The following is a 72,089-nucleotide window of genomic DNA, read 5'->3' as shown; positions in this document are numbered from 1 at the left end:
GCAGTTATTCTCAACAGCCTTTACGGCTTTAAAATCTTTAGGCCCCAAGACTCCAGAGCCAAACGTAGTAAGTGACATGCATTTAGCTTTATAAACAGTCAAAAAACGCTTTTGGGGGTTTGGAACCCAGACTTTTTTTTGTAAAGCTCAACAAATCGTTCACAGAAGAGAAACTGTGTACCTAACTAATTCCAGGAACATTGATCATCAAAATATCCACCCAAATAGGGAAAACATGAGATTGGTTAAAGTTTTGTGGCATTTACGAAAAACGTTTTACATTTATTAGATCTTGCACCATAGGACACTAAGCGGGTTTTGGAGTGATTTACAGTCAATTTCATATCATCCATAAACTGCACATAACTGTCCAAACGTTAATGCAAGCTGAATAAAAAAGGTGCTAAAACGCTGCTCTGGTGTATATGCCTAGAAAGGAGAAAGCTATAAGTAACTTCCCCCACAGGGAAGTACCTAATAGAGGCTGTGACTTCACAATGCTGTGACTCTCCATGAAAGTTCACCACAGCTGAATTCAGCATGATTCACATGGTCTAAAGCAGACTTCACGTCTTTGAAAGCAAGGTAAATCTGTCTTTGCTTAGCTAGGGTTTATTTTTTTTATAGTTAACTAAAGGTTTTAGGCACAGCGCATAACCTGCCCTGAAGCCAAATTGCAAATCTGACTGGATGTTATTGTTCAGTGCTTAGACCATCAACTGCTATAAAATAATTGTATCCATGATTTTTGATGTTAAATTAATCAGGGAAATTGGCCGATAACATTTTAAGCTCACTTTATCCCCTTTCTTAAACATCGGTATGATTACAGAGTGCAACCAAAATTTCAAGGACCCAATCATGGAAACAAGGGTCAGGACAATTGTTAAGAGAGGGGCTCAAAAATTAATATTATCTTTTAAAAGGTCAGATGGGACCCAGTCAGGGCCCGATGCCATCCCGGTGGGCCATTTACTAATAGCTGTCCTGACTTCATCCAGCTGAACGGCCAGTCCACCATTTAATATGACTAAATCGCCTGTCACAATAAGCTCAGTTAAGGAGTCTTAGTGGGCAGTACCAAAGACTTCTTTAAAGTGCTCAACCAAACTAGTGGGGCTAACAGCTGGGGCATTCTCAGCTACAAGGAAATCTTTAAAGAAGGGGACATTAATCACCTCCCAAAAAGCTAATAAACCCTACTGTTACTGTAGCGAGTAGTGATTCAAAGGCCTCTGCCCTCATCACATTCTGTCTTATTTCTAAGGCCAACTTGTAGATCATACCACTTGAAGTTATGAGATCGTCGTCATGAGAGACCAATTTAACTGCTTTGAGAAGGGCACAGTGTGCCTTGGTACAATTTGTATCAAACCAGCTAGCAGCTTATTTGGGGTGATTGATAACCTGAATAGTGAGCAATTCCGGGATGGTATTACAGTGTGCCACAAAACAGGATACAGTAGCAGAGGGTTCCCAACTTGGATCTAAACACAAGGACACTGCATCCCTACGATTCATCACTTAGTTGGCAAACAACTGTGCCTTATCAACTCTATACCATTTTTGGAGGACAACTTTTTTTTCGTGATGTCAATAGATGTTAATGTCCTACAGTCATTCCAATGGTGATTACAGCCTAAAAGGTACACGACTAAAGGGTTATGGTCACTAAGACCATTGACTTCGACCTTATACCATGTTAGTGTACCTAACAATTCCCAACTAAACAAAATGAAATCAATTATACTGTGACAATCTAGGCTAATGAAGGATGGATTAAAAGCAGGATGGTCAAGAGTGGAATAAAAGATAAGTAGGACTTGACTCTTCACAATTAGTTCATTGAGGATCTCCCCATAAGGGGTATGTACAAAGTGTGCCAAAGGTTCACCGTAGGTGTAACTTAGGCCACAAGCCATTGTGCTGCCTATCTTACAGAAACAGGTATTGAAATCACCCAACCAAATAATAGAAGCACAAGCTCCTGTCCTTGATAAGGCACCCTTGAGCTCACTTCTCAGTGTGTTAAAGATGGCACAATTATTACAATCAAAATAAATTGTGATACACCTTAATAATCAAGATCTCGGTTAACTGATATTCCAGCCAAATGAGTTGAAAATTATTATCATTTAAATCCACTCTATAGATACGCCCTGGAAAGGTGGATGATGTTAACAACAGCAAAGTCTAAATTGAGGTCAGACGTCTATATGAAAGCTAATGAAAATGACAAGGCTTTAGTGAGTTTAATTTGAGAAAGGAGTAAGTTTGTGATGCCTTCATAGGTCATCACAGGGGGGTTGAGACAGCATAACTTCTCTATGCCATTATGCGCTATAGAAATGACATGAAAATGTAATCAACAAAATATTAACATTTGCTTAAATTTATTCATGTTAATGTGGTGCATCAAAAATCATATTAATTTGGGTGCACTCATAAGTAGAAATGGAGAAGAGTTACATGCATGTTTTGTAATGACAGTTATTGACTGTAAATAAACACATGTAGGCATTCATAGTCAATGTATTGGGACAATGCAGGTGTATGGCAGGATGGACAGGGACCAGAGTAGCATATCACATACTGTATTTTGCAACAGTTAAGGACCCTCTTTCCATTAAGGTGCAACAGAGGGAGGGATAGAGATATCCGTTGAAAAAGCAGGATTAATAGTGGCTGACACACATGCTATGGACTCTAAGATCCAATGCATCACATGGAACATGGGGGGATTAGGTACACCATGTAAGGGCAGCAGTGGTCTGGTGTATTGGAGGTGTACGATCTTGCAAATAGCCTTTCTCCTGGAAACAAACTTAGTACAATCAGAATTAGAGAAATTATGCAAGAAAATGGAGGGAACAATTTTGTGGTACAAAATATTACTCCACATACGCTCGGGTTGCATTGATTTGGATCTTAACTGGAGTTTCATATTCATAAGACACAACACATATATGATCAAGTGGATGCTACATGATGGGGCTTGGGACATCAGAGGGAGTCTGATAAACCAAGATGTATGTGTATACCCCTAGTGTGAACCATTGACTATCTGGACAAATTGAACCTCCTCATGTTCCTTGCAAGAGACATGCATTGTAAAATGGGAACTGTTAGAAATGGGGTCTTTGGATGGCAGTCAGGTTACCCCCTGTCATATCAAGAACCCTCACTCTAGGCATGGTAAAGGAGAATCACCCGCAACTAACACCCCACTCACCCCCTTGGTAGCATGGCACGAGCAGGCAGTGTTAACTTCAGAGTGCTAGGTGTAAAGTATTTGTACCAACACACACAGTAACTTAATGAAAACACTACAAAATGACACAACACAGGTTTAGAAAAATAGAAAATATGTATCTAAACAAAACAAGAGCAAAACAACAAAAATCCAACATACACAAGTCAAGTTATTAATTAAAAAGCAAAAAGAGTCTTAAAGCCTTGAGAAAATAGGCAAAACACTGTTAGCGCTGAAAAGTACCTGGGTAACATCAAAACAACACCGCACGGGCAAGTGTGCAAAGGAAAAGGCCAGCGATGCATCGATTTCTCACTCGCAAGCAAGACCGTGCTTCGTTTCTCCTCCAGTCGGGTCGGCATGTGTCGTTTTTCCTCTCAGTAGGGGAGCGATGCATCACTCCGGACAGGCACCTCAGGTCCGGGCAGACTTTGAGTGTTTTTTCCATGCCCAGCGAGGTTTGTGTCGAAAATCCTGCTGCATGGTATCAGAAAAACCACACTTTGTGGTATACAACATTATCAGCCTCCGTCAGCGGGTGTTGTGTGTCATTTCTCCAGCTGCGTGTGCTGATCTTTCAGCTGCGATGCAGGTGGAGCGTAGATTTCAGAAGCAAAGCCGACAGTGCGTCATTTCTCAGCCGCTTCTCGGTCTGTGCGTGGATTTTCAGTCTTGGTCTGCCAGCTTCTCCTTTCAAGGGCCCAGGAACTGGATAGGGCACCACTTGGCATGGCAGGAGTCTCAGTAGAGAGTCCAGGTGTTGGCAGGGGAAGTCTTTGTTGGCCTTGAGACTTCAACAACACGAGGCAAGCTCAGGACAATCATTTGGAGGCTTCTTCACAAACAGCAATACACACCAAAGTCCAGTCTTTGTCCCCTTGCACAGGCAGAAGCAGCAACTGCAGGATAGCTCCACAAAGCACAGTCACAGGCAGGGCAGCACTTCTCAGCACTTCAGCTCTTCTCCAGGCAGAGGTTCTTCTTGATTTCCAGAAGTGATCTAAAGTCTGTGGTTTTGGGTACCCTTCATATACCCATTTTGGCTTTTGAAGTAGGCTTACTTCAAAGGAAAGTTTCTCTTGTTTGTGAAATCCTGCCTTGCCCAGGCAAGGCCTCAGGCACACACCAGGGGGTTGGAGACTGCATTGTGTGAGGGCAGGCACAGTCCTTTCAGACCACTCATTCCCTTCCTCCTAGCACAGATGGCTCATCAGGACATACAGGCTACACCCCAGCTCCATTTGTGTCACTGTCTAGAGAGAGGTGCAAGCAGCCCAACTGTCAAACTGGCCCACTAGTAGCATTTGATTTATAGGCCCTGGACACCTCTAGTACACTGTACTAGTGACTTACCAGTAAATCAAATATGCTAATCATAGACAGTCAATTGCATACACATTTTATAGAGGGGCACTTGCACTTTAGCACTGGATAGCAGTGGTAAAGTACCCAGAGTAACGAAACAGCAAAAACAGAGTCCAACACACATCAACAACCTGGGAAACAGAGACAAAAAGTTATGGGAGACCACGCTAAGGATGAAAAGTCTAACATGTGTCCCCCCAGCTGAAATTGGGTAACATCTACCCAACCTCACAGGAGTTCTCATCAGTAAGGTGGAAGAACCATCAGCATTGACGTGTTTTGTGCCAGGGTGGTGTTCCACCGTAAAGTCCATCCCCTGTCAGGAAATGGACCACCTCAACAGTTTGGGATTCTCACCCCTCATGTGCATTAACCATCTGAGGGGCCTGTGGTCGGTCTGAACCTGGAAGTGAGTCCCAAACAAGTATGGTCTTAGCTTTGTCAGCGCCCAGACCACAGCAAAAGCTTTGCACTCTATAGTACTCCACCGGCGTTCCCTGGGAAGTAACCTCCTGCTAATGAAGGCAACAGGTTGATCTAGGCCCTTTTCATTCAGCTGTGAGAGTACTGCTCCAATACCATGCTCTGAGGCATCTGTTTGCACAACAAACTCATTGGAGTAGTCAGGTGCCTTCAGCACAGGTTCTGTGCACATGGCAGCCTTCAGGGCATCAAAAGTCGTCTGTCAACACTCAGTCCAGATCACCTTTCTGGGCTGCTTTTTGGATGTCAATTCAGTCAAGGGAGCGACAATTGTGCCATACCCCTTGACAAACCTCCTGTAGTATCATGTGAGACCTAAAAAGGCTCTCACTTCAGTCTGGGTCTTGGGAGGCTCCCAAGCCAGAATGATTTTTGGCTGTAGGGGTGCCATCTGGCCACTCCCTACCTGGTGTCCCAAGTACACCACAGAACCCTGCCCTATTTGGCACTTGCTTGCCTTAATAATGAGGCCTGCCTTTTGCAGGGCATCCAACACTTTACAGAGGTGTTACAAGTGTTCCTCCCATGTGAAACTGAAGACACCAATTTCATCCAGATAGGCGGCACTGAACTCATCCAGTCCAGCCAAAACCTGGTTGACCAACCTCTGAAAGGTGGCAGGAGCATTTTTCATCCCAAATGGCAGCATCTTCAACTGAAAGTGCCCATCTGGGGTAGAAAATGCAGACCTCTCGTTGGCCCCTTCAGTCATGGCAATCTGCTAATACCCAGACATTAAATCAAATGTGCTCAGGTATTTGGCAGCTCCTAACTGATTTATGATCCGTAAGCTCGGGAGATGGGGTGCGCATCAGTTTTAGTGACTGCATTGAGACCCCGGTAGTCCACACAGAACTGGAGTTCTGGGGTGGCACCAGGAGCAGCAGCCTTTGGGACCAAAACCACACGTCTGGCCCAAGGACTACTGGAATGCTCAATAACCCCTAGGGATAACATCTTGGATACCTCATTCTTGATACAAGCCCTGACATTGTCAGTCACTCTATAAACCATTTGTTTAATGGGTGTACTGTCCCCAGTGTCCACATCATGTGTGCACAAGTGTGTGATACCTGGGATCAAGAAAAACAGTGAGGCGAACTGTCCCAACACCTGGTGACAGTCCCTCTGCTGCTCTGCAGTCAAGGAGGGGGAGAGGTTCACTCCCTCCACAGACCCATCTTTTTTTCCTGGAGACAGGAGGTCAGAAAGAGGCTCACTCTCTTCCTCCACCCCGTCATCTGTCGCTAGGAGCATGGACAACTCTGTCTGCCAAAAGTGGGGCTTGGGCCGGTTAACATGCAGGACCCTCAAAGGGTTCCTGGGAGTCTGCAAGTTCACCAGGTAGGTGACTTCACTCTTGCACTCCACCACCTCAAATGCCCCAGTCCACTTGTCCTGGAGCACCCTAGTCCCCACTGGTGCCATCACCCACACACTTTTTGTCCAGGTTGAATCCAGTGTTTCATGTCCTCCTGGCTTGCTTCTAGGTTCTCCTGTGCGAGACTCCTAAAGCGGGCAGTCTGGTTTCTCAGAGCCAGCATGTAGCTGAATACATCCTGGGTGGGTTTACTAGGAGCTTTTTCCAAAGCATCCTTGACCAGACTTAAAGGTCCTCTCACAGGGTGTCCATAAATCAGCTCAGAGGGACTAAAGCCAAGTCCCTTTTGAGGCACATCCCTGTAAGGGAACAGAAGGCATGACAATAGGGCGTCCCACTTCCACCTCAAGGGCTCTGACAGGCCCATAATCATGCTTTTCAAGGTGCAGTTGAATCTCTCAACCAGACCATTACTTTGGGGCTGGTAGGGTGTGGTGATCTTATACGTTACCCCACACACCTTCCACAGAGACTTCACATAAGTAGATATGAAGTTGGTACCCCTATCAGATACCACTTCCTTGGGGAAAGCCATGCGGGTAAAAACTCCCATCATGGCACGGTCCACCACAGGGGCAGTGAATGATCTTAAAGGAATGGTTTCTAGGTACTGAGTGGCGTGGTCCACCAAGACCAGGATAAACCTGTTGCCCATGGCTGTCTTGGGATCCAGAGATCCAGAGAAGTGAATACGAAGCAGAGATTAGCGCCACTTGAGCATCATGTAAAGTGATGCTCCAATAGCGATAGGGGCTCATAAACATGCCCCTAAATGTAGACATTTCACTTTTGTTCTGAATTTGGTATGGGCATATAGCATTACTTTCAGTAAAACAATGATGAGCTGGCATATTACCCAAACATATCTGATGCCTTTAAGGTGGTGATATACAGCGTCTGCTTCTAGATAGCTCATAGGGTCAAAAGGTTATTGACACATCAAATCTTACAGAAAAAAAATTGAGGGAGGCAAAGTCCACATTACTGACAGACCCAGAAGTGGGCAAGCGTATCCTGCAACCCTTTAATGAAAATTCAGCTCTGGTTGAGACAGCCAGTAGGATTTATTACAAGGAATACATGGTACAACAGCTTGCCGCTGAGGATAGGACAGGGGAAATGCTAGCTTGGTTGTTACATGGGAATATTTACAGGAAACCTAAATGTGTTTTTCAAACACATGGTGATGCTGTGGTTTACACTCAATGGGAATTCTCCTGGTTGTATTATGAAAGCACCAATGCCATTACCACCCATGCTTTTACAACACAGCTGTTACAATGGAGAAGCCATTACCTTTCATAACCTTTAGCACACAGGATTTTACATTGATTATGACTTTACCATGCATGCCTTTACAACCAATTTTGTTATAAAAGCATGAATGGTAAAGGCATATGCGTGTTAAAGGTTTTGAAAGTAAATATTTTACAGGTAAGTAATGTAGGAAAGTAGCTTCTTTTAAGAATTGTGACCCCCACTTTTTGCCTCTTTTTAGGTGTCTTTGATGGTGTTTACTGGGATCCTGCTAACCAGAACCCCAGTTATTATGCCCTCTCCCTTCTAAATTGGTAACTTGTACCATTTTTACCCCACATTAGGCATATTGGTGCCCCCATGTAAGACCCTTTTTCACCATAGGTCACTGTACCAGGTCACTATAAGTCACCCCGGTGGCAGGCTCTCTCAGCCCAGAGGGCAGGGTGCAAGTACCTGCATGCGAAGGCACCCATGCACTAGCATAGGTGCTCCAACGAACTCCAGTGCCATTTTTATGGACTTGAGTGCGGAAATGCCATTTTATACGTGTAATGGGCATAGGTCACTACCTATGTCCAGCTACATACTGGTAACCCCGAATTTAGGCATGTTTGGTATCAAACATGTTGGAATCATACCCCAATACCGTTGTCAGTATTGGAAGTATGATTCCATACACTCTGGGGCTCCACAGAGGGCCCCCAGCATTGCTCCTACCAGTCTTCCAGGGTTTTGCCACCCCTCAAACAGGTTTCCACACACCTACTAGTTGAACAACTCAACCCCAGGAAGGCAGAACAAAGGATTTCCTTTGGGGTAGAGGGATAACACCCTCTCCCTGTGGAAAGAGGTGTTACATAGCGTGGGGGGGATAGCCTCCCCAAGACACTGATGTGCTCTGAAGGGCATATTTGGTGCACTCCATGCATAAACCAGTCTACACCAGTTCAGGGACCTCCAGCCGCTGCTCTTGCACACAAATAGACAGTGGAAAGGGGAGGGTGCTCAGAGCTCATCCAGACAGTCCCTGGGTTCTGCCATCCTGAATCCAAGGTTGGTAGGGTCCTCTGGGAGCATCTGTGTAGCCAGGCCAGGCAGGTGACATCAGAACCCCCCCCTGATAGGTGCTCACATGGCTAGGTGACCAATCCCCCTTTCAGGGCTATTTAGGGTATCTCTCTTGGGTGGGTCCTCAGATTCAGCTTCCAAGATTCCAGCAGGACTCCTCAGCAATATTAATTTGACTTCTAACTACTGGAACCATGACTGGACCTTCCAGGAACTGACAATATGCATCCATGAGGAAGACTCTGCTTGCAACATTGTTTCCACAGCTCCTTCCAGCTTCTGCAACACTTCCCCAACTGTGGGTCCTCTGAGGATGGCAAGACTTCAGCCTGCACAAGAAGGAAGATGGAATCTTCCTTGAAATGAAGGAGTCACTCACCTGCATCTGCACGTACCTACTGCAACGATGACTGGCTGCATGGACCTCCTTTCATCCTGAGCTGCGTGAATCCTGCATCACAGGTGGTGGTCCGGAGTAGTCCTCCTGGTCCTTTCTGCCAGCTAACCAACTTTGGTGGAGGTAAGCCCTTGCCTTCCCACGCAGGACAATACCCTGTGCACTGTGACTCTTGCAGCTGCCAAGGCTTGTTTGCATCTCTTCCGAGGGATCTTCAGGCTACATGTAGCTCCAGACCCCAGCAGTTCTTCCTGTGAAGCATAGTCCTCTGTGTGGTTCTCCTACAGCTAGGGACCATTCTCCAGTGGTGCTGCATGGGCTCTTCTGTGACTCCTATGTCCCCATCCTGTGGGACTCCTGTGGGTGCTGCCTCTGCTCCTGTGGACTCTCTGTGTTGCTGAGGGTCCCCTGTGACTCCCCCTCCTGGATTACTGGTCCCCCGCAGCTACACTTTCCGCCAACCGTGACATTTGCCTTTGCCAAGACTTGTTGGTGGAATCCTTGCACCAGGGCCAGACTTCAATTTTCTTCCAGCATGGTACGTTGATTGCATCCTCCAGGAACTCTTCACCTGTTCCAGGGCAGCATTCCTGACCGTCTTTGTCCTACGGTCGACTAACTCATGCGACCACACAGGGTGGGTAGTAGCTCCTACTCCTGGGCTCTTCTGTGACTTCTGGACTTGGTCCCCTTCTTCCACAGGTCTTATTCTTCAGGAATCCACAGCTGGTTTCCTGCATTCTTGTCTGAGTGTTGCATTTTCCTCTTTTCCTTCCTTTTGGGTGGTTTGGGGAAAATCCACTTACTTACTCTTTTCTTCCTGGTCGCTAATGGACACTGTGGTACTTACCTTTAGGGTTTCCTAGTACCCCCATCTCCCCTCTATACATTTCACTTACCTAGGTGGGGTCCTGTGTTCACATTCCATTTTTTAAGTATATAGTTTGGGCTCCTCCTAGGGTCAGTATTCTGTACCTGATTTTGCACTGTTTTCTATCACTTTCTATGTCTATTACTGATAACTACTTTACATATATAGAGTGTTACCTCCTATTGGAGGGTTGCCTCTCTAGTACTTTTTGGTAATGTGTCACTAAAATAAAGTACCTTTATTTTTCTAACACTGAGTGTTTTTCTTTCATGTGTGTAAGTACTGTGTGACTACAGTGGTATTGCATGAACTTTGCATGTCTCCTAGATAAGCCTTGGCTGCTCATTCACAGTTACCTCTAGAGATCCTGGCTTCTAAACACTGTCTACACCACATTAATGGGGGATACCTGGTATAAGGTGTAAGTATCTTAGCTGCCCACCACACACCAGGCCAGCTTCCTACAAGTATAAACCTTTTTTATGTTTAAATAAAATGTTTTATTTTCCTGCAAGATACGTACATTTTCATAGTAAGGGCATATGCTTGGTACAAAATGTATATATATATATATTTATAAATAAGCTAGTGGCAGTCGCCACTAGGTAGTTATCGTTAGGACCTAATTTCTATAGAAAAAGTGTTTTTTGTTTTGCTTTTGCTAATAAATATGGTGGTCACTTCAGCTGGTGTCTTGAAGGTTTCGTGGTGATCCATCAAGCGGGGGCCGAGAAGAGGAGGGGTCCCAAAAAGCTTTTTACCCATTTATTTTTCCATACAGATTTTGAACAGCAATAGTTTCCGAAACACTAGATGGAATTACACTAAATTTGGTAGAAAGATAGCTCTTGGTCCAGAAAGAGCACTTTTTAGGGTTGAGTATGCAAGCACTCTAGCCTCTGTAGTAATCTCTCTGTGGGCTTTTAACCACGCCCTTGTCACTCCCATCACTCTCATTGGTTTGTGGGCTTGCCTTTAAAAATTCGCTTGATTTCATTTGTAAAAGGCAAGCATATGTCAAGCCTTTTCTGGTGTTTAGCCCTCCTTGAGTGCACCAGCCAACTGCTGAAAACAGAAGAGGCTCTTTGTTTTCAGCATGATTTCCTGACTTCTTTTTCTTTTTATTTCCTGCATAGCACGATATTGCCAGGTTTTACACAGTGCAATCACGCTTGTTTTTTAAATAAGAAAATGTCAGTAAATTTCCCTGTCCCCATCCACACCCCAGCCTGTCTTTCCCTTGAGATTTGCGGCAGCCACTGCCGCTGCACATATGCATTTCCACACGTCCTCTTGTTTACAACGCTAATAGCTCTCACTCGAGCTAACTTTGTATTTATTACCAAAGCATGACCCTTCATGTTTGTGCACAGTCAGCTTGTCTTTTTGTATTCGGAATACATTCTGGTTGTAGCGAAAAAGATATTGCCTTGCAGACTGACCCATGCCGCAATTTGATACATTTCTGTACACCGTGATATTACAAAAAAGTATTAAAAATGTCAAGTTCTGTACCATAGACAGGGAGAGAAAATCAAGTTTGTGATTCCAAAACATTTCTAAGGTTGCTAAAAGAAACTGACAGATACAGTAGGTCTGTGTACTGGCAAGTTATTCTCACTGGTTTACACATCGGTACGGAAATCCTCCTACGTCTTCTGTTTAGATAGGAGTATGCATCGGCTCTGCCAATTGACAGTGTCATCTTGGGCAAATCAATGTAAGCTGTCAGGCATTCTGCCTTGGAAGCGTGCCAACGGTGACAGAAGGTGCTATCTGAATAACAGGTCTGCGTACTGGCAAGTTAGACTCACTAGTTTACACCATCGGTATGGAAATTCTCCTCTGTCTTCTGTTTAGTTAAGAGTATGCATCGGCTCTGCCAATTGACAGTGTGATCTTAGGCAAATCAATCTAAGATGTCAGATGAGCTGCTTTGGAAGCGTGCCAACGGTGTCAGAAGTTGCTATCACGTGCAATCTACATGTCTGGCGGATCAAATGCAGTGCACAGAGATCTTGTGTTTATAAAATACTTTTTTAGAACTGTCTACAGGAAAGAAATGTACGCAGTAATGAGCCAAAAAATAATAATGTGGTAGACCTCAACATTTTTCAGTATCTTCAATACTTTTTAGTCCCTGGGGGGGGGGGAGGTGCATCCAGGCGTGGCTCCTCTGCTAGGGTGGCGGACCTTAGACCCCCCACCAGCAGCAGCACCTGCAAACCTTTTAATACAAAGCGATAATAAACTATGTTTATTATCGTTTTGTATTAAAAGAGGTGGGCATTTCGGTGACAAGCACTGAGGGGAGTGCCGGGCTGGAGAGAGCCTGCACAGGCTCCCAGTCTGCCTGGGAGCTCCCTGCCTGGGTGGTGCCAGCCAATCCTGATGCTGTTCTGAGCAGCATCAGGATTGGCCACAGGCAGGCTGGGAGCCTGTGCCTGCAGCGACGACAGAGAAGCAGAGGAGCAGCGTGGCACAGAACTAAGATAAGTTTTTTAGTTTAATATTATTTTATTTTATTCCCCCTGCGCCGTGCAGCATCGCCCGCCCCTTTTCCCTCTGACAAGCCACCACTGGGTGGGTCACTCCATTTAAGTTAAAATACATATTTTTAGCTGAAGCAAAAATTTGATTTGGACATGACAAAAACACATGTAAAATAGTTATGTAGAAAGTGGTAGCAGCTGTAGGTCTCAGTCAACTCCCTACTAGGGTTGCCTGTGGATTTTATATTTTTTTCAGAAGCTAAAATGAGTAGTAAAATAATTAAAAGTAAAACACTGTGCTTAAAAGCGCTATATAACTTAAACCATGTAGATTTCTTACCCTATTGAGTACGAGTATTATTGGTGGAGGATTGCTCAACTTTTTGCTATTTTCCATTAATCAAGATATTAATATTGTGCAGTTATACGTGTCTGGACATATCTATGTCCCACCTGGATTATGTCTTTCTGATTCTTGAGGTGGCTGTCTGTCTATAGGATTGCAACTTATCTGCCTTAACACAAGAATGTATTACATTGACTTCATAGTGTTAATTTATTCCATATTCAAGTTTTTATTTATTCATCTCTATTGTCTCCTGTAACGTTAGACGTGAGGCTGTATGCGTTGTGCATACATTTTTTTATTTTTTTTTATTTGTGTTTTGTTGTAGTGAAGAGTAGGCCTCACAGGATACTATTTTACTTCTATTTACAGTAGGCCAAAAGGCAGAATGTTATAAAGTACATCACATGTCCTTGCCAATCATGATTGCTTTCATCGCTTATTTTCATGTATGTTGTAACATTAGACAAAATACAAACAAAGCAAAACAAGCCGACAGTCTTACATTTTATCAGTTTAGTCACTAAACTAAAAATTACTAATTTCATGGTGGGGTGGGGGAGAGGAAATTTGTTAATGACCAACTCAAAAGGTCAAATAGTATAAAACAGTAAGCCCCTCCCTAAATGGATGCTGATGAAGACCTATGGCTTTTGCTTCTTCCGCAAAACATTGTTGTGTGTTATACAAGAAAAGAATGGATTGGTATCCAGTTCATGCTCTTTTGGTCTCTCCCAGTCAGTGCCTCTCCCTGCCACTAGTGCCAGCTCTAGAAACCCCTCACCAGTGCCAGCTCCTCAGTGTACATCAGTGGAATCCCTGTGCTGCACATTACTGCCAGCTTCTCACACTTTGCACAACAGCCAGCTCCTCACTCTGCTCATTGGTGCTACAGCTCACTCTTCTTACCATTATCCTCTCCTCATTCTTCTCTCCAGTCCAGCTCCTCACTCTGCTCATCAGTGCTCCAGCTCACTCTTCTTATCATTATCCTCTGCTCATTCTTCTCTCCAGTCCAGCTATTCACACTGTTGTCCACTTCCAGCTCCTCATAAGTCCAACGACTGCTAGGCCTTTACACAGCCCACCAGTGTAAGCTCCTCATTTGACCACTAGTTCCTTGAACTTCCCATTAGTGCCATTTATTCCTTCTGCCGACCTGGGACAGCTCTGTAGCTTGCATACTGGTGCCAGCTCTACAAGCCGTTCACCAGTGAGCTACTTTCAGTGCTAGAATCAAATGCTACATGTAAGTGCCAGCTCCTTATATTTCCCTGTAATGTCAGCTTCTTTCAAAACTGACCAGATTCTGCTACTTGCAATACCAACATGTGCTAGCTCTTCACACTATACCCATGCTCCTGCATCTCGGCTGCCCACCAGTGCCACCTCCTCCCACGGCCCACCAGTGCCTGTTCTTCTCATCACTCGCACGTACTAGCTACTGATGTTTTCCACAAGTGCCAGATTGCCTCTGCTCTCTAGTGAAAGATCTCTCTTGTACCCAGTGTCTGCTACCCATAATACTCACCAGCTCCTCTTGCTGTGTATTTCTGTTCCCTTCCCACATTGTATATCACTCCCATTTGCTGACACCGACCATCTCCTTCAGCGCCTCTCGCTGCAATGTACGTTTGTACCAGCTCCACACAATACTCACAGTTCGTGCTCACCATCTTGCCTTCATATATACATCACACCTATTCTGGAAGCTAATGAGGGAGTTTAGGTTCTGTGATCCATCAGTCCTGTTCTTCTCAGATAGCAGTGATTTCATGCTGGTTACACTGCATAACCATCTCCTGTTATTTTTTATGGGGTTATGCCCTCTAGAGGCTAACAATAGGGTTACATGATCATTTTTCGAACAAACATGATATTTTTGTTATGTGTCCTTTAGTGAATGTTTCAAACATTACAGTCTAATGCCAAACATTTATTTCTGATAAAGATTTAAATGATAATTGTATATGTTTAAAAATCACTCCTTATTATGATTATGACCATAGTTCAGGCCAACATAACATTCTTATTACAGCATGACTGTTTAAACACTCTTGATATGTTTGGGTGACCCTTCTAGTTTATTTCTGCTTTGTGGCTGTCTTGTATCTTTTTGGGGGGAAATGTGTTAGCCTGCCACCAACTCTGATGGTGGGGTGGTGAAAGTGGTATTCTATTGGCATTAGCATGGTAGATTTAAGTTAGTATGCTAAATGCCAACATTTACATTTTTGGCTGCAGATAGAGGAAGAAGGTAAATGAGAGTCCTTTAGTATATGCAGGGCCACTGCGATTATATGGTAGGAAAAGACAAATTATGAGGCAAGGCTGACCAATGTATGTGACAAGAAAAGTCCAGTTATGAACTTACAATGCCAATAGCTCTTAACTCAAGCAAATGCAAGACCTATTGCAATGCAAATGCTTGTTGTTATTTGGTGTAAATCTGTTCAGCATTTTTAGAGAATCCAAATTTGTATATATAGAATGTGAATGATTAGCAAACCCTCTCAATCTCCTGCTGAGATCTGATTGGCTGTCAAAAATGTAACAAGGAAGTGATGGCAGCCATGTTGGTACTCTGCACCCTGCCCAAATAAGCACCAGTGTGTTGGGAGTATATATATATATATTCACTTTAAATAAACAAAGGTTACAGGTTAAATGTACCAAACCATAGAAATTCACCTGTTATAGTTAGAGTTATCTAAAGTAACTATAACTCATGCCCTAAGGTAACTATAACTTGCACCACCGCCATGCACAGCTTTTTATGAATAATTTTACAACAATGTTACAGTGATATTATCAATGATTTTATAATAGATGTTGTGAGTACTGTAATATCTGGAGTAATTAGCAGTGCATGGTGGGGGCAGCCAGACCCTGTGGCCAACCCTCCTAACCACCAAATGCCCACACTCTGCATGGCCCTATGGCCAGGCATGGTGAGAGTTGGGCCCCCGCCTGTCTCTTTGGATGTCAAAATAGTTGTGGGAGGGTGTACCTGGAGGTGAGAGTGGCTGTGTGAGTGCATACATCAGTGTTTTAGTCGGTGTGCCAGTGTGTATTCGGGTCAGTGAGTGGGTGCATGAGGGTTTCAGTGGGTCTGTGATTGGATGTATGAGGGTCTGAATGGGTCTGTGAGAGGGTGCGTGAGTGTGTGAGTGAGTGTGTGAGTGGGTGTGTAAGGGTCTGAGTTGGTGTATGAGTGGAAGAAATAGAATGAAACAGAGAAATTGAGAGATAGAGAAAGAGTGAGAGTGTGAGTGACAGAGTTGTTTAGGACACATTGAAAAGAAAATTGTATTTGTCAATTACAAATAGTGAGATCACCTTTCACTATGAACCTTAAACATTTAAAGTAAAAAAAATGTAAGATAGGGAAATCACCACAGACACATCTGATCTAGCACCTTCAAATGTCCACCTGAGGGTCTCTGGCATATTAACCATTATGCCACAGTGTCTCTCCCTCTCTCTCTCTCTTTCTCGCTCTCTCTTCCATCTTGCTTTTAGGTTCTGGGGCGGGTACCTCTTCACCATAGCAAAGGAGTCACGGTGACTCTAAACTGGCAGCTTCCCTTTTTGAATTTTTTTTTTCTGGGACTTGGCAGAAGCTGAGTCCCAATATGGCTTCCAACACTTCCTGGTTTGAAGTGTTGGCAGCCACTTAGAGCTGTGCATTTGCTGTGCACAAGCTCTTAATCTTCATGAAGTCGTTGTGGCAAGACATATGCAAGGGTGTGAGTTCTAGTTACTTTAGGGCATGAGTTATAGTTACTTGAGATAACTCTAATTGGTGAATTTCAATGGGTTTTGTACTAGTAATTTCAGAACCGAACTATAATGTCCGTGTAACCTTTGTTTTTTTAAGTGATTTTTATTTTTTTTCTAACTATAACATCCCTTTGTTTTTTTGGTGAATATATATATATATATATATATATATATATATATATATATATATATATATATTACATACTAAAGGTTGTCAGTAGGTAGTTCAAGTTAGGACCATGTTTCCATAGAAACAGCATTTTTTGACTTTGGTGGTGATTCTGACCGCGGCGGGCGGCGACCAGCGGTTCCCGCCGAAAGACCGCTCCGCGGTCAAAAGACCGCGGCGGTCATTCTGGCTTTCCCACTGGGCTGGCGGGCGACCGCCGAAAGTCCGCCCGCCAGCCCAGCGGGAAACACCCTTCCCACGAGGAAGCCGGCTCAGAATGGAGCCGGCGGAGTGGGAAGGTGCGACGGGTGCAGTTGCACCCGTCGCGAATTTCAGTGTCTGCAAAGCAGACACTGAAATTCTTTGTGGGGCCCTCTTACGGGGGCCCCTGCAGTGCCCATGCCATTGGCATGGGCACTGCAGGGGCCCCCAGGGGCCCCACGACACCCCATACCGCCATCCTGTTCCTGGCGGGCGAACCGCCAGGAACAGGATGGCGGTATGGGCTGTCAGAATCCCCATGGCGGCGCAGCAAGCTGCCCCGCCATGGCGGATTCCCATGGGCAGCGGAAAGTCGGCGGTACACCGCCGGCTTTCCGCTTCTGGCCGCGGCTGTACCGCCGCGGTCAGAATGCCCGGGGGAGCACCGCCAGCCTGTTGGCGGTGCTACCGCCGACCTCCGCCATGGCGGTAATTACCGCCAGGGTCAGAATGACCCCCTATATCTTTGCTGTTGTTTCACAGATCTTCACAACATTTTCCAAAAAAGTGTTCTGGTGATTCTTGTGCATGGAAAGATTAGGGGTGATCCGTCAAGCCGGAGCTGTGAAAGGGAGTCTAAAAAAAATTGTGTTTCCCATGTTAATTCCCACAGGAGTTTTGATCACGACTACAGCCCAGACTGCTGGTCATAATTACACCAAATTTGGCAGAAAGCTCAATTGTGTTCCACAATTTGTGCTTTTGGTTATGTGGCGTAAATCTATTCAGTAGTTTATGAGAAACTGAAGAAAATTCAAATTTATATATCTGAGGTTGTGAATAACTTTATTGGTGAATGCGCGTGGGAATGGAAATGCTGTAATCGACTGGCCACAACCTGAACAGAAAGTTGTGGCTGCATTTTAAAGTCCTGAGGCACAGTCCCTGAGGCTGAAAAAAACAAAATGAAAAGTAGCATAAGGGATCAGGGTGGAGGTACAATGACCCCAGGGTTGTGACATGCGGGTGTTTCAGGGTCAAATTGTGGGTTGAAAATTATTTTTTTTAACCATGCACGATATTTGTGAATATTTGTGAAAAAGCAAAACAAAATAAAAATAAAAAAACATTCACAGACTCGTTCTTCATACACTAATTCATTCATTCATAGATGCACACAGAGACTCGTGCCCACTAACACACCCACTCAGACACTCATGTACCCACTCAGACCCACTCACAGACTCACATGCCCACTTTCAGACCCTCTCGGGCACTCACACACCCACTCACAGACCCACTGACAGAGACAGACCCTGTGGCCAACCCCCTCTGCACATGGTTGAAGGCTGTGCACGGCGTGAATTGTGTGGTTATAAGGGCTTAGTTGCATGGCCTGCCCACTCCACTCCATGCACAGTGATGGTTGGACTAGCCTGTAGTAATTAATATTACTTTACATTAAAAAAGAATAGAAATTCACTGAAAAAACAAAGGTTACAGGGACGTTATCGTTAGGTTCTGAATTTACTCACAAAACCATATAAATTCAGCAGTTAGTGTTAGAGTTATTTCAAGTAACTATACCTCCTGCTCTAAGGTAACTATACTCACGCTTTCGCCATTCACAGCTAATTAGTTGATATATTATATCATTGATGATATATTTTTGATATTATCACTCACTGCAACATTTGCAATAAAATTATTGATGAGAAAACTGTGCATGCCAAGGGCCTGACTTATAGTTACCTGCCACCCATGCCCACCCTAAACCCTAAAACCCTAAAAAAATTCCTTGCCATCCAAAAACTGATCCCCGCCCTAAACCCTAAAATTACCCTTGTCACCAAAAAACCCTTGCCCAGCCTAAAGCCAGCCTAAAACCCTTACAATTACCCTTGCCACTAACAAACACAAACCCACCCTAAACCCTAAAATATCACTTGTAACCCAAAAGCCCATACCCACCCTCAATCCTATAAAATCCCTTGCCACATAAAAAACCCATACCCAGGCTAAACCTTAAAAATTCCCTTGTCACCCAAAATCCCTTACCATATCTATAGCCTTATAAATTACCCTTACCACCCAAAAACCCAAGCTCACCCTAACCCATAAAATTACCATTGCAACTCACACCGAAAACCCTAAAAAATCCCTTGCCACCTACTAAACCATACCCACCATAAACCCTAAATTTACCCTTGCCACTCAAAAACGCATACACACTTTAATTTCTAAGACTTCTCTTGCTACCCAAAACCCCTTATCTACCCTAAACCTTAAAAATCCCCTTCCGACCCAAAAAACGATACCCACCCTAAACCCTAAAAATGCCCTTGCAACCCAAAGCCCATAATCAATCTACACCCCAAAAAAAGCTTTTCCTAATCTATCTAGATACGGCACAGTCCTGTCCTTTTCCCCTGTGCTGGTGGACAAATTGCTGCCATGCGCCAACACAGGCACCCTTGCACCATGAAGGGATTATTGTTTGATTGTTTTGCCGCAGCAAGGGACACGTTCCTGAACAAAAACAATCGCAAGAGGTGTTTTCCTCTTTTCTATGTGTGCTGCAGCATAAAAGATATTTCCTCCAGTTGCGTTGCCCTTACACCACCCCTGAGATGGTGTAGGCTTTTGATACATTCCAAGATTTACAAAACTTTGTAAACCTGGGAATGCATCACAATTAATGGATGTTGCGTGGGAACATCGATGCAACACCCATGGATTATCCACCATGATGCAAAGTTAGGAAACGTAGCCACTTGTGCTGCGATACCTTACTCCGCATCTACAAGGTTGTGAAAAGCCATGCAAAGGAGCTTTGCGTGGCATTGTAGATATGGGTCAGCAACCAACTCTGCTGGTGCGTCACAAGAAGTGATGCACCGGCAGTGCAGGATGCTCGTAAATAAGCCCCATAATACTTACCTGAAAAAAACCTTTACCATGCATACGTCTTTAACATTTATGCCTTTACATCAAAATTTGTTGCAATAGGCATGCATGGTAAAGGCATAATTGTTGTAAAATCCTTCCCAGCGAAGGCTATGCATGGTAATGGTACCTGCGATTTAACGACCATGTTGTAACAGTACTGCTTGCTAACGGTTGCGTTATAATGGCTGCTTCCCTTTCTAGATAACTCAGAGGGTCAAAGGGCTATTGACACATCAAATCGTAGGGAAAAAAAAAAGATTTGAGGGAGGCAAAGACCTCATTAGTGACAGACTCAGAGGAGAGCAAGCATAAGTGCAAGTCTTTAAAGAACATGCAGCTCTGGTTGAGACTGCCAGTGGGATTTATTGCAGGAATACATGGTACAACAGCATGCCTATGGGGAATGTTAGCGTGGTTGCTACATTGGAATATAGACAGGAAAAGTGAATGTGCCATTCAAACACATGATGGTGCTATGGTTTACACTCAATGGGAAATCAGTACTGAGTTGTCAAACCCTGTGTGGAAAGCAACCACAATTCACAGTAGTAGTGTTAGAGTTTATTGCATCCCGCTATCCAAAAGCGAACATTATTCAACAAGCTACAACCTCTTACAATTTGAGAAGGCTGGTTTGGCATTCTGTCAAGCAGCAGGACATAATACATTTTGCAGAACAACAAATCATATCTTTAAATATATCTGTACAATCTTTAGTAAAGAAGACAGAGATTTGTAGAAGATTAATTGAGACTTTGCCGGCAAAACTTTAGCACAGAGGTAACCTTATTGCCACTTCTAATAACAGATGGTAGTCACCAGAACTATACAGTTATAAAATGGCTCTTAATAAAGCAACCGGAGTTCTTTCTCTACATTCAAATCACAGAATGTTCTATAGGCAATCATTTACATCCCTGAGATGGTGAAGTAAAAAAGAGGTATGGAAAGCAAAAAAAGCCTACCATGAGAACTTGTGAACCAAACTTCTCCATGTCAGCAAAATGAACAACGTTAAGGCATTCCAGGGTATATTAATGATTTACAAGGTAGTGGGTGTGGGGCCAACAGCACTAATATTCCTGAGTCTGCCAGGGTCAGTTACAAAGCTGATTTCTATGGTGCACGATCTGAGTCTCAAGAGGTACAGCTAAATGAATCAAAAACAACTATGATAAATGTTGAACAGGGAAAGGTTAAAGCAATGGAAGGTCAATCTACTTTGGCGTTTCTGAGCACGTCTACAAATTTAACTCAAGTGATGGAGTTAACAAATAAGGCTCAAGTCATTAACCTGCTTGAAAGGATAAGGTCAAATGGAGCTCCAGTTCCAAATGACCACCTAATGCTATCTTTAAAGCCAACCCTAAGCTAAGGTCAGAGATCCTAACTCCCCATTTTAATGAGATCTCAATTATGAGGTGTGTCCCAGAATCTTGACAAGGGAGTATAAATCAACCTATTTATAAGAATGGGCCTACTGATAATCCAGCGAATTATCAACTCATCACCTTAACAGACTTTGAAGCAAAACTATTTGCATCCCGGCTACTCAAGAAATTTGAATAGTGGGCAACCACGCAAAACATGATCCCCATCTGTAGGAGGCTGGCTTGGCTTATAGTGGGTACCTGATGGTACGTACACCTTGTGCCAGGTCCAGTTGTCCCTTATTAGTAGATTAGTAGTGTTCTAGTAGCTTAGGCTGATAGAGGTAGCTATAGCAGAGCAGCTTAGGCTGAACTAGAAGACATGCAAAGCTCCTACTATACCACTTTTATCATATAGCACTATATCATAAGAATCACAATACTCAGAGTTACCAAAAATAAAGATACTTTATTTTAGTGACAATGTTCCAAAAATATCTCAGAGGATATACTCCCTTAGGAGGTAAGTAAATTACACAAAGTATACACACAAACCAAAATCAGGTATGTAAACAGTTAGAAAAGTAGTGCAAACACCGTAAAATACAATAGGATGCAATAGGCCTAGGGGCGACACAAACCATATACTAAGAAAGTGGAATGCGAACCACTTAGGGACCCCAGGCCTAGTGTAGTGTTTAGAGGGCCGCTGGGAGTGTAAGAAAAAACTGAGGGTGTCCAAGTTATCTCACCCCAAGACCCTGAAAATTAGGAGTAAAGTGACCCTACTTCCCCAGAAACACACTAAAGTTGTGATAGGAGATTCTGCAAAGACCACATCCGACTGTAAAGCACTCAAGACGGTTCCTGGACCTGAGGACCTGTGAAGGAAGGGGACCAAGTCTAAGAGTCACGAAAGTGTCCAGGGGGGCAGGAGCCCACTAAACCTTGGATGAAGGTGCAAAATGGCTGCCTCTGGGTGGAAGAAGCTGAAGATTCGGCAACAACAGAAGATGGCAGGAACTTCTCCTTTGCACAGAAGATGTCTCACATCGTGCTGGAGGACGCAGGGTTGTTTCTATGCATAAAGACTGCAAACAAGCCTTGCTAGCTGCAAAGGTCACAGTTGAAGAAAATGGGTGCTGTCCGGGCCCAGGAAGGACCAGTAGGTCGTCCCTTGGAACAGGAGACAGAGGGGGCACTCAGCAGCACAGAGATCCCACGCAGAAGCAGGCAGCACCTGCAGAAGCACTTGCTACTTTGTTGCAGTTTTGCAGGCGTCCTGGAGCAGTCAGCGGTTGATCCTTGGCAGAAGTCGAAGAGGGAGATACAGAGGAACTCTGGTGAGCTCCTCCATTCCTTATCTTACGAGAAACCCAACAGGAGAGACCCTAAATAGCCCTCAGAGGAGGATTGGTCACCTAATCAGGTAAGAACCTATCAGGAGGGGTCTCTGACGTCATCTGCTCGCACTGGGCACTCAGAGGCCTCCATTGTGCCATCACACCTCTGCATTCAAGATGGCAGAGGGCTGGGACACACTGGAGGAGCTCTGGGCACTACCCCTGGAGTGGTGATGGACAGGGGAGTGGTCACTCCCCTTTCCTTTGTCCAGTTTCGCACCAGAGCAGGGGCTGGGGGATCCCTGCATCGGTGTAGACTGATTTATGCAAGGAGGGCACCATCTGTGCCCTTCAAAGCATTCCCAGAGGCCAGGAGAGGCTACTCCTCTCAGGCCCTAAACACCTATTTCCAAAGGGAGAGGGTGTAACACCCTTTCTCAGAGGAAATCCTTTGTTCTGCCTTCCTGGGACTGGGCTGGCAGCAGCGGTAGCTGCAGTAAAAACCCCAGAGAGCACGTTTGGCAGTACTCGGGGTTCATGCTAGAGCCCCGGGGATGCATGGAATTGGCACCACAATACCATATTTGGCATGGGGGGACAATTCCATGATCTTAGACATGTTACATGGCCATATTCGGAGTAAACATTGTGAAGCTACATATAGGTATTGATCTATATGTAGTGCACGTGTGTAATGGTGTCCCCACACTCACAAAGTCTGGAGAAATTGCCCTGAACTATGTGAGGGCACCTTGGCTAGTGCCAGGGTGCCCTCACACTTAGTAACTTTTCACCTAGCCTTCACTGAGTGAGGGTTAGACACATAGGTGACTTATAAGTTACTTAAGTACAGTGTAAAATGGCTGTGAAATAACGTGGACCTTATTTCAATCAGGCTGCAGTGGCAGTCCTGTGTAAGAATTGTCTGAGCTCCCTATGGGTGACAAAAGAAATGCTACAGCCCCTAGGGATCTCCTGGAACCCCAATACCCTGGGTACCTAGGTACATATACTAGGGAATTATAAGGGTGTTCGAGTGTGCCAATCAGAATTGATAAAAATGGTCACTAGCCTGCAGTGACCATTTTAAAAGCAGAGAGAGCATAGGCACTGAGGTTCTGGATAGCAGAGCCTCAGTGACACAGTTAAGCACCACACAGGGAACACATTCAGGCCACAAACTATGAGCACTGGGGTCCTGGCTAACATGATCCCACTGAGACAGGCAAAAACAAATTGACACACAAGTGATAATGGGGGTAACATGCCAGGCAAGATGGTACTTTCCTACACCATCTATCAAACAGGATTTAGGAAAGGCCAGTCAACAGCCGTTAACCTGCAGGCTCTGACTCTTATGGCTGAAAGAGCTATGCAAAAAAAGGAGAAATTGTATACTTGTTTTGTGGACTTGAAGGCTGCTTTTGACTCTGTTCCAAAAGACCTCTTATGAGCAAAAGTTGTAACCTGGGGTGTTCCCCATATTCTTCTTGATCTCATAATTGTACTATAAACCAACACTTGGGTCCAGGTGAAGTTGGCGGACATTACTAGTTTGCAACAGAAATGTAGTCCTCTCATTGCCTGAAGCAGGGCTTCGATCTTGCTCCCTCCTTATTTATTCTCTTTACGACCGATCATCCGAAACACGTGGAAAATGTAAACACTCATGGCCCAACTGGTTGCAACATCAAGGCCCTGATTTAAGAAAAATCGAGCTTCACCCAGTACAGCACCACTTTTCTTACGCCCCTTAGCGCCACCCTAATGCCTTAACGCCATATTTATACTCCCATGCAAAAATGGTGCAAGGGAGGGAGGAGGGGTCAAAAAATGGGGCAAAGCTTGCTTTGCCCCTTTTTTTAAGACCTGGGTCAGGGCAGGCGTTAGGAGACCTGTGGGCCTATTTCCATGGTGGAACACCATGGAATAAGCCCACAGGTGCCCTCCCAAGGCCCCAGGGGCACCCCTACCCACACTAGAAGAACTGCGAGGATGGGGACCCCATCCCAGGTAAGTACAGTTAAGATTGCATTATTATTTTTGAAAGTGCCATGGGGGGGCCTGAAATGGGCCTCCAGACATGGCACAGGGTGCAATGGCTATGCCCAGGGGACCCCCGTCTTCTGTGCTGGCCACTGGGGTGGTGGGCATGACTCCTGCCTTTTCTAAGGCAGGAGTCATGTGGCATGGTAGGTTAGCACCATAAAAGGACGCTAATCTGGTTAGTGTCATTTTTTTTACTCTAACCTGCCTAAAGCCATTTTTTGATGCTAAACCCTCTTCTTCTATACTGCCAGCCCCACCCACCTAAAGTCATTTTTTTTAACTCTAGCCTATCCTTTGCACCGGCTTGCACCATTCCATAAATATGGTGCCCAGCTGGTGCACAGAAATGGTGCAAGCCGGTGCTAAACTTTTTGGTGCAAAACTGAGTTAGTGCAGTTTTGCAGCAAAAAGTATAAATAAGGGCCAATATTGTGTAAGTTTGCGCCACTTTTGCATAAAAAATTACGTTAATGCGGCGCAAAAAAAGTATAAATCAGGGCCTTGCTGCTAGACGGGTCTAGCACCAAAGTATAAATATGGAGTTAGATTTGCACCGAATTAGAGTTACAAAAATTACGCTAATTCGGTGCAAACAGAGTATAAATATTCCGCAGAGTATAAATATGCCCCTAAATATGGCGTTAAGGCCATAGAGTCTTTTTTTGCACAGGAACGCCTACCTTGCATCTCATTAAGGCATGGTAGGTCTCCACTTTCAAAAAATGACTTTAACTCCATAAATTTGGTGCTAGAGGGGTCTAGCACCAAAGTATAAATATGGAGTTAGTTTTGCACCGAATTAGAGTTAAAAAAAATGACACTAATTCGGTGCAAACAGAGTATAAATATGCCCCCAAAAATCAAAACAGAGGGAGAAATAAGCTAACCCATATGACTTCCTAAATTAACACCAAGAAAAATCAGTAGGAGTGCACTATCTTAAGAAGAGATTCCGTTTGAATGAGCATGGTGTGGGTGCACTCCTACTGATTTTTCCTGATTATTGCAGGCAGACAGACACGTACTAATCTTTGAAAACTGTTTCATATTCCGAAGCTGACTGCCTGACTTCCATGGTGGTATCTCTTGATATATATTGAAAAGACCTTATACTAATTGATGTGGCCTATTCTGCCTGAAGTGTTGCACAGAATGGGCTCACGTTCATAACTATGGGTACCATATATAGATAGGGTGGGGAGATTTTGCACAGGGCATGTCTTTTTAGTCTAATGGTCCATATGTAAGGGTACAAGACAGAGGTGACCACTGTCCCCATTATTGTTGTGTGGCTTGCCTGGTCAGGGATGAGTGTGTGATTGGGGTATCTAGCTTTAACATACCTTGTACATTATTTCATTAGAGGCTGCCAATACCTTACCTTGACTGGTGGACCCACACTCCAGCTTGAAAGGGTGATGCCATTGCTCTCTAGGTTAAGGGATAAGTCATGTTTAAGGACATTAGGATAAGTCCTCCCTATTCTTTGTGTATGCAATGGACGCTATGGCCCTCACCCTGGGATTTCTCAATACTTCCTTGGCATGGGCTCCCAACACTTTCAGATATCTTGGAATATGGGTTTAGCACACAGATAAGAAACTGGTTAGCTGCAGTCTGAGCAGTGCTGTTAATAACATACTGTGACTGCCAAGAAATGGAGTGACTCCTGCTTTTCACACAGACATCATTTGATTCAAGACATTACAGGAGACCTCAAGGGGGACTGAACTGACTGATGATGTACTGGGTAAGGTGCTAAAGTTCATTTAGTCATCAGGAATCACGTCAAATTCCTGCAAAGGAACTATACACACCAGAAACAGTTATTCCCTTACAGGATAACTAGGATGTTTCAAGGGTCCATTGATGCAGGCCCCTGGGGCATGCAATTGCATGCTGGCTTTTAATTGGTAACTGACATGATAAGCAGCAATGAAAACAGCTACTTACCAAGAATGTGGGGGTATAAATGTGCATTTACTTATTTGAGGTAAAATATATTCTTTAAAGGTGCAAAAAATAGCTTAAGACAGAGGGCCTCATTTATAAGGCCTTAGCAGCACATTGCGCCACAGGAGAGGCCACGCAAAGACACCTTGCATGGCTTTTCAGGGCTTTGGAAACATGGCCCCCTTTCACGCATATCTGCATGAAAGGGGCGTTCCATGGATTTTGCTTCCCACGCAACATCCATGGAACTAGATTGAATCTGATGCATTTCCAGATTTACAAAGCTGGGAATACTTCAGATTCCTCAGGGGTGGCGCTAAATTGGCGCAAACAGAGGAAAATAGCATTAGTTCTCCCCATTGATCCTCAGGGGTGTCTGCATTGGCTATAGGCACTAGTTTGCACGCCAGTGCTGCGGAAAGTACAGGAATACGTCATATTTCTGTGAATATGACACAACTCTGCACTTTCAAAACGACGCAGCGTGGTTCAGCAAATTGGCTTGCAGGACCAATCGGAGTCATTTCTTCATAAATGAGGCCCAGTGTTTGCTACCCAAGTTTAATACCACTTTCCACTACTGTTTACTCAAGGTAAATTATTCTCTGCTGCACAGTACTACCCTAATTTTAAAATAGAAAATGTTGATAGGCATCAACGTTTTTTAAATATTTCTATTAAATGTATAGGAGTAAATTAGAAGAGATGCCGGAAACTATTTATAGACCGATATCGTTATTAAAATGTATAGATTTTCCTCCAAGAGTAGCGAGACTCTCCAAAGGAGTTGCTTTAAGCACATTTATTTTATTATTTTTTAATTTTTTTCTCTTTTTCTCTTCTTGCCAATAGTTGCATGTCCGAGGGTGAATGTGCACTTGCTTCAAAATAATTGTTATTTCGAACCAAATGTAACAAAAAGATAAAATATTTTTTAAACATATTTATTTTAAAACAAAATAAAATCTACTATTGTCTACATGGTTTTCACAGGCTGGGAGCACATTAAATATATAATGCCAATACATGGAAAGGAATATTTCCGGGAACGAATTTGTTTCAGGAACTGGTAGCAGCAGAGATTGGAAGTACTTTTAAACACCGATTGGACCTTGTGCACCTAAATGTGAAGGACTCTAAAGCTGTCTTCTCCAGTAGCATGTCTCTCTGTGCAGGCACATTTAGTGAGATAGGTTCAATTTACCTATTAGAACTCTGTGTCCTCCCAGACAGCTGTAATGAAAATAATGCTTAGTGATGTGTAGGTTGATACTGTAATGAGGCACGGCTCAGGAACTAGCTATGAATCCCGTGAGTAGATATCGACCCACTGGGTGAAAGTCAAAATGCAGCATTTTTGGTAGTGCACAGCTGTCTGATTTACTAAATATGACAATCTTATACTTTATTAGGTTTTTTGAAACCTTTGAAATACACAGACCTTACTCAGTAGAAACAAATTAAAACATGAAACATCACAGTAGCTCTTAAGACATACATGTAAATTCTTAACCATCATATAGAATAACAGTAACTAAAATGATCAAAATTATAGAAATTTGCTAGAATACAGGTGGGCATCAGCACAGTAGTTTCAAAAAAGGGAGAACAGTCAATAATCTAAGGGGCACATTTACAAGCCCCTAGCACCACCGAATTGTTTGTGGTGCTCCGGTGGCGCTTACCACTGCTCCATATTTACAAGGAGCTGTAAATGCCACTTTTTGTGGTGTTACGCCTCCTTTTAACTATGGGCCCCTCCAATGTAGCTGTCTGCGTCAGAGGATCGTGCAATGGGTGTTGCAGTGGGCATTCCATTGCAACCCCCATAGCTTTTGATGCTGTCCCAGATTTACAAAAAATCATAAATCTATGGCAGCACCAAAAGCTAACAACACCCCACGGATGGCATTAGCATGGCAAAACGAGGAGGAATGCTTTTATTCCTCCTTGTTTTTTGCTTTTTCTGCAGCACCCATATAAGAAGCAAATTGCTGTGTTCCTTCCTGCACATAAACAATCATTCCAAAAAGACACTTTCGTACTTCTATGTGTGCTGCATTTTGGCACAGCACTGCGCTGCTCCACTTTGTCATAAATCTGGGCCTAAGTATACAGCATCTACGTCATAGGGAGTTGCCAGCCAATTTTTGCTAGAAGTAGTACAGTAGATGAAGACCACCCTAACTTTGTCCCATCAATGCTCACATAAATGAACTAAGAGTCTCTAATCCTCTCTACTATACCCACACTTGGGTTGACCTAGAATTTAACCATAACTCTATCCCATTAGTACACGGGTAGGTAAGCTAAGGGACTCAAATCCGCACTGCTGCTCTTTCACTTTGATAGGTTAATGAACAATAAGGTAGATGCAAACACATGCAAAAGCTAAAAGAGCTCTACTTCTGATGGACCATCTCCAGTGGAGGTGTTTGCAACCGCTCCAATAACCGGCTGGAGATGTTCTGTGCGAAGGAGCCTATGGGATGCATAAATCTGTCTACATCCTAACTGCTTCCATATTGGGATGATCCAGGATCTTTTAGGCTGTATGCAGCCCAAGCAGAAGAACATTAATTGAACCAATGATTCTTCAGCCAGACAACATGACAGACAGACAGTACTTAAATCAGAGTGTTTGCCCTATTAAGCTTCCATAGAAAGGAGATTCAAGGTGCCATTGTGGAATTAAATATACAGTTGTCTGGCCCTAGGGATATGGATATGATTTAGAAAAGGTTAAAAAATGGTGTCAGGCCTAAAATCTAAAACAATATAAGCTAAAGACCCTTGATTGGCATTCCTTAATTTATTTTCAAAGAAGTAACCCCAAAAAGCATCCTTCAGGGTAGTCCTGATTAAGCATTTTACTGAAGGGGTAGTGGACCAAAACTCTCCTAAGCCGAGGTGGGTTAAGGTGTCCTTTACATATCTTATCCACTTGATTGTGCTAAAATTATCAAATGACACTACTTCTTGGAAAGCTTTATATTATTTATCAAGGGCTGGTGCGTATTTAAGCCTACTCAAATACAGTAGTGGACCAAGCCAGCCCATATGGGCCATTTGTTTAATGCCCATGTCTTGCTGTAGTAGGGCCAGGGGGAGTGTTTTTGGTGAGACTAACTAGGTCTCTCAGGAAATAATTCTCAGCTACCCCAAGGTCCATCAGGTTAGCAACGCCCCACAATTTAGCCCCATAAACTGAATTTCACTCGGCCTTTGCCCTATTTATCTTGATCGCAAGGGATATACGCCTTACTCTGGATGACCTATAGAGACTTAGAATAACTACAGCATGCTGAGTTAGGTTCAGGCTACTCTTTTTAATTTGGTGGTACCATAACATGGACCCTGTTAGCTTAATTCCCAGATAATCAAACTCAGTGACTTTTTCCAACGGTTTACCATCCAGCTTGATCATACCCCTAAAAGACCTATGTGGGCTGATGGTCACAAACTTTGATTTGAATGGTTGATCACCTGCCCCCGAATAGCACAAAAATTCACAAACCTATCCACCAGGTGTTGCAAGCCACTTGGGGATTTGGACACCAATAAGATGTTGTCTGCAAAAAGCAGAAGAGGAATCTTATGTTGCGCCACCAAGGGAGCATCACTGACTCAGTCCTCAAATAAGGAGACCGTATTTTTAATGAATAAGGAAAATAGGGTGCTGCAAGGACGCACCCCTGGCAGAAACCTTTATAAACTCCAATCCATTCTGTCAGATTGCCTCCCAGCCCACTGGACTTGGGCAAATGTATCCTAGTGCAGACATAGCAGGATATCCAAAATACCAGGATATCTAAAAGGTCATGAGGTACTCCATTGTACCTCAGGACCACCCATAGCTTGCTTTGAGGGACTAAGTCAAATGTGCATTTTAAGTCCACAAAGTACAGGTCTGGCTTCTGTACCACTGCGGTCTTCCAATAGATAGTTAGTAACCTGAAGATTTGGTCTATAGGGCTGATCCATCTTCTAAATCCTGCTTGCACATATGAGAGAACCTGAATTCTGGTCCTCAATCCAGGCCTCTAGTCTTCCCATGATTTGCCTGGCGAAGCCCTTTTGGCCTATAATTCACGGGTTAATCTGACAGGCCTTTCTTATAAATAGGGACTATTTCTGTTGCTTTCCAACTGTTGGGTATGATTGTCCCTTCCAAAATGTTATTTGTCAATTTATTCAAGTACAAAGCCCAGTCGCTGATGTTCCAGTGGCTTTGCCAACAGCTATGGCCTGTATTGCACAGACTGTCTCTCTCATTTCTATCTTGAGTGGGAAGAAAAAGGAGTGTCTCTCCAAAAATGGAGAAGCTCCTACATTATGCGAATGGTCGTAAAGGGCAGAGAAATGATTAAACTATATTTCAGGATAGGGGTGGGGTAAGAATTTCCAAGTATCTTTATGAAGGGTTGCCTCATAAATGTCTTCCCAAACGTTCATGTCCTGCTCCTGGTGTGCAAGTTTCTACTCTCTCCTCCTAACTTTGATATGGCAGGTGTCACCACGTTCAAGTGCTCAAAAAAGCTAATTCTTCGTGTGGCTACAGCCTTGATTGAACCAGGTGTGGCTGGACTTAATAGGAGTGCAGGTTTGCTTTGCAAAGCTGGGTAAACCACACCCCTAGAGTTTTAAACAGATTCAAAATTATATTTGAAATGGCAGAGCTTCTGTCCTGCACGGGGGAGATTGTCTAATCCAATTATTGCATCTTTGAGGGCTTAATTGATTTTGTCCTTGTGGATCTGGTAGCCACCACACTGCTCAACTTCACCCTCCACCTATTATTGCAAGTACAAAGTTGGTAGTGAAGGACAGCGAGACATTTTCTAAATGATTGAATAGACATTTTAATGAGCAGTGGAGTGCATTATGTCCACTGTCTGACCTGCTCAAAACCCTCATATTGGCCAAGCTACCCCAGCGGAAAAGGCTAATTAATCTATTTGATTCATATGGCATGAGTGACTAAAGGTGTGAGCTGGTTGCAGGTCAGATGGTATGCAACCAATACAGGCCCTCAGGCCAAGAGATAGTGTAGAGGACAGAAGCTGATGCGCAGCATCTGTCCACCATGTCATTGGGATAATAAGTAGCATGGAAATGCCCCATTCCTCATCTTCTGCTACTACAGGAGAAGTGCTATAATTCTCAAATGGTACAAATGTGGTGTTGAAATTGCTGGCTATGATTACAAAATTGTGGGTATCATAAGGGTTTCTATGGCTGGTCAGGACTTCATTCATCTCAGTCCCCTCCCTCTAGTCACCCAATGATAAATGTCATACAAGTAATATGTATGGGAGTCCTTTCTAGTGATAGATATACCTAAGATATCTTGTGAATGAATAAGTAGTAGATGGATTTTGACATATAAAGCCACTCTTACCCAAATAAGAAGGCCACCAGAAGAGTGGCCCCTTCTAGAACACCAGGCTAGAATAAGATAACATACATAGCCCGACCTGTGGGCAGACTCTGCAGAAGACATACATAGAATTGATCTATGAATGCCCCACACTGGATTTCAGTCCTGCAGTATTCCAAGTTTAGAATGCCTTGGATAGGAGGACAGTACATTAGGAGATCTTCACAAATGATGATCAGAAGAACGGGATCATTATTTGGCCCGGATGACTCATTGTCAGAGTGGTTGCTCTCCTCAGGAATAAATATAGGGTCCCTACTTCCCAGTCAATCTAACATAGATGTACCTAAAGCCTCTGACTCGGTAGAAGCAAGGGGATCATCAGAGACTTGTGCCTTAGGAGCAGTGGGGGGATTGAGCTTGTGCCTAATCGAGAAGCTGGGAGGAGGTTTCCTACTAAGTTCTAAGCTCACCAAGCCCTCTATCAGAGTTTTTGACTACACATTTATCTCACTGTAGTCAAAGAAACCTGGAGGGTCAGGGGGGTCATGCAAGCATTCAACATGTATCATATACAAGTAAATGACAGAATAGCAGTCACATACTAATCTAAAATAATGCATAAATGTATTAATCAGTGACTCGCCATCCTCATACATGCTCTAGACCAATTTGGGCACTTTTGTCGTATAGATAGTGCATGAATTCCTAAAGAGCCAAACTGCTCTGCTCTACTTAGACCTGCTCCTAATCCCCTAAGCCCCCCCTTTGGAAAAAGGATAATTATTTTGCCCACCCAAAAGGCTTTGCAACAAACTGGCCATCCGTGCCTTAGTGCGTTGAAGAATCGTATCCATTAGCATAGGATAGGCTGAGCCAGGATGGGAGCATGGGGACGGGTGGGGAACAATGCAATGGTAACACTCACATTTTTCTTTCTATTACTTTCTTCAACTATAGATTTCACAGGTGGTAAACCAGGCCGCAATGGTTGTACAAGAGATCACAATTCCCCTATTTCTACTACCAACCAGGCTAGTTGAGATTTAAGATCAAGCACCTCTGATTGGAGGCTCTGAACCAACTGAACTACATTACAGGTGTTCATCTTAGTGGCCACATTAATATCAGTTGGCACCAAATCAGAGGGTTCTACACACTGGGTAGCAGCAATAGCATTATTATCATTTGGATATATTAGTGCGCACACTTGATGATGGGGATGCAAGAATCGAACATCTATGCAAACTATTACAGGGGATAGTGGTGTAGAGTTGTGTACTTCAAGCATAATATCACAAATAATCTGAATTGGCTCAGTCAACTGGCCATCAGTAGGCAGAGTTGCAACTACATTTGCAATGTTTTCCTGAGGATTTGCAGCAAAAGTGTTAGATTTCAATTTCCTGATGATAATACAAGCAAGTCTATTCAGAGCTGTATTCGAATGAAGCTCATGACGACATCACCTGAGAGAGAGTTTCAACCTCTTTAGTGAGCATATCAAGGTTCTTAAGAGTTACAACCTCTTGTTGGCTACCTGATGAAGATTTTGGTGCACACTTGTAGCTTTTATTCTTCTTTCTCGGGAGGGCATCAGAGGTTTTACATTGTACCATCACACCACTTTTGCCACTATACCAACCTTGCGGCTTGATTATAGGGACCAAGTAGAAGGGGGATGCAAAATCAATTAAGTCACAAGGCGCTTTCGAGAAAAAAACACAGTAGCTAAATTCAATAACTTTCAATGTCTTGGGGTGGCTATCTCAGATAACTAAGTTCTGCTAGGAAAAACCACATGCAGGGTCACATATATATTGCTAAGCAAAACAGAGATGGCCAAGATCAAACTGTATATTGAGGTTTTACCAAGTTAGTCACGGTCACAAAGAGCCAACGTGGTGGCCCTGCTCTGCCACTTTTTGCCACTGATGGGCACAGGATAGGTCCAGGCATGGTCCTCACAACTCCCGCACCACGGGACTATGAGATGAGCTATATAGCACTGCCACCCGCATCCTTAGGTGCCAAAAATGTGTCCAGAGGTCAATGATCCACTTCCAGGGGCCTAAGGAATGGTGAGACTTGTAGTCCTGCTTGCTGACTCCCACGCTACAGGACCATAAGATGCAGTATATAGCAATGACACCAGCATCCTCAGGGGCAGATACTGTGGACAGAGGTCAATGGGCTGCCTTCAGTGGCCCAAGTAAAGTTGGGACACATAGTCCTGCTTGCTGACTCCCTAAATATGATACATAACCATCTTAGAGAGTACTATTTGCCTAATTACCAATTGTGGCAGACTTTCTCAGAATCAAACATATTTCTGCTCACTCTCAGAACCCTTTTCACACTGCAATCAAGTAACTCAGCATATCTGTGAAAGATGTGGATCCCTAGGTTTTTAAAGTTAATTCAGGACAACTGTAGAGGGTCTGGATCTATCTAATTGCTCCATTGGAATTTTCTTAAGAGGAAACAGTAGGCATATCCTGGAAAGCTAAATAAACCCCAACAAATGTGTTCAAAGCAGTCCCACACTGAGAGAGGCTGTGACTACAATGAGCCAAAGGGCTCATGTTTGTGTCATGGCAACCTATGCTTCTCTAGGGCAACCCCTTAGCCTGCATCCTACATGGAAAATGGCAATATGACAAAATAGTTAATACAACCCTGGGGAATAGGGAGGATTTATTCCAATTTGACTTAAAGCTAGTCAGTAGTTCAAAGTAATCCACCATCTCAAATTCCACCATCAGCTTCTTTGATAAACCTATACAGATATATATAATGGAATAATTATACATTGAAATACTTTGCTGAGCCACAGAAATGTTCGGCCATATGTGAAATTCTTTAATCCTAAAGTGACCTGTTAACTGTTCAGTGACCATAGCAAATAAACTTGGTGATAGAGGGCATCCTTATCTTATGCCTCTCTCTGTCTTCCATTGGGAGGCAAATAACTGAACCATTCATACTCTATCTAGCAGTTATGAGTACAACAGCAAAACCCAGCCCATTGCTTGATGGCCAAAATCAATACTTCTGAAGACAGCACTCTGGAAGCTCTATCCCAGGGACTCGAAAGCCTTCTCCATGTCCAGGGATGACACCAAGGGAAATAAGAACCTTCCAAAGAGGTCTATTACATGGACTGAAAAATGTGTCCAACATTAGGTGACGTATTGTGGCCCTTCAAGGAACTATCTTATGATGGATAGGTCAAGGATAACTAAGTTGGTTATGGTTTTCCCTGCAATTGTGTAATCTAAGTTATGATTTAAGTTAAGGAGAAACAATGTTTTATATGATCTTTTCTTCAAACAATATTTACAGTGCATGGGGAACACTTATATGGCCCATTGTAAATTGTGAAAGCATTGCAGACTCCTTATATATCTTAAACAACCTCAGTAATTAAAGGCTCAGCTGAGCACTCTGGGCTCTATTTACAAATTGCATTTTGTAGTACGTTTGTTAGTGCTACGATAGAAGCATTCATTTCAATATCTGATCCAGATGTGGAGAAATATTATCTAAATATTTCATTTGTTGTGGCTTGGCATGGATTATCACACCTAATAAGTCCCTGCAGATGTAAATTCCAGCCTTATCTCTCTGACCAGGGAAATGTGTCAGGTCTTTACTCTGTTTATCCTGAGGGCTCCTATCCTTTTTATTAGATCAATATGTGTTTTCCACACTGCCAGGAGCTCTGTCTCAAACTCACTGTCGCAGGAGCATTCAACATCCACATTTCTTCACTGTGTGTCTGTCTTTAACAAATCATCACTGTCTTAAAACAACTTTACTGTTTACCATCTGAACGGTCTCATATGGTATTCCACAATCTCCCAACAACTCCTCATTCACCTAAAAGTAAATAACTATATTGTGTTTGATTGATTACAGGGCTGCATCCAGTAGACACAAAGATGGGATAAGAGAGATGTTCCCAGGGATTACAGTCTGACACTGTCATAGGAACATATATAGTAATGACACTGTGGCTCACTAGACCTGGACTAGATAACTATAAATGTAGGCATCGTATCTGTACACTGGTGAATGTAAAGAAAACTCAGAGGTCACAGATTTAATATATCTCTATACATCACTGGGGCCCCAAGTACATCATTGAATCATTAATTAATTCAGCACACCTTACACACTTGTCAGAAGGGAGAGGTGGCATAAACTGTCAACTCTCAAATCTACAATCACAGTTGATGCCCCCTTCCTATAACTTATAAGAATGTCCATATACATGTGCAGTTTTCATGACATTATATGGAAACTTTGCAGGGGTTGCCTGAGGTACATAATTATATAAAGAAATAATAACTATCCTGTCTAGATGTCCATTAACAATTACATAGTAACATGTATCTTCTATATGCATGTTTCGAATGATTTATGTTTCATAATTCAAGGCCTTGTTATATTAGGAGTGAATATTATAACTGTACTCTCCACTTCTTTCTCAGCTTAATCCATTCTGATTTACCAAACTGAGGGGCTTGTTTACAAGCCCCTTGAGCAGTCGTAGCATCACTTTTTTTTACACAGTGGTGGCACAAAGTAGTCCCCTACAGTGTGACACATTTACAAACTCGTACAATGGGACCATTAGTCCAGTTTGTTTAGCCTTGTGCCACATTATACCTGTGCCAGGTATAATGTATGCAAGTTAGGCATCCCCCTGTTAAAAGCCACTTAGAACTGGTGCAGTGAAATCTACAAGATCTTACTGCACCATTCTGAGCCTTCACAGTATCAGTTTTTTTTTAATACCTGCTCAGAGCAGGCTTTAACATGAAGCTTTTTTTAAATATTAGATACCCTCTCATTGCTGGGGTAGTGTCATTTTTTTTAACACTTGTCCAGCAATGCATCGGTTTAGTGCCACAGATGCAGCACATCTGTGGAACTTTGCGTCATGGACCGCTGTATCATAAATACAGCGCTACAATGGCATTGTGAGGGGGTCCAGGACTGGTGCTAGAAAACTGGTGCATTGATTCGATGGGCCCATTTATTGTGAATGAAGCCCTGAGTTTCCTGGAGGAGTGCAAATTCAGTGCCACTCATATTCAAATATGGTCAATGGTGGCTGGTGAATTTTAAAAGTGGTGGGGCAGCAGAAATCGTACACCAGAGTATATTGAGCAACTGAGCCTGCACCGCAAAAGGAGGGTGTTTTTTAGCGTTCTACTCCTGCAACAAAGTTTTGAGAAAAATTGATTTTAGCATATATTTGTTGTACATTTCTGATAAAACAGGGATCCAAATATGACACATTAAAGCACAACTATTAAGAAAACATTAGAGATGAAAAAAATACCCAAGCCTTGTCTGCTTGCAAAATGTCCTATGACCCCCAGAGCAAAGTGCACACACCCATAAACCCACCAAGCCATAACAATAGGTACTCCAAGTGTTTCCTACCTGCACATCTTTGCCTCTTTGCTCAGTAGGATGATCAAGCCCTCAAGGCCCAGACAGGTGGTAACACTATGCATGGTGTTGTGGGATCCCCTTAGTACCTAGGATGTGTACCCTTATTTTACCTCAAGGCCGATACATTGTGCTCTTTCACACACATACACCTTGTAGTAATTTTATTAATTTTCATATTTTTAAGTGCATTCAGCTTTTAGTTCATTCTTTTTATATTTTAATCAGTTGCTTTTTCTGAGAAGACTATTTGTATGTGTTGCACATTTTATCAGCACTTTAGGCTCATTTTCACTCTGTGCCCTGCTCAAGATTGTCATGTTCGGTACATGATATTCTAACTAGGGATGCCAGGAGTTAGGGAGTCAGCCCTGGGTTTTAGGCCTGTTCTTAGAACACTGTAAGATTTGCTATGTATGCACCATGTAGGCTAAAAGAGGGCATTCTAGTTATGGCTGTCCTGTGACATACACCATTTCATTGACAGCTTTGCCAATCCTGACACTGGCTCTTCAGCTAACAGGGAGGATTGCCAGGAGACAACAGGCCCATCTTTGAGGTATGGGGGAAGAGCTTTTCCCATAGTCCGGGCTAGGCAGAAGGGCTAACACCTCTATGCTGTCAGGTGTTAGAAGTTAGGATGTAGGTGGGAATCACTAGGTTTTATGATCATACCAGCATAGTGGGATTGTTTGCCTTTTTCACTCTAATGGTAACAATAATCACTGTATTCTGTTTCATCTGTCTAATCATTGCAGCTCATGTTGTTTATAATTGGATCCAATCGGTTCCATAAATATATTAAAACTTATTTTGCACCTCCTTGTTTGCCTTAGCATGTATGAAACTTTGCGGCTGATTTAAGAAAAGTGGAACTGCACCCAGTCCAGCCCCACTTCCTTGCACCCCTTAGAGCCCCCTACTGCCACCATGTGTGTGCCATATTCAAAATACGGCGCACCATGGTGTGTGGTAGGGTACAATAGCATCAGAATTCCTGGTGATATTGATGTCTTCTACAGGAGTAGCGCTCAAATTTAAGGTGCTACTCCTGCAGAGTACGGAGGAGTCCATTGTATTCAATGGCACTCCACCTTTTAATGCCTGCTCTGAGCAGGCGTTAAAAGTGCCGTAAATCTCTTGGATTTCCTTCCCCCATTTTTGCTGCCTCCTAATGGGGGAACGCCCCCCTTGCATACATTATGCCTGCCGTAGGCATGCTGTGACGTATGGGTTTACACAGTAATGCAATTCATGCAATGTGCCACTTTGCAAATATGGCACATGCAAAAAGACACATAATTGTAAAAACAAATGACACTATGGTGGCTCTAAGGTGGCGCTATGGCCTCTTAAATCAGGACCTTTGTATAACTGAGAGAAAGGGGCATGATCTGTTCACCACAACTTCCTTGAGGAGTGTCATGTTTGTGCCTGCCACAAATCACCTTTACTTTCTATGTTTGGTTGAGGCGCTGCAAGTTAGCCGAAGAAGCCAGGCCGACAGCTTCCAGATGGTGTGGGACCGACTCAGTCACGCATACTTGGTGATGCTGTCACCTTAAACTAAGCAGTCGTATCCCCAATGTAAGAGTCCTACAGCATAGTGCCACCAACGCTTGGTCAGGCACATATTTAACGAATATACTGAATACCTCTCTCTCACATGCCAAAGGTACCCTCATTACCTTTATATGGAGACATCCATTTTGTTAGGAAAAATCCTCCTCAGTTAGATAGGTAGCACCTATCTTAGCCTGTAGGTTGTTCAAGCTTGCCCAATTTGGTGTTTCAATCTCTGAATTTACTCATGTAAAACACAGTGGAGCCACAATGAGTAGCAATTCCGGTAAATATGAGACTTCCTCTCACACAACATTTATTAGCTCATTGGCTCCCTGGTGGAGGTTGAGATGTTACGTTTGTGGTACAGGCACACAAAGTATACATGCTAGACCTATCAGCTCTTGGTGTGGTTTCCCCTGTATTTTTGGCTTCTTACCTCCTATTTTGATCCTGTGCTGAACTTTGTTTTTGCTGGCTTTAGGACTCTGGGCATTTTACCACTGCTGCCAGTGCTAAAGTGCAAATGCTTCCTGTCTAAAATGGTATTGGTGATTGTTTTATCCATGACTGGCATATTTCATATTTGATTTTCTAGTAAGTCCCTAGTATAGTACACCATGTGTGCCCAGGGCCTGTAAATCAAGTGCCACTTGTGGGCCTTCAGCACCCACAAGAGCAGCCCTGTAGCCATGTCTCAGACCTGCCACTGCACTGTCTGTGATGGCAGTCCGGAACTGCCTGTTTGGCCTGACCGGTGTGCCCACTTGCCAGGCCAAAATCTTCCATTTGGCTACATGTAAGTCGCCCCATAGGTAGGCCACAGTAGCCCCATGGGCATGGTACGGTGTATTTAAAAGGTAGGACATGTACTGATAGTGAAATACTGCTAAATTTGTTTTTCACTATCGCCTTGAAATATCTTTTAAGTATATTTCCCAATTGAGGGTAGATAGAGATGTAGAGTAAATGGTCTCTGAACTCACAATCCAAAAATACATATTATGGTGAAGATGGTTTTAAAACTGTAAGTTTGAAAGTTCCCCTTTTAGAAAGTGGGTATTTTCTTGCTTAACCATTCTGTGCCTCTGCCTGGTTGTGGAATACACGTCTGGGTCAGGATGACAGTTGGGCACTTTGTGAATTCACTCTAGACAGTCACACAAAGGAGCTGAGGTGCGCCCGCATAGCCTGATGGGTCTTTCTAAGCGGTGGGAGAATCTGACACCTGCACCTGAATAGGGCTGTGCCTGTACTTCCAGAAAACAGTCTCATACCCCCTGGAGTGTGTCTGGAGCCAGGGCAGGAAAGGCAGAGTCTTGTGCACTACAAAGACTTTCCTTTGAAGTGTACTTAATTTAAAGTCAGAAATTAGTATACATATTGGGCCTCCCGGACCTTAACTTCAGAACACTTACGGACTGAGGACGTTCTGTCAGGTAGAAGAGCTAGATGCCATAGGGGGGACTGCCACTCTGGCTGTTGCAGTGCTGTGCTGGCCTGCTGCTTGCTGCTTCTGTCCTGTGAGTGAAAGGACTGAACTGACTTCCTGCATCCTGCTTACCAAGGTTCTCCAAGGGCTTGAACTGAGCTTACCTCCTGTTAGAAGTCTCAGGGGCATCAAAGACTTCACCTGTCAGTACATGGGCTCTCTTGCTGAGAATGCTGACTCACCAAGTGGTGCCAAATCCAGTCCATGGGCCATTGGGGTGAGTTTTGGTGCAACCAAGAAAAAAACAAGGGGCATATTAAGAGCCCCTGGTGCCTCCTTGTGCCACCTTAGTCTCATTTTTCTTTTTTACGCTAATGTGGTTCAACAAGGTCAAAATCCCCGCACCATATTTACAAAGTGGCACAATGCATGCATTGCACCATTTTGTAACCCTTTGCCCTACATTATGCCTGCACCAGGCATACTGTGTGCAAAGGGGGTGTTCCCCTTTTAAAAAAATAACTCTTAGATTTCTTTGTGTCATTTTTTTTGGCAGTTTTAACACCCGCTCCGTGCATATCATTGAGTAGAATGGGCCTCAATGGGCTTTGCAGGATTAGCATCCAATTGTTTTGCGCGAATCCTGCAAGTTCCAGACAAGCGTAAAAAGTTATGACGGTAGTCCCCTAACTACTCCCAGTGAGCGTTAGGGAGGTGCTATGGGGCGCAAAAAAAAAGTGACATTGCATTGTGTGCAGGGCCACTTTTCTTATATATGGCCCCAAGAGCATTGATTCCAGAGCGGCTTTGGAACCTGCGCGCTGTCTGACTCACACATTGAAATAGCACATCACCATCATTGATAGATCATGTGTCAGAATGGACACCTCAGAGCACACCAAAAATCATACCCAGAAATCCCACATCTCACTAAAATGATACGAGGGTGCCCACAGTGGACTGTGGCAGCTAAACTACTGCCAGTGCACTGGTAGAGGCCAGGAACACACAATAATGGGACTTTGCAGGGGTGGATAGATGATGCAGGGCAGTGCAGAAAATCACGTCATGCCCTGCCCTGTCCCACAGGGGTCAGGAACCTTGTTGCATACATCACAATACATCCGATACAAATGTACCACACTGTGCATATGAGCCACATGCACATACACATGCTAGCCAGCAATTGTCAACAAAACACTTTGTGCAAGGGAGGTATTTTAAGGCCAAGAGGATGAGATCCGCATGCAACACACAGGGTGCAACACCTGTCTCATGGGACATAATACACAAAATAGGTACAAATTATGCAAATATCCCTCTTCTGCAGGTCTATAACAATGGGGCTAAGGGACAAATATGGACAACACCACACATATTCTGCATGGATAAACTGTCAGAAGAGAAATTAATCAACAATCACTGGTTCCTGAGGCACAACCTGTACTGGAAAATGCACCAACATATACCAGTACAACCAAGCCATCATACCTGAACACACACAATACTTGATGCAAGTCTCAATCACCACTCTACTGAAAACATATATGTGTCATGGCACATAGCAAGTAACAAATATGCATGTCTGACACATTTTGCCACACTCCATTGCAGCGGACCAAGGTTACAGCATCCAGTCATGAGTGATGACCCCAAATAGAAATCCACAAACTGATGCTGAGTGGGCTTACAATGCAGCACACAAAAGGACCAGGAATGTGGTGGAGATTACTTTTGGCCTGCTGAAATCCAGGTTCAGTTGCCTAAGTCTAACAGGAGGAAGACTGTTATATGCACCACCCCTTGTATGCAAAATAATACTTGTTTGCACAACTATACACAACATCTGTGTATGCACCAATGTCCCCTTGGATAAACAGGTAGATGTCCCCAATGAGGAGGATGAGGACAATGATGCACAACAGGAGGATGGGGAACAATCAAGCTCTGCTGCCAGAGCATGCAGAAGAGACCAAATTGTGTGCTACTTTTTCCACTAGAGACTGTACTCCAAGCATTAATAAATACAACTTCTAAATAAATGACTTGAACTCTGATTTCTCATGGCATACTTTTTTCATCATCACATACCTACTTAACTCGCTCACATCTCAGAGAGCATGACTAAATCACAACAGATGTCAAAAGCTTAAGAACATTGCCAGGAACTAAGAACAAATTGAAACAATGCAGTACCACATGAATGTGTGGGTGAAATGTAGCCATGGTCTGTAGCACTAACAATTTACATTGTCACACACATATCACATAAGTGTGTTGGCTTGACATATGCCTGCAGCAGTCCTGGAAATACACTTGAAGACTGCTGGTGTTTGGCCTAGGAAGGAAAAGAGTAGCATTTACCTACTATAGAAGGGTTGTGTCTTCTATGTAACCAAGAAATGTCTGAATGTCACTATCAGAAAATATACTCCTCAGTGGCACTCACATGCTTGACCAAGAGAGAGTGACATACAGCGAACAAAACACCTAAACGTCTAGGTCTCTCACACTCAATCCCGTTTGGAATGTGCATGTAAGTCAAATAATGTCTAAACAAGACCCAGACACTTGCCAAATTGAACGTATGATGAAGGACAAAGATAGGCTGAATGTCGCATCATCTCTGCTCATAGCTGTCATGATGTCTCCTTATGTTTTTCAGCAGCGCAGACAACACTCTGGACAAGACGTTAGAAAACATGGGCTGGGACATCCCTGATGCCATGGCCACTGTTGTCTGAAATGACCCATTTGCAAGGAAATGGAGCACTGACAGCACCTGCACGTCAGGGGGGATTCCAGTGGGATGGCGGATTGGTGACATCAGGTCTGGCTCCAAATGGGTACATAGTTTCTGGATTGTGGCACGGTCAAACCTGTAGGTGACGATTAAATGTCGCTCCTCGATTATCAACAGGTCCACCAGCGGTCGGTACTCCAGAGGATTCCGCCATCTTCTCAAATGTCCCAGCTGACGGCGCCTAGGAAGGACAACAGTGACGATCAAGTCAATTTTTGTCCAGATATGTACCCACATTTACACAGAAGACGACACCAAACACAACACCCTTCCTGTATGTGTGTTGAGTGTAGGCCTAGCTATGTGTGACGCAGAAGTAAATGAAGCCATGTGGGCCCCTGAAATGGCAGCTGCCTGACCTCTAAACTGGGACAATGGGATTGTGGGGTAACTGCGTTGCCGTTGCACACCGTCGCGGTAGGCGGTCGTAGACTGCGGAGCAATGCTGCATTGGTTAACATTGGACCCTATGGGTCCCAGGAGCCAATGAACAGGTGCGCCAGCGGTGATGATACGCACCGCTGTAGATGTGACCGCTGCGGACGTGACCGCCATTTTCTATCTGTTCGATCACTAGATACCTGATCTTCGACAGGAGAGGACCTACACTGCAAGTTCTGCTGTGACCTCGGTCTGGAAGAGACAATGGCTGCTACGTCTGGGGAAAGGGCCCCTGCCTTCACTGCTCAGGAGTTGGAGAAACTGGTAGACGGGGTCCTCCCCCAGTACACGCTAATCTACGGTCCTCCAGACCAACAGGTTAGTACACAGGGACCACGTTGTATGGGCTAGGCCTGGGTGGAGAGGGCCGGTTGTAAGAGGGAAGGGGGCAGAGTTCAGGGAACATGAATGCATGTGAATGAATGGGCCACATGGCTAGAGTAGGGAGGGGGGCCACTCACATCGACGGTGCAGTTGGTAATGACTTCTCTTCTTCCCTTGTGCATGTCATGCAGGTCAGCGCCCACCAGAAGAAGGACATTTGGCGTGCCATCGCCAAGGATGTCCGGACCCTGGGGGTCCACCAGAGACGGGGCACCCACTGCTGTAAAAGATGGGAGGACATTGGCCGCTGGAGCAAGAAGACAGCGGAGGCTCAGCTGTGGATTGCCTCCCAACGTGGGAGGGGTGCCCATCGCCCCATGACCCCTCTGATGTTCCGGATCCTGGCGGTGGCCTACTCGGAGTTGGATGGGTGCTTGAGGGCATCACAGTAGACACAAGGGGGTGAGTACACTCTCAATCTGCGGACTTTGCGTGCAGTGGAGGGGTCTGGGTGGGGGAGGAGGACTGTGGGTGTACCTAGGCCAGGCAAAAAAACGCAGACTAGGCCCCTCCGTAATGCAGGCCATGTGACACTCCACCCCACCGCAGTAGAGTGCCAAGTACAGGTATAGATGCCCCTGTGGCATCCATGTGTGCAGATGTCCACCATAGCCATGTAGGCCAGATCCCAGAAATTGCATCTGCAGAGGCCAGGAGCCAGGCGTAGTGCAGGGGGCTGCTGTGTCTGTATTGTCCGCCAACGGTAGCTGTATGCCATGCACTCAACCTGTCTATCTTCTGTCTCTGCCCCCTTTTTGTGGTCTCCCTGTTCTTTTGTGAATCAGCATCATCAGGCGGAGGTACAGTGGCACCGGAGCACGAGGGAGCTGCATCCCACATGGCCATGGAGGGCCACACCATGGACTCAGAATGCTCCAGTGGGACGGAGGGTGAGGAGAGCTTCACGCCGGCCACCGGATCACCAAGCAGCGACACGGACTCGTCCGCCGATGGGAGCTCCCTTGTGGTGGCGGGACCATCTGTGCGGCCCACTTCTACAGGTACAGCCGCCATCTCCCCTACCAGCACCACCCTCCCAGCAGCCCCTCAGCATTCACCCCGTGCCCGCTCACCCAGGAGGGTGGGCATCACCTTTGCCCCAGGCACCTCAGGCCCTGCCCCTGTCACCCCTGCTGCCCTCAGTGAGGAGGCCATTGACCTCCTAAGGTCACTCACTGTTGGGCAGTCTACCATTGTGAATGCCATCCAGGGTGTAGAAAGGGAGTTGCAACACAGTAATGCATTTCTGGAGGGCATTCATTCTGGTCAGGCTGTCCTTCAGGGAACCCTGCAATCTCTGGCCTCAGCACTGATGGCAGCCATTGTCCCTGTGTCTAGCCTCCCCCTCCAACCTCCTCCACCCAGACCCAATCCCCTGTACCCCAGCCCATCCCAAGCACACCTACAGACCAGCATGCACACAAGTCAACACACAAGGGAAGCTCAGGCAAACATAGGCACCAAACAACCCACAGGCACACACACAAGCATCACACACATGCAGACACAGCAACATCCACTGCCTCCACTGTGTCCCCCTCCTCGTCATCTCCCTCCTGCACTCACCACCTCCACTCCCATTTACACATCCCCTGTGTCCTCTCCCAGTGTGTCTGTGACGCCCCCTCCCAAAGTACACAGACGCGGGCACCCACACACCCAACATCCATCCACCTCACGACAGCCTCCAGTACCTGCACCTGCACCTGCACCCAAAACACCTAAAGTGACACCTCCTACAACCACCTCCTCTTCCTCCACTCCCAGGCCCCCTCAAACTACCCATCCCAGTGTTCGTCAGAAACTGTCCCTCTGTAAAGTTGACCTTTTTGCCCCCACACCCCGCTCCAATTCATCAGTCCCGTCGTAGCGCCTCAGCCAAAAAGCCTCCAATACCAGTGGTGCCTGTTCAAGGTGTGTGGAGTGCACCGGCCACCAGGGCAGGCAGTGTGACCCGGAGCCAAGGCACTGGCAGCCCACCCCCTGTAAGGGCTCTGAAATTGGAAAGTGGCCGACGGGCCCTGTGAAGACTCCTGGAGGCAAAACAACTCACAGGGGTCCCAGGGGGATTGCAGAGTCAGCTGTGACTCCTCCAAAGGTGGGGAAGGGCCAGAGGAAGTCTGCACAGCCTGGTGTGAGCATCTCAGCGGAGAAGGGCGGCATCCTTCCCAGCGGTCAGGACGCCACCGCCAGCACCGTTGTCACTGGTCCGGAGACCACCGCCAGAGTCATTGCCCAGGAGGGCCCAAGTATCGTCACTGGTCAGGAGACCACCACCACTGCCAGAGTCATTGCCCAGGAGGGCCCAAGTATCGTCACTGGTCAGGAGACCACCACCGGAGTCATTGCCCAGGAGGGCCCAAGTATCGTCACTGGTCAGGAGACCACCGCCAGAGTCATTGCCCAGGAGGGCCCAAGTATCGTCACTGGTCAGGAGACCACCACCAGAGTCAGTGCAAAAGAGGGCCCCGGCAGCCACAGCCCCTCTGGGCAATGAGGGAACGTCATGCAACACACCAATGCCCAGTCCAGGGATCATCATGCCACACACCAATGACCTGTCCAGGGAACATCATGCCACACACCAATGCCTGTTCCAGAACCGCCATGGCAAAGCACCGCTGAACAGTCCAGAGACCGCCATGGCAAAGCACCGCTGAACAGTCCTGAACCGCCATGGCAAAGCACCGCTGAACAGTCCAGAACCGCCATGGCAAAGCACCGCTGAACAGTCCTGAACCGCCATGGCAAAGCACCGCTGAACAGTCCAGAGACCGCCATGGCAAAGCACAGCTGAACAGTCCTGAACCGCCATGGCAAAGCACCGCTGAACAGTCCAGAACCGCCATGGCAAAGCACTGCTGAACAGTCCAGAAGCGCCATGGCAAAGCACCGCTGAACAGGGCATGCACCGGGGAAGAACGAAATGACCGCCACATCAAGCATCGTCATCCCATGTGCAGGTGGGACAGTGACGGGACAGGAACTTTCACGGGGAGACTAATCCAGTCTGGGCACCAGTCCCCATCCAGAGCCAGTGGAGGCTGTTATCTACTTGCGAAACTGTGGCTTTGCACTCCCCAGGATGGTACAGTGGGCAAACCACCCACTGTAGAGACTTGAGAGACTGTGGCTTTGCACTCCCCAGGATGGTACAGTGGGCAAACCACCCACTGTAGAGACTTGAGAGACTGTGGCTTTGCACTCCCCAGGATGGAACAGTGGGCAAACCACTCACTGTATTGACTTGAGAGACTGTGGCGTTGCACTCCCCAGGATTTCACAGTGGGCAACCCACCCACAGTAGAGACTTGAGAGACTGTGGCTTTGCACTCCCCAGGATGGTACAGTGGGCAAGCCACCCACTGTAGAGACTTGAGAGACTGTGGCTTTGCACTCCCCAGGATACATCAATGGGCATGGAGCCCCGTCGTGGATCTGGGTTTGCACTCATCCGGCTGAGGTGCCCCCCTTCCCTTCCCCCTGAGGTGCATGTAGTATTTCTATCTGATGCCCCGGCAGTGTTCTCTCCGATTGTGGACAGGTATCTTTTGTGGGCCTCGCCCATGCATTTTTGGACTAGTGATGCACGGACATTGATATGTGCATATCTGCACTACTTCTCGTAATGTATATATTTTTGAATGATTTTATAATATATCTGGATATTTTTTAAACATGTATATTGATACAGTACAATGTTTGAACTGATTTTGTTTTGTCTTTGCATTTTTCCGGGGGGATTGTGGGTTGTTACTGTGATTTTTGTAAATGCATTGGTATGGGTGTTGTAATAAGCGAGGGTGGGGGTGGGGGTGTTTCGTGTGTGTCCCCCTAACTTTTGCCTCCCCTATGTCGTAGGTGCAGTACTCACTGTTGTCTTCGCCCCCGCCGGCGTTGCTCTTCGTAGATGAGTAGGAATACAAGGGCCGGTAGAATGTGTAATTCCGGCTCCATGTAGTCCTCCTTCCTCGTGGGATGTGTTCAGGTGACCGTTTTCCCATTGCAGTAACTGTTTCCACCGTGTTTTTATCCACGGAGAATCTGGCCCGGAAAAGGTGGCGGATTGGTAGGTTGTGATACTATTGGCGGTACATTGTCTTCCACCTGTCTGTTGGCGGTGACTGCTGCGCTGCTTGTCTGTACTGCCGTGGCGGGCGGTGTGTTAAAGTGGCTGTCTTTGTTGGCGGTTTCCGCCAGGGTCATAATTCCCTTTTTTTGTCCGCCAGCCTGTTTGCGGTATTGCCGCACCTTTAACACCGTCCGCCAGGGTTGTAATGACCCCCATTATCTGTTGATTTTTTAGACAGATATTCATAGAAAAGGGTTTTGACCCTTTCTTTGGAGAAAGCAGTTATCATGAAAGGATTAAAAGGATACTCTTTGATAGCCAGCTGCTTAAACATATGCTTGTTATATTTCAGCCACAAAATCTTATCTACACCATCCAATGCTAAGCTGTCTTACATTATTAGCCTAGACGAGGTGACTTCTTGTGAGAACTAAACTTTAGTCTGTAATGATAATGGAGCAAGTTGGGCCAGGCCAACTCCTCCTGACCAATGTATGAGGCTACAGAGGATAGATAAAATATGATTCACAAATGTGTTTTCTAGGATCTGCAATGGCTCTACACTTACACAGCCCTATAATCATGCTCCATACAGTCCCACAGGGATGCATTTGCTTTTGTATATGAAGAGCATTTATTTTACTGACTGGGCATCCAACCTGCATGCAAATGAAAAAAGAGCTTCAAACATACCTTGAAATTATTGAACTCTAACGGTAAGTAAATTAACATAACTATCAACAGGGATACCAAGATAGTTAAAAGTTGATACTCTGTGGATCTTAACTTCTCCAACCATGTGCATCCTACATTTTATCATTTTTGGGTCCATGACCATTGTAAAAGATTTAGAAAATTTGACTTTTAAATCTAGCTACAGCATAAACGAGGTAAAGGATTCCAAAAGTAATTGAAGCCTGTTTTCAGTTTGTGCAAGGAGTAGAGTGTAATCTGCATTCCAAAGACAAGGAACTGGGTGGGAGCTCATTTGGGGCATATACTTCCCACCCTTAACCAGACATTTCTTCGGACCATTTATAAAGAAGGAAAAAAAAAGGGGCCAGAATACAGCCTTCCATATTGAAGGGGCACATTCCCCATTTTTTTCATAGCAGATTTTATTGAAGTATTGATGTGAACCCTCTTTAAGATGCCCACTATTGCTTGCTCGACCACCTATAAAATCAATCAAACCCCAAAATCTAGAGCAGTTAAAATTATCAAAAGCACAGGAGATGTCCATGAAGGCCGAATGCTGGGTGTCTCACTGGCTTTGACATATTTCTCAACTATAAGTGATGGGTTGAGACACTGCTCCACTATACTTTTCCCAGAGTGGAAACCATGTTTGACCGGGGACAGAATGTTATTGTATTCAGCCCAACTCTCTAAACATAAAAGGAGGACCCACCCTAGTAATTTGGTGGTAGAGTTGAGCAGGGAAATGGACCTATGACAACTTGGGTCAGCCCTCTCTCCTTTAAAAAAATGGCACAATAACTGCTTCCTTTCAAGAGAGTTGATATTTGAGTGCTAACAGTAGCTCAAAGAACATTGGAAATAAGAGGGGCCCAGAAATGTATAGTTGCTTTCAATTCATAGGGATTTCATCAGGGCCCTGGGCTTTCTGCGCCAAACTCTTTCTAATTGCCTTTAAGTCCATGGCAGGGCTCAAACCTATAGGAGCTGCTATCTTGATATTTAAATCCTGGACCTCTTTTGAAACAGATACTGAATCATTGTTTTGATCAATAGGATTTGTGAAATGAACAACCTAAGATTCATCTGGGGCTAAACAACTATTTTAGGGAAATTTGATTTGGAAAAAAAAAAGAACTGTTAACCACTATCCAAAATCAGGATTGATCCTTTACTTTATGAATGCTTCTAGTTCATCCCAAGCTAATTTTTGAATTTCAATCTTCCTGCAGGTGAGTGCTTCATTATAATTCTTTCTCATGAGTTTAACTAGGGCCTTGTCTCTCATGCGCACCTAAAGGAAATTTTTGAGATTCTAATGTGCAGCAGTGTCAGTTGTGTTAAACCAACCCCACAGGTCGAGGCCTTTCTTGCCTTTCTTAATGAACAGAGAACCAGACACTGTGAGAAATGGGTCTCTGGTTGGCATTGAGTTTGTACTCTGTCCAAGCAGAGACCCTCAGTATAGTTAGGACAATGGAGATACAAACTTAGATAACCCCTGCTCACCCCCTTAGTAGCTTGGCACAAGCAGTCAGGCTTATCTCAAAGGCAATGTGTAAAGTATTTGTATGAAAACACACAGCTATACAGTGAAAACACTACAAATTGGACACCACACCAGTTTAGAAAAATAGGCATTGTTTATCTAAATCAAACAAGACCAAACCAACAGAAATCCAACATACAAAAGTAAAGTTATGAATTTTTAAAGAAAAACTAGTCTTACTCTATAGAAAACAATTGAAGGGTTTTTACACAAAGTACCTGGTTTACGTCCAAAATAAAGCCGCATGGATGAGCGTGAGGTCAAAAAAGTAAGCGATATGTCAATTGCTTACTCGCAAGTGAGGCTGTGTGTTGTTTCTTCTCCGGTCGGGTAGGTAACGCATCATTGTTCTCTCCCACAAGAGAGCAATGCGGTGATTTCTGGGGAGGGAACCTCAAATCCATGCAGGTTCACGATGAATTTGACGCCCATCGATGATGCGTGAGAAATCCGGCAGCAAGGTGATGGAAAACCAGGCTACCCGGGGTAAGCTGGGGTTGCATCATTTCTCCAGCCGCGATGCAGGTGATGCTTCGATTTCTGTCACGAGGCAGGTGGTGCGTCATTTTTAGAGCCGCATTGCAGGTAGTGCATCATAATTTTCCCTGCACAGCTTTCTGTGTGTGGATTTCAGTCCTTGTTCCACCAGCTTCACCTTTCAAGGGCCCAGGGACTGGATAGTGTACCACTTGGTGGGGCAGGAGTCACAGCAGAGAGTCCAGGTGCTGGCAGAGGAAGTCTTTGATGGCCCTGAGACTTAAAAATAGGAGGCAAACTCAATCTAAGCCCTTGGAGATTCTTCACAAGCAGGAATATACCACAAAGTCCAGTCTTTGTCCTCTTTCAAGTAGAAGCAGCAACTGCAGGCCAACCCAGCAAAACACAGTCACAGGCAAAGGGACAGTACTCCTCCTCCAGCTCTCCAGCTCTTCTCCTTGGCAGAGGCTCCTTTTGGTTCCAGAAGTAATCTGAAAATCTGGGGTATGGGGTCTACTACTTATACCACTTTCTGCCTTTGAAGCAGGCAAACTTCAAAGGAACATTTCTGTTGTTCACAAGATCCTGCCTTGCCCAAGCTTGGCTCCAGACTCACACCAGGGGGGTGGAGACTGCATTGTGTGAGGGCGGGCACAGCACATTCAGGTGTAAGTGACTACTCCTTCCTCCACTTTATCCCAGATGGCCCATCAGGATATTCAGGCTACACCCCAGCTCCCTTTGTGTCACTGTCTAGTGGAAATTCACAAACAGCCCAACTGTCAGTCTGACCCATACAGGGAATTCACAAACAGGGAGAGTCACAGAATGGTTTAATGCCCACTTGACAAAAGTGGCATTTTCAAACTGACAATTTAAAAACCAACTTTACCAAAATATGTATAAAAAAGAAAGGTTTGGGCCTGGCAAGTCGGTACACTTACCAGGTCGAATTAGCAGGTTAAAACTGCACACATACACACTTCAGTGGCAGATCTGAGCCATTTACACAGGGCTACTCATGTGGGTGGCATAATCAGTGCTGCAGACCCACTAGTGGCATTTGATTCCCAGGCCCTGGGCACCTCTAGGGCACTTTACTAGGGACTTACTAGTAAATCAAATATGACAAACATGGAAAAGCCAATTACACCTACAATTCACAAAGGGAGCACTTGTACTTTAGCACTGGTCAGCAGTGGTAAAGTGCCCAGAGTACCAAAAACAGCAAAAACAGAGTCCAGCTCACAGTCAAAACATGGGGAGCAGAGGCAAACAAGACAGTTGAGACCACACCAAGGATGCCAGATCTAACAGACACCTTCTGAAACAGTGAAAAAACAAGTTTTATAATCAAGGATGGATAAACCAGAGGATAAACAGGTAGGAACAGATGGCCCCTCACTCAAATATGTGTTACTTTAAGAAAACATCAGGATTTATCTTTTCTCATTTTAATCTTACACCCAAATTGGTCAAATAAACTAATCACCCAAACTCCTGGGGATTAGCCTTCACTATATTCAGATTCAGTACTTAGGATATTAAACTGCGATCACTCACAAAGTTGATCATGATTGAGAAATCCTCAATCAACGAATGTACATCACCAGTAACTAAAATATAATCAGTGTTGCTACAGCTACCATTCCCATAATTGGGGGGGGGGGCTGATGACTGGGAAGTGAGTCCAGTGTAAAAGGTATTGAGTCAAATATCATTAGACAGAACAGCACAGATAAGAAGTTTTTTTTTTTAAGTTTAACATCATTTTTTTAATATTGTTTTATACATTTTTGTCATTTTGTGTTATGTTTTATAAATTTTTGTGTTCTAAGTTATCATTTTAATATCAATTATGTGTGAATAATTTCATTACAGTTCATTTTATGTTTTATTTGATAATATATTTAATTGTATTGAACATATTTATTTATACACAGTGTGGTGGTGGATTTGTAGGGATTTTTTAAAATATATTACAATTTATGAACAGTTTATATTATGTATTTGAATTTTTTTATCAATAATCATGTAAATTGTTTTATTTATAGAGTATCTAATAGATAATTTACAAAACTGCTAATAGTTGCTTTAACTGTAATGGGTTAAGTTAGTGGGTATAAGATTATAAATAAAGTACCTAAAATACTGAATAAAATATGTATATTTTTATACATTAATGTTTTAAATTGTTGATTTATTATTATATATCCATAGTAACACATGAGGCCTGATTAGATCTTGGCGGTAATGGTCCCTCCATTGATTTTTTGACTGAAAACCCATCAGCCGCAGCAACAGTCCACCCACAGTATTTGGATGTTGGTGGTTCCATAGACGAAAACTTGCATTGGAAGCGCCATCTCTGCCAAGAAATACTGCTTGCGTCGATGGCGAGAGAGGGAAAAGGGGATGCTGGTGGGAACCCAGGCACCCTTCTCACTGTGCAGCTTTGGATGTGCTGTATTGCCAAGATAAAAGTGGTGGTCTGACCTCCATGTCTGAGTTGGCAGATTGGGGGGAATGGGGTGAAAAGTCACCTTTTTTCCTGTTTTCACCCCTGGCTCCAATGGGACATGACATCTGCTGTCTCTGCTGCCACTGACTCATGGAGAAAACACGGCCCCCCTGTCATCGGCCTCGAAGATAGTGACTCCCCTTTGACAGGGTATGTTGCAGGCATATACAGGTCACAGTAATATTTTAAATCACTGTGACATGCATACGTCAGAGATACAAGTGGGTCAGGTACTGATGGGGACTCATTGGTGCACAACACATGTTGCACACATGCACAACTGTCATTATGATGCCAGTATTTATTGGCAAATGCTGACACCACAATGACGGTACATTCACATCTGGCAACTGTGTCCATGTTGCCAGAGGACTTGTAGCTGTCATTTTGTGCTGTGACTTGTGTGTGTGAGTTAGTATGTGTAATGTAATGTAATTAGCTAGGTGAGTGGGAGGTAGCTGCAGTGGGCTGATGTGGTTGTGTCTGTATTTGTGTCACTTGCATGTGAGACTGATATTGTTGTGTATGTTGTGTTGCAATGTGACACATTCAGGTGAGTGTGCTTGTTGTGCAACAGATGATGCTGTGATGTGTGTAGTGCATGTGTGCGTGTGTGAGTGTGATTGTGTAGCTGAGTATGTAGTTGTATTGGTTGTTGTGGTTGTGTTGTGTTTGGGGCCAGTGTCAATGGTGTGTATGTTGTGGCATGGATGTATGTCAATATGTGTTTTAGGCATATACCGATTATGTTGTGTCAGGATGGCAATGAGTTGTGTGAATGTGGTGTTTTGTGTAGTGTGTAGTATGAGGCTACCCCTCTGGCTAAGGGATAAATAAAGGCTAGCCCCTGACATTGTACGAAGACCTTTGCAGTCTCTCTCCAAAAGAAATCAGTCACCAGTCAATCCACTTGCAAAGCTGTAACATCTAACTATAACTCATGCCCTAAGATAGCTATAACTTGCGCCCCTGCCATGCACAGTTTTTTGTCAAAAAATTACCTGCAAATATTACATTCATATGATCAATGATGTCATCAAAGATGTCATGAGTGCCACAATTTGTGGGGTAATCAGCAGTGCAGGGTGAGGACGTGAGCTATCGTTACCTTAAGGCAGTCACTTGAGATAACCAACTATAACAGGTACATTTCTGTGGTTTTGTATGTTTAGAATGTGAGCCTAATTATAATGCCCCTGTAACCTTTGTTTTTTTCTGTGAATTTCTATGTTTTTTTTAACATAAAGTATTTGTTCTCACTATACATTAATCCAACCCCTGCCATGCATGGTCTTGGGCTATCCCTCTAATCGCCCAACCTCATGGTGAACAAAGCCTTTGGCCATGGGTGTCAGGAGTTGGCCGCAACGTGTCTCTCTAGGTCTGTGAAAAAGTGTGATAGTGTGTATTTGGGTGTGAGAGGGGCTGTCAGAGTGTCTGTCGGAGTAATAGAGTGGGTGCATCAGTGTCTTGGTGGGTCTGTGAGTGGGTCTGCGAATGGGTGCGTCAGTGTCTTTGTGTGTCTGTGAGTGGGTGCATAAGGGTTTCAGTGGGTCTGTAAGTGGGTGTGTGAAAAACTGAGTGGGTCTGTGAGTAGGTATGTGAGTGTCTGAGTGGGTCTGCTAATGGATGTGTGAGGGTCTGAGGGGGACTGTGAGTGGGTGCAGAAGGGTCTGACTGGGTCTGTACGTGAATGCGTGAGTGACTGAGCAGGTCTGTGAATGGATGAGTAAGGGTGTGAGTGAGTGTGTGTGTAGGACAAAGAGATTGAAAAACAAACTGAGAGGGAAAAGAGTGAGAGGGAGGGAGATAAAGATAGAGAGTTTTCTAGGCTTTGATTAATGATATACTGAGATATTTCTGTGCAAACTGAAAAGAAAAAATGTATTTGTCAGTTATAAAGAGTAAGATCACCTTTGAGTCTGAGTATTAAACTTTTAAAGTTCAAAAGAAATTCAAGAAGGAAAATTACCACAGACACACATGGATTAGAACACTCAACTTTCAGTGAGAGGCTCTGTGACCTTAACCTTCTGACCATATGTGGCTCCTCACTGTGATGCTTCCACGCATAACTATGACAGTCAAGTTTGTGAAGATTTGTCAAGTGGTGTCAAAGATAAATAAACACACAAACACCCACACATATTTATATTTGCTGAGCTATATTTCATGTTTATTTTTTATCTATATTAATTTTGTTAAAATTTTAGGAGTGGTAAAGATAAGAGTGACCATTCCAAAGTTCAGCACGTTCACTACTGTTCCCTATGTTGTAGTGAGAATGGTAAACCTGACCCATCCAAAGTCCAACACTTACCCCACTGTTCCTCAGGTTGGAATGGGAATAGTAAATATGACCCCTCCAAAGTCCAACACTTTCCACACTGCTTCTCTGGTTAGAGTAGGAATAGTGAACCAGACCCCTCTAAAGTCCAATACTTTCCATACTGGTGCTCAGGTTGCAGTTAGTGTAGTAACCTGAGCCCTCCAAAGTCTAACACTTTTACTACTGTTGCTTAGTTCCGAGTAGGCATGGTGAATTTGACCCCTTCCCTGCATAATTGTTTACTGATGTTACTTTTTGATGTAGGTTTTCAATTGTATATTTATATTCTGGAGGCATTATTTCTACAATGTTTTATCTTAATTGTGTTCATAGAGCTATCCACCCCTATGTAGGTTGCTGATGTGATTACCTACATTGGTAACATGCTACACCATGTAGGGTGAATGGCTGAAAATGTGTTTTGATCCCATTTAGCAAACGTTTCTGTGTCATGCATGATTTCCAGTGAAGTGTGGTTCTCAATATAACGGATGCAGCACTTAGCAGTGTGATGAATGAAGAAAGGTGAGAGGAAAGCACACAGTTTATGATTTTCAGTAAGCTGGTAGTTTTTTTCAGCTCTGCAGTCCCCTTTATGATATTTCTTATGCACAAAATTCAATTAGCTGGTTACTTTACTGAGTTGTCCATTCTGAGATATTTTGTTCATGATCCTGAGCAGGCTTAGGTTGGAGGGAAAAATGATGGCGAGATCTAATTGGATACACTTTTTAAATATCAACCTCTATCTGATTGTCATTGTAAAGTATCAAGTGGTTGCAGTGTACAGCTTGACAGTATCTGCAGAGATGGACTAAAATATAATCCTCCTTTGGCAAGGAGCATGTGGCAAATCTCTTTGGGTATTCAATGCCAGTGCAGTTGTTGATGGTTAAATGCGGTGGTGTGGTACACTACTGAATGATGGACAGATCCAATTGGAATTTTTCATTATGTTAGTGTAAAAATGTCAAGCAGCATAGCAAATTATTAGTCACCTTGTATGAACTAAAATCAATTGCCTGAATCCTGAGGGTCATATTTACAAGCCCCTAGCGCTCCTTGTGCCACCCTAGAGTAATTTTTTTATGCCATGGTGATGTTAAGGAGACCTTTCTCCCATGCCATTTTTACAAAGTGGTACAATGCTTGCATTGGGCCACTTTGTGATCCCTTGTGCCACATTATGCATGTGCCAGGTATAATGTATGCAAGGAGGGTGATCCGATGCAGAGAGGCCCAAAAAAGTGGGTCTGTGAAATTTACATTTCACTGGGCCATATTTTGTGTCACTTTTAGCACCTGCTCAGAGCAGGCGTTAAAATGATGCACCCATTTCAATCAATGGGGCTTCTTGTGCTTTGCTACACTAGCATCAAAAATGTTGATGCTGGTGCAGCAAAGCTCCACAGTAGCATCAAAAAGTTGGACGCTATTCTCCTAACGACTGCCATGGTGCAGTAAATATGGCACAGACATGGTGTCCTTAGGTAGGGCAAGAGCGACACAAGAAAAGTGGAACATCGGGACCAATGTGCCACTTTCATGTAAACATGCTCCTGAGTGTTTTGATAATAATAATAATGTGAATCTGGAAGTTTATATATATAGTTATATGTTGTATTGTACTGTAGTTGCATTTACATCCAACTTACTACCCTTCATGAGGTGTTAAAGCAATTTATGCCAGGCAGCAAGGTGCTTTTTTTCATTGGTTATTTCTGGTTATTAGTATTAGTCTTGTGCTTCTACAAAACCATCCCATGAATTACTCCAAATTGTATGTGGTAAATACACAGTAGGAGTTAGACATGATCTATAGTGAGAGAGGGTGTATGTGAATTTATGCAAATGGTTGGCAATATTAACAGATGAAAAACAAGAGATTAGTCACTGTCACAGGTTGAAGAGGCATGACTCTTTGAAAAACAGGTTGTGATCTTTGAAATAAGGTGTCAGCAACTTCCAGAAATACAATAATTGGGATTAAGACATATATTCATTTGACTTAAAGTAAGCTGTGATCAGAAAGGGGGCACACAGTGGATGGAAAGCAAGTACGGGATCATTTCAAATTAAAAGCGAATGATAGGCAACAATTCAAAGTTTTAAGGCAAGGTCAATTTTATAAATAGATAGATGAGGCTTTCTGGAGTTTGCAACTAGTCTAAGGATGAAAACAACATTATTAGCATGTGAGACAGAGCTTTATTAAGTACTTCTGATAAGTAGTAGGGGCCAAATGCACAACAATTTTTTTGCAGTACACAATTTGCGATTTGTTTGTGAATAGCAAATTGTGAGGCGCAAAACAAAATGTACAACAGTGTCTGAATCACTGTTAGCAATTCCAAATGGGTTACAAGTGACCTGCCTCATTAATATTCATGAGGCAGGTCGCAATTTGTGACCCACTTGGGGTTGGCCACACTAGTACACATGGTGGCCTGCTGGGGTCAGCAGACCACCATTTCTATGACTACTTTTTAAATAAAGCAGTTTTTTTAATGCAGCCCCTTTTCATTAAAGGAAAACGGGCTGCATTTCAAAAATAAAATGAAGAATTTCAGTTTCATTTTTTCAGGGCTATTTTGTGAGTCAATAATAGGATACCGACTCACAAAATAAGGAAGGTACATCATACAAGGCCATTTTGCTGTCACAAAAGGAGAATTTTGCATTTTTGGACCGCAAAATATATATATATATACATCTGGCCCTAGAATCAGTAAAATATTCAATCCTTTGAAAGATTACCATTAGAACAGCACTTCAGAAAGTACAGGGGATCAGTGCAAGGGCGGGAAGTGAAAAGCACTGGCTGGCTGCACATATGGGGAAATATCGAGAGGTTTAGGCTGTGATCAAAAGCAGCAGTGACCTAATCATCATTGCAATGAGAAAGAGTACGCCAGGTAAATAATGCAAACATCAATAGGATATTCTGTAAATACTGGAGCAGATGTCTTCTGATGATCACCCTGAACGTTTGGTTCACAGTATCAATTACAAAAGCAAAGTGGGATTTATTTTGGATACCCCTGACTGTGGCATGACACAAGATGAGGTTAGGGATAGCTTCTCAGACAGAGGAAGTATAATGCCTACATTTCTGTGCCTGGAGGATGAACATGAAAACCAATTGAAGTGAGGAGAATGCAAAGCTACTTCTAGCAATTCCAGTAACTTTATTAGCAAGTAGTAGTAGTCCCAATCAAACCCAGTGTCTGTCTGCCTGCCTGTCTGTCTGTCTGTCTGTCTGTCTGTCTGTCTGTCTGTCTGTCTATCTTTATGTCTCTATTTATGCAGCCATCTCCCTATCTATTCAACACTATCCAGCTAGCTATACAGCACTCGCTATCTGTCTTTGCAAGCATTTCCACATATCTAACTTCTCAGCTCTCTTCATCTATTTGTAATAAAGGGCCTGATTACGCTCCTGGCAGACAGGATTACTTTGTCTCAAATGAAACAGATAGTCCATCCGCCATATTACGATTCCATTATATCCTTTGGGGATTGTAATACGGTGGATGGAATACCCGTCACATTTGTGACAGAGTATTCCATCTGCCAAGATCCTAGTCAGGCCCTAAGATTTTTGGGGAAAAAAAAACATATTTTGAGTTTGCTAAAATTCTATGTGTAACATATTTACTTATAGGGGCTTCCAGCCAGAATCCATTCATTGATCTGTTGTTGTGTCAGTCACAGTTTTCTTCCACCCACTTCTGAATGCATCATGGGGCAATGGGTCAACCTACTTCAATTATTGGCTGACTTTGCTATGACTTGTGACAAAGTAGTTCATTTCAGTGTCAGGGACTACTATAGTAATGTGTGTTTATTTCAGACCAAAACAATATGTTTGCTTTTAGTCAATGTTGGTTTTAGATTATGAGGTTCCAGCAGCTTCACCAACAGTAAAGTTTTGCAAAATCCATAATAGAACAAAAATAAGAATTATCAAAGCCAAAAAAGACTAGAGGCCAAAGCCAGACCTATTGCTTGTTGGAAGATCATATGAGGGAGCAGCAGGACTGAAATGTCTGTTGTTAAATGTGAAGACATTTATAAGCCTGGCCTACTCTTTGGCTGTTCCTAATTGCTACCTCAGTAATGATACTGAGAGTCTGGCAGGAAGAGGATCTTTGCCACACAACCATGTAGCGGGCTGCTCTCTCCCGCAGCATGAGGTGGCCCATCTGAACCATCCTCCCCCGAACAATGCTGCCCCCCTCTTTCAATGACTTACAGATGGTGATCATCTCACCAGCAAGAGACATGATCTTCTCACCAGCACAGGAGAGACACTGGCTTTCTCCTATAGGTAAGTGTAAGATGCTGGGCTCCCTAACGCACCCTGTAGAGTAACTACAATTGATCGCATGTTGGAAAGGGCATTTGGGGGTAAAACGAAAAAGCTCTTACTGAGCATAGACTCTCAAATGAGCAGAGGCCTGCACAAACGTCCTTACTTTGCATTGTCACCCCAACTGACCAAGAAGGTGGGCCTATTGGTAACTGCAGGGATGACTAACTGGGAATGTGCTTAACTCTGCCACTCTACCTAGTATGGTAGACGTTTTCTTGCCAGTAACGAAGCATAAGAACAGCATGCACTCTGTCCCTGCATGATACCGCGAGAGATCCCTTCAATCGGAAATAGTTGAGATGTGTTGCAGGAATCTCTCTTTAATCTTTCAAGAGCAACTTCCACCCCTTTTTGATCGATAGGGTCAAATTAAGGTGTGGCTTGGGGAACAGAAAGCAGCCCCAGCCTTAAAGAAGCTGTGTACAGAGTGTAAGTACGACCAAACTAGTCACTAAGGGAATAATGCCGGACCCTTCCCTGAACTGTGCCTGCAACCAGGGTTCGTCAGACTGTCATGTCTAGCTCCTGTTTTTTTTTTTTTTTTTATCTCCACAAGGAAATTCAGCCTGCCCCTATTGTTGTGGAACACGATACACTTTGGGAGAGGAGTCTCACATGATCCTTGCTAGAGGTTTCAATGTTACATTAGGAAGTGGTGAAACTAACGTGAATTGTGCTGCTTTGCAATAATTCTTTAAAGACCTAAGAGGAATGGAACTAGGGGGCTACCTAGCAGCTCAGAACTAGGTGGGAAATTGTATGAATCCCATACCTACTTTTCAGGACAGGGACTCTGCCTCCGTTATTGATTATATATTTAGATCTAGGGTTTTGGTTAACTTTGTTGAAGGATGTGAGACCATAAGATCTGCTTATAGTGACCACAATTCACTTGTGTCAACTTTGACACTGCCAAAATGGAACCCGGTAGCAATCCCCCTCCCGTAACCTGCCTCTGATGGGCACAGACTAGTCTGGAGGTCGAAAAAACCCACCCAGTTTTTAGCGACCCTAATGTCAGGGAAAGGGGAGTTTTTCATAATGTGTCTTGAAGATGACGGAGGGAAGATGCTTGTCCCTTCTTTAGAATCACACTGTAACTGTTTCAAACTCTGCCATTACAAAACCAGCAAAGACTCAATCGGCCTCTCCTAAATGGTTCAATAAAGCCTACTCCCTAGCGATTAGACCGTTATAAAAAGCCCCTGGAGCTAAGCCCCAAGACCCTAAGCAGTTGCAGAATCCCATCGACAGTATAAATCAGCAATTAAGTGCATGTGTTTGGATATTTCTACCACCAATTGGGAGAAGCCAGTTCCTGCGGCCTCGTGTTAAAATTCAGAAGCCTTCTGGGACACTGCAACTTCCATCAGGACGTCTAGTAGTCATGTCTCTCCAGTTAGCTGTCTTATCCCTAGTGAATCTTGGGGGGCACATTTTTCTCAAATCTATTCTCGCCCTACTACTATATTTACTAAGGAGTTGATGCTTTCACATAAATGCCAGCCTTACTTATCCAGCTCTCTGAGTGAGATTTTAAAAGCCATTCACCAGACTCCTAGCTGGAAATGACCAGGTCCAAATACGGTCTCTTCAGATGTGGCCAGATGCAACTCAAATCTTTGAGCTCACAAATAGAACGTAAAGCAAAACAGAAGGGCAAACAGACTCGTAGGCCTAAGAAACTCTGAAGAAAAAGAATGTCAGGAACTTCAGGAGTCTTGTTTTCAAAATTAAATTGGAAAAACTCTCAGTGACAACAGATCCAAGAAATTGAGCTGCTATGCATCCAGAGAGGGGGGTATGGTGGCCAAAGACGATGAACTCTAAAGACATGTCCAAAAGAATCACAGAACCGACACAACCACCACCCACCAACATCTGCCTATCATCATGGCGTAATGCAATCCAGCGGTCATTTTAAATGAGATGGTTAAAACACGTTTCATTTCAGGAAATCCACAATAGAGAGAACGTTTTATTTTCATGAAATAAAGTTATCGAATAAGGGCTTAAACTAGAACAAATCATTGAAATGTTAGGTTTTGGATTCCTGAGATTTTCCAAAGACTCATTTTCTCATTGATTTTCTGTAACTTTGTATTATTGTAAATATTTCAGAAGTAAATAAATAACAGTTTTATAAATGTCTCTCCATTGTTTGTTGACAAACATGACGTTAAGCAGAGATGAACTGACTGATTGGAAAATATTGCAGTTCCAAAAGGCCTAGGGCCACATGTACAAAAATCAGGGTTTGTGACTCGCAATTTGCGAGTCGCAAAACCTGATGTACAGCAGTGTCAATGACACTGTTTCTGATTCCCAATGGGGTCGCAAATGGCCTACCTCATGAATATTCATGAGTTAGGTCGCAATTTGCGACCCCATTGGGAATGGCCACCATCACAGGGATGGTGGCCTGCTGGAGAGAGCAGACCACCATGTCTGTGACTGCTTTTAAATAAAGCATTTTTTTCTTTTTTGAAATGCAGCCCGTTTTCCTTAAAGGAAAAGTGGGACCACTGCCTGCTCTGAAAAAATATTTTCGCTACCATTCACAAAGGGGAAGGGGTTCCATGGGGACACCTTCCTGTTTGCAAATGGGTTAGCACTAGTTTGAAACTGGCATTTGCGGTCATAAAACAATCATACATACCATCTGGATTCGGTATTAGGAAGGGACGCCCTTGTCACACCTCTTCCTAATACCGAATCGCAAAACCCGAACTGCGATTCGGTCACAAGTTACCGAATCGCAGTTTGGGCTTTGTACATCCCAAATAGCGTTTTTCAAATCGCAAACAAGCCGATTCGCAGTTTGCGCCCTGAAAACTGATTCGTACATCTGGCCCTTTGTCTGAAAGTTCAGAGGGAGGGATATTTTTGGGAGTTTTTGGGCTGGTTTTTCTATTAGGTGGGTCAGGTGGGAGCAGATCCTGCACAACCTCTCCCTGCTGCCTTTCACCTTTGGTAGGGCCCTCAATTCCACCTTCTGCCGGCCTCTGGTGCCCATCATTGGCTGCATGTACTGCCTCTGTCTATCCTCCTGTCCTGCCTTCTGTTATGCTTATGTGAGGCCTCCATGAGCCTTCCTCCCCACCCATCATATTACTGCATATCTTTCCTATGTTGGTGCCAGTCTTTTTGCTCTTTTTGTTTTTCTCCTAACGCTCTATACCACTGTTTGTGCCTGCCCTCTGTTTCCTGCTTTCATGCCACTTCGGTAGCCTCCTGCCCCCCTCCCAATCCTTGCCTGTCTCTCCTGTTCTTGGTACCTGCTCTCTGTTTCTGTTCCTGATCCACTATTTGTGCCTGTTTTTCCTGTTTCTTTGCCACTGTCTGTGCCTGTCACTCCTGTCTCTTGTGCCACTGTTTGTGCCTATTTTTGCTTCTGCTTTCTGTGTCACCTCTGTGAGCCTTTTGTTCCTCCGGGCCAGCACTTGCCCATGCTTCGGCCTTGCTCACTTTTGCTCCTGCTTTGTGCTGCCTTGTTTCTGATCATGCCCAGTTCCTGTGCCCATGGTTACCTGTGCACCAGACTCCAATGATCTTCCTACACTTCTCGCCTCACCAATCCCTCACCCAACCTCCTCCCACTGCGCCACTTCCTCCCAGGACCTCCTGAATGGAGGTTGCTGTGCCACCGTGCAGTGGCTGTGCTGCTGGCATGCCAAAGATGTGCCAAAGGCAAGCTTTTCTGTGCCCATCCACACCTCGACCACACCCAGCCCCAGGACCCCTGGTTCTTCAACCTGAGGCCAGTACTCCACCGATGAAATCTAAAACCTCAGGCCAAAGATCCACAACACCAATGACTGCAGCGCTACACCTTGGACCACTAAAGCCCCCTTCTTCTGCCAGAACTGCCGCTTCTCCTGCATCACTGGAGCCACAAACTCTGCCTCATATCAGAAGATCTGCAACAAACCATTGCTCCACTGCCTGTTACTCAAAGCCCTTTCCCTCTGCAAATAATCCATTGAAATTTGGGACACCATCACCACCCTCTTACCTGACATAATGCTCTTTACTGAAACATGGCTCATCTCTGTAATCACCACCTGACATCACCACTACGATCCCCCACTGGGTACAAGATGTTGCACTGCAACTGCTCTAACAGACACGACGAGGCTTCGCCATCCCCCCCAAGTGATGCTCCACTGCACCGCCATGGACAATAACACAACACCGATTATTGAACACCACAACTTCCAAATCAAACCCAATGCAAACACCACCATTAGGAGACCCCTAGCCTAGAGAGACCCAGGGCCCACCCATATTTCTGCAACTCCATCCCAGACTTCATCATACCCCTGGCCATCAACCCCAACTACTACATCTTCCCGGGAGACTTGAACTTCCATCTAGAGGACCCAAAAGACACCAATTATACCTCACTCTTTTTCTTTTTTTTTAATTAATTGAGCAGATGCAAAACCTGAAGCATTTACAGGAAGCAAAACATAAAATTACACCTTGTCACCAAAAAACTTAATTGACACTTAACTAACTCACTACGACTGGTGCTGTAATAAAACTTTACCTATCTTATAAAGTTGGTCCCCAAATACCCTTAAACTTGCAGCCTGCACCTATTCTTTGTGCATATAAACTTTCCTTTGACGTACCACATTCATTTTTGCCTCCCAAGTTTTAAATGTGGGAGGAAGGGGTGATTTCCAAGCTTGTAAGATAAGAGATTTCACAATAAATTAAGCTATAAATAACAGCTGCCTTGCCCGCATCCCTAGGGCATGGTGCTCGAAGATTTCAAACAAAGCCATCAGGGTATCTGGAACAAGTACACAACCAGAAAACCGTAAGTTTGGGACAGGTAAAAAATGTGTAGCTAGTCCACTGGGTTGCCATTACATCATGGACAAGAACCTGAGGTAGTCGGGAATGCTTTTTTAATATGAGCTGGAGTAAGATATAGCATCCATTTAGTGAAGAAAGACATTCTTTTAAAATTAGCCCCCTTGATTGCCTTATGAGACATGCTCCACATTTTCAACTCAATTTTACACCCAGTGGCACTCTCGATCTTCGATAAAAAACAGGGGAGTATTTGCGATGCTCTCTGGGGGTTGAGAATCCGGTACCAATTACCCACCCCCTTCTGATTCCCTTTGAATGCCTGAATGATAAAAGAGAAGAATAAATCGACTAAGGAGGTATAAGGAAGCAAAAAATGCTGAATCTTAAATTAGGAATATTTTAAAGACTCTGGAATAGGTGCCTCAGCCTGACATTGATCCCAGGTCTTGACTTGGTCTCCTACTAAAAAATCAGTAAATCTGGTAAATCCCGAATTCAACCATTCATTTACATGCACAGGCATCAGCTTTAGAACCATTATCCCTGAGTGGATCAATGACATTTCGGGATGAAACCCAGGAATTTGATATTTCTCCCGAAATTGAGGAAGTCTAGCATAGATTAAAGTAGGACTTTATGGGGCTCATTACAACATTGGCGGTAAAAGCCGCTTACCGCCGTGCAGAAGACCGCAAACACACCGCAGCGGCTGCAGAATTCCGCCACGGTCATGATGACCCAAATGCCGGAATCTGCCAAAATCTAGACACCCACACAAGTCTGCCACACCAAAGGACAGTTATAAACTGCCGATAAGAAATCCTCCACCGTCACACCAACAGGAATATGCCCACACTATCACGACCCACGAATCCACGCGACGGTCTTTCAACCCGGGTATTCCATTGGCGCTACACACCGCCGCGCTAAAAATACACACACATTTACAAAAAACTACCACATTGGACAATTTGAAATACACACACCTGATACACATACACACACCACTCCCACACACCCAATACAATGTAAAACACATACCCACATCACCCACAAACCCCTACGACAACAATTGCGATTGAAGGCCAGAGAGAGACACCACCATCTACAAACGAGCATCCACAGGCACTCAACACCATCACCCACATAACATCCACGCACCTCATACAACACATCACGAATTATCACCCCACACATCACAACACACCACCCCACACATCACCCACACCACCCCATGGCACGGCAAAGACACCCCAGGTTCTCTGAGGAGGAGCTCAGGGTCATGGTGGAGGAAATCATCCCAGTAGAGCCACAGCTATTCGGATTACAGGTGCAGCACATCTCCATAGCTAGGAAGATGGAGCTATGGCGAAGAATCGTGGACAGGGTCAACGCAGTGGGACAGCACCCAAGAAACAGGGATGACATCAGGAAGAGGTGGAACGACCTGCGGGGGAAGGTGTGTTCTGTGGTCTCCAGTCACTACTTTGCGGTACAGAGGACTGGCACCGGACCCCCACTTCCTCCCCCACAACTAACAACATGGGAGGAGCAGGTCTTGGCTATTCTGCATCCTGAGAGCCTCGCAGGAGTAGCTGGAGGAATGGACTCTGGTAAGTCCAATCTTTACTACTATATCCCCCACCCTACCTGCATGCAATCACATACCCCCACCCTCGCCCTCACCCCATCACTTCTACTCCTCACACATGTCCCAATATCACAAACCACCCATCCCAACACCAAGCCCTGCATGCAACACCAAAGCATGGACACCCATCACCAAAGCATGGCCACTGCACATAACCATACAACCCCCTGAACCATCATCACACAAGGTCCTACACAGGAATGCAAGCACTGGGGTACACAGTCACCCACCCATTGCACACCATGGCACACACAGATGCAATAATCATGCGTTTACACCCCTGCAAGACCCCTACCCAATGTCACCGGACAGGAGGGTCCAGACATGTCCACTCCACCCACAGAAGTTGACAGCAGCTCTGTCCAACTGGATCTAGGTGACCAGCCCGGCGCATCTGGGACCTCGGGACAGTCGGTACCCCTCACAATGGCACATGTCACTACAGGGCTTCCCCCTCTGGAAACACCAGCACAGCACCCACCCAGCGGGCCCATACCTCTGTCCCCAGGACACGTCAATCAGCAGTGTGTCCACCACTACAGGGAACCCAGGCTAACCCACCACCCCAACAACAACAGGGACCTGGGGGCAGTGGCAGTGGGCACACGGTTCAGGGGACAGAGGCCCAGGAACAAAGGGGAACTGGAAGGGCTGCTGTGCGACAGGGGGAGGAGAGGCCCAGGGAACCCATTCTCAATGAGGCCTTCTCCAACATCATGGGAGCCTACCACCATTCCCAGGAGACAATGGCAACGGTACTGGCCAAGTTTCAGGAGACCCAGCGGTTGCAGGAGGAACAGTATTTGGGGTTCAGGGAGAAACTCAAATCCATCAGTTCCACCCTGGGCACCATTGTAGGGGTGCTGAAGGAACTCGTCAACACCAGGAGGGACACTGTGGCACAACAAGGGGCCCCTAACACTTGCCTGGATGATGAACTGCCCACCACCTCCGCCGGCGCTAGTGGACAGGAGGGACCACCACACCAGCACCCCACCCCCTGCAGAGGTAGAACCACCCCGCAAACAGTCCGTGAGATCCAGGACAAAGACAGAGAATGATGCCAAGACCCCCGCCAAGAAATGAGACCACCCTGATTGTCATCCATTTGTCTCACTTTGTCACCCTGTCCATCCTTAAACTGCCCCAGCTCCACTTCCTATGCCCCTTCGGGCAATGCACCTGTGTGACTAATAGACTGGACTCTGCCATGGACATTCCTCCACCATCACCCCTCACCATTTTACAACCCCCTCCAATATTGAGCACTTAAATAAACTCCCTTAAAGGACAAAACAATCTGGAGTCTGTCTGTGATTTCGAAATAGTGTATTAGCAATTACAGTGCCAAAATGCTCTTTCAAATGTAATGTCAACATACCTATGACACACAGCTCTAGTCCATGAGGAAACAAAGCCGATGATGACAGACAGTAGAGAGGTATTCGATTTAAATTAGATGTAGCAGGCAGTGCTCTCTTCTTACCTGTGTCTCAATGGAAGTATTGCAGGATCACCGTGTGCCTGTTGTCGATGTCCTCTTCTTCTGCTTCCTCGTCTTCACTGTCCACAGGCTCCACAGCTGCCACAACACCTCCATCTGGACCATCCTCCTGCAGAAAAGGCACCTGTCGTCGCAAAGCCAAGTTGTGAAGCATACAGCAGGCCACGATGAACTGGCATACCTTCTTTGGTGAGTAGAATAGGGAACCACCTGTCATACGGAGGCACCGGAACCTGGCCTTCAGGAGGCCGAAGGTCCGCTCTATAATCCTCCTGGTTCGCCAATGGACCTCATTGTAGCATTCCTCTGCCCTTGTCCTGGGATTCCTCTTTTGGGTCAGTAGCCATGACAGGTTGGGGTAACCAGAGTCACCTCCAAATGGCGAGGGACAACTGTTAGACACACACTAACTCACAGGGACATTCACAAACCCAGACAACTATACCCACTGATTTGGGTCCATGTGCTCACCTAATAGCCACACCCGGTGCCTCTGTAGTTGCCCCATCACATAAGGGTTGCTGCTATTCTGTAGGATGTAAGAGTCATGCACTGAGCCAGGGAATTTTGCATTGACATGGGAGATGTACTGGTCTGCCAAACACACCATCTTGGGGATATGTCCTAGGGCATAGAAATCACCTTTCACTGTAGGCAAATCCTCCATCTGAGGGGAAATCGATGTAGCTGTGCATGTGTTTCAGCAGGGCAGACAACACTCTGGACAGCACGTTGGAAAACATAGGCTGGGACATCCCTGATGCTATGGCCAGTGTTGTTTGAAAAGACCCACTTGCTAGGAAATGGAGTACTGACAGCACCTGCACTTGAGGGGGGATTCCTGTGGGATGGCGGATAGCTGACATCAGGTCTGGCTCCAACTGGGCACACAGTTCCTGGATTGTGGCACGATCAAGCCTGTAGGTGATGATTACAGGTCTTTCCTCCATTGTCGACAGGTCCACCAGCGTTCTGTACACCGGAGGATGCCGCCATCTCCTCACATGCCCCAGTGGACGGTGCCTATGGAGGAGAACAGCGAGCACAGAGTCAACCAACTCTGAGGTACGTAAACACAGCTTACTCTGAAAATATTCATAAATCGAAATTTGCCTGTATGAGTGTTTAGGCATGGCCTAGGTATGTGTGACGTAGTCAAAAATAATGCCATGTGGGCTCCTGAAATGGCAGCTGCCTGACCTGTACAGTGGGACAAGGGGAAATGGGGTAACTGCGCTGGTGTTGTACACCGTCGCGGTAGGCGGTTGAAGACCGAGGCGCAATACTGCATTGGTTAACATTGGACCCTATGGGTCCCAGGAGCCAATGACGATGTATGCCGGCGGTGACGGTAATTACCGCCGCGGACATGACCACCATTTTCTCTCTGTTCAATCACTCGATACCTGACCTTCGACAGGAGAGGACCTACACTGCAAGTGCTGCTGTGACCTCAGTCTGGAAGAGACAATGGCTCATGTGTCTGGGGAAAGGGCCCCTGCCTTCAGCATGGAGGAGTTGGAGAAACTCATGGATGGGGTCCTCCCCCAGTACACGCTACTCTACGGTCCTCCAGACAAACAGGTAAGTACACTGTGAGCATGCTGTATGGGCAATGCCTGTGTAGAGTGGGGTGGATGAAAGATGGGGGGGTAAGAATGAGGCGTGCATGAAACGACAGTGAGTGCATGTGCATCATGGCAAGGGTAGGGATGCGGGACAATGACTGCGACGGTGCAGTTGGTAATTATTTCTCTTTTTTCTCTGTACAATTCCTGTAGGTCAACGCCCACCAGAAGAAGGACATCTGGTGTGCCATCGCCAAGGAAGTCCAGACCCTGGGGGTCTACCAAAGACAGAGCACCCACTGCCGGAAAAGATGGTAGGACATTCGCTGCTGGAGAAAGAAGATGGCGGAGGCCCAGTAGGGGATGGCCTCCCAATGTGGGAGGGGTGCCTGTCGCACCATGACACCCCTGATGTTCAGGATCCTGGCGGTGGCGTACCTGGAGTTGGATGGGTGCTTGAGGGCATTACAGCAGCAACAAGGGGGTGAATACACTCTCATTCTGCTGATTCAGCACGCATTGTAGGTGTCTGGGTGGGGGAGGTGGGCTGTGGGTTCCCCTAGGCCAGGGCGAGTTAGGTAGTTAAGTTCCCTTCTTCAGCAGGCCCTGTGGCACACCACCCCACCTGTGTACAGAGCCAACTACACCTAGTCAGGCTCCTGTGACATCCATGTATGCAGAAATCAGCCATAGCCTTGTAAGCTATGTCTCAGGGCTTGTATGGTGGACCCCAAGTGCGCGCCATAGTGCAGGGGGCTTCTGTGTCTGTCGTGTCCATCAACGATAGCGGTACTGCATGCACTGAACATGTCTTTCTTCTGTCTCCCCCCCCTTTTGTGGTCTCCCTGTTCTTGTGTGCATTAGCATCATCAGGCGGAGGAGCAGTGGCACCGGAACAGGAGGGAGCTGCATCCCACATGGCCCTGGAGGGCGAGACTACAGACTCCGAATTCACCAGTGGGACGGAGGGCGAGGGGAGCTCCACAGCGGGGACAGGAGCTGACACCAGTGATACGGACTCCTCCTCTGATGGGAGCTCCCTTGCGGTGGTGACCCCATCTTTGCCCCCATCTTTGCCCCCACATCTACAGGTACAGCCCCACCCCCCTACCAGCACCGCCCTCCCTGCAGCCCCTCAGCATTTGCCCCGGGCCCGCTCAACCAGGAGGGTGGGCATCACCTTCGCCCCAGGCACCTCAGGCCCTGCCCCAGTCACCCCTGCTGCCCTCAGTGAGGAGGCCATTGACCTCCTCAGGTCCCTCTGTGTTGGGCAGTCTACCATTTTGAATGCCAATCATCATTTGAGTGTTGAGAGGCAGTTGCAACAAACCAATGCATACCTGGAGGGCATTCACTTTGGTCAGGCAGCTCTTCTGTGAGCTTTTCAGACTCTGGCCTCGGCACTGATGGCAGCCATTGTCCCTGTCTCTAGCCTCCCCCTCCAACTTCCTCCACCCAGACCCACACCCCTGTAACTCAGCCTATCCCAAGCACATCATCAGACCACCATGCACACACCTCAACACACAAGGGAAGCTCTGGCAAACATAAGCACCACACATCCCACAGGCACTCACGCAAGCATAACACACATGCAGACGCAACAACATCGACTGCCTCCACTGTGTCACCCTCCTCCTCGTCTCCTTCCTCCCTCCCTGTCTCGTCTCCACTCACACCTGCATGCACTACATCCTCAGCCACTACGTCCATCACCAGCACACACACCACCACACCCCGCTCACGTGCAGTCACCACCCCCACTACCATTCTCACATCCCCTGTGTCCTCTCCCAGTGTGTCTGTGAGGCCACCTCCAAAGGTACACAAATGCAGCCACACACCCACCCAACAGCCATCTACCTCATGACAGCCTCCAGCCCATGCACCTTCACCCAAAGTCAGCAAACGAACACCTCCTACAACCACAACCTCTTCCTCCACTCCCAAACCCTCTCCAGCTACCCCGCCCAGTGTTCCGAAGAAACTTTTCCTGGCCAGCCTTCCCTCACCTCCCCCACCCCTTCAATCTCGTAGGGCCCGACTATCCAGGTCCCAACCTAGCACCTCAGCCACAACATCGGCAGGACCAGTGGTGCCAGTAGTCACTGGATTATGTGCCAGCAGGGCAGCCAGTGTGGCAAGGAGCCACAGCACAGACAGTCCCCCACCTGTCAAGCATAAAAAGTTGGCCAGTACCCGGTGGGAGAGGGGAAAGAAATCAGCCACCAAAGCCGCTCCCAGGGGTACAGATGGAAGTGTGGAGACAGATGCGACACCATCCAAGGTGGGGAAGGGTCGCAGTAAAACCGGCA

Source organism: Pleurodeles waltl, chromosome 3_1 (assembly GCF_031143425.1).
Source record: "Pleurodeles waltl isolate 20211129_DDA chromosome 3_1, aPleWal1.hap1.20221129, whole genome shotgun sequence".
Lineage (NCBI taxonomy): Eukaryota > Metazoa > Chordata > Amphibia > Caudata > Salamandridae > Pleurodeles > Pleurodeles waltl.
This window is presented reverse-complemented; position numbering follows the sequence as displayed.